General features: G+C 34.8%; 2 protein-coding genes and 1 long non-coding RNA gene across 3 annotated transcripts; 2 read left to right on the forward strand and 1 right to left on the reverse strand.

Annotated features, from left to right (window-relative positions):
• Positions 1 to 16,402: 16,402 nt before the first annotated feature.
• LOC106673936 lies at positions 16,403 to 27,856 on the reverse strand. Its single transcript, XR_001341445.2, has 3 exons — positions 27,418 to 27,856; positions 20,733 to 20,848; positions 16,403 to 16,684 (listed from the first exon to the last, which is right to left on the reverse strand). It is a non-coding gene; the product is annotated as an uncharacterized LOC106673936 (long non-coding RNA).
• A 1,016-nt stretch (positions 27,857 to 28,872) lies between these two features.
• On the forward strand, positions 28,873 to 29,732 carry LOC106673935 (23 kDa integral membrane protein-like). The gene has a single exon (XM_014406327.1). It carries the CDS (start codon positions 28,955 to 28,957, stop codon positions 29,648 to 29,650), a length of 696 nt encoding a protein of 231 aa, XP_014261813.1. The 5' UTR covers positions 28,873 to 28,954; the 3' UTR covers positions 29,651 to 29,732.
• An 11,181-nt stretch (positions 29,733 to 40,913) lies between these two features.
• LOC106673393 (CD63 antigen-like) lies at positions 40,914 to 41,657 on the forward strand. The gene has a single exon (XM_014405499.1). It carries the CDS (start codon positions 40,914 to 40,916, stop codon positions 41,655 to 41,657), a length of 744 nt encoding a protein of 247 aa, XP_014260985.1.
• The last annotated feature ends 25,346 nt before the right edge of the window (positions 41,658 to 67,003 follow it).

Consider the following 67,003-nt stretch of genomic DNA (forward strand, 5'->3'; position numbering starts at 1 on the left):
TCACTAACTTCTCAATCCACAACGACCTCAGCATCACTTTTCCCAATGAACTCAACCGCTCCCAATTCCAAAAGGTTCACACTAACCTCTCGTTCGATTCTAACCCTATTGCTCGAGCTACACATTCCTATCCTAAAAATCCGCCACGTCACCTTAATCTACGACGGCCTCAAGACCTTGTTCCTTACCCCTGACAGCCCCCCCCCTTCAGTATGGGCCTTGTCAGGCCAAAGCATTGGCCATCAAGATGGGCCTATACCTCCCTGGTTAGCTCCACCTACTGTGTTCAGATGGTCCAACCCATCCATGGTCAAAGATTGGACCAGCAGGCCTTTGCTTATTTTTCCTGTGCCCTGATGGATCACCCACCCTGGGAGTCGTGGCCCACTATGTGTGGAACTACGTGATATAGTGTGGTTTGAGACTCGAGACCCCAAACGGCTCACCTCGTGTTCTCATCCACGGCCCTTTTTCTCAATCCGAGTTCCTTCATTCTATCCTATGACCCCTCCCAACCCTTGGTTGCAAGGGGGTATCCGGGCACAAAATAAAGGTGCAGCACAGAGGGCGTAGCAACCTCTCTAAAGCACAAGCTGTACTTGTGTCGGCCTAGGGTCGGCATGGGCGGCGGGTGCCTTAGCAGAGTCACGCGAGGGCCAGTGCACTAGATCCTGTCTGCATAGATGGGGGAGGGTGTATGGCCATCTGTACCACGGGGTGACTGAAAAGTTTCAAAATTAGCCCTAGTCACACTGGCAATGGTTTCGTGGTGGTGCGTGGTGACGCCCCTGGCGGGAACTTAGATAGAGGCTGTTTTCTATTTGTGACCTTCGTGAAGCTTGCGTATGGCCAACGTAAAACCCCCCAGCCTCACGGGAGACGTTGCGACCGAACGACAGCATGTAAGCGTTGAGGATGATGATGAATGATGATGAGGATGATCATGCCTCGAATGCGTAAGTAAGCGAATGGAAGCGGGTGGTGAGTCGGTGTCTTAAACTCGAGTATGCTTTGCATTGTGGTGCGTATGACCGGCGTGGTACCCTTGGGGAAGCGAAGGATCGGACCACCTAGGCTGAGCCTATGGCGTCCCTCGAATGCGCGTAGCAGGTGTAGGCTGAGCTCGATAGGAGACTTTACCGTAGGCGGTGCTCATCTAGGCGGTGGTTAGCAATTCCACTTTAAGCTAAACCGCTGCCGGGGCGTTCCCGGAAGTTTCTACGCTGGGGGAGCCTCTATACTCAGAGAGAAAGAGTGGCCTTCTCTATCTAGTGAGTACGCGGGGGGGGGGACGGGCCGATGTATTTCGGCCTGTTAGCCCCTCGCGTGCGGCATACGACCAGATGCACAATGCGGGCCCGACCATTCGGAGTGGACAAGCGGAGAGGGTGGTTGTACTGGCCCTTAGGGACTGGGAAACCTCTACACCAATGCTGCGGCGGTAACACCATTCCGTCGTATGCAGAAGTGCGTCAGCTGTCATCTTGAGAATCAAAACGCCCGATAAGGCCGAATAGGCTAGGTGATCCTCTTGTCTTGTTGACGATGAGTACTCGGGAACGCAATGTCCTGAAGGATGTCGAAGTCGAGGAAATCATTGCTATAACTTTGTGTATGGCTATTTGAATTATTGCTATTTATATGTTATTGACTGAAACCTGGTTAGAAACAACAAACAACGTCCCCCCAATGTTTGTTCATTGTGTGGGCTGGCTTTTTTCATATTGCTTTATTTATGCTGCTTTCGTTATGAATGTGTGTATAAAAGGCTAAAAGATCTTTTTGTCGAGATATCGCTATTTTTTATGTGCTCAGAAACCATCTCACCTCGCTAACGGTCTGCAGTTAGTTTGAAGATGCAAGGAGGCATAATTGAACCTGTTGGAATTGACAGGCGTGTTAACATCCGTTGCCTAATAAAGTTTCTCTGATGGTGCCGGAACAATTAGGCGCCCACAATAAGATGTATAATTTATAATAATGGAATACAATACGCCCTAGTGTCGCGTCGGCGAGCCCTTCCTAAAAGCAGAGAAAGCTTTTGGCTTTTTATCACAGTTTTTAATCATTCTTTTGTAGGTCCACCACCCATGCCGATTTCCGCGGGTGGAAGAATAATTTAGAAGCGATTTTTTATCTCTTGACAAGACCCTATATAAATTCGGCTCATTGGACCCTAGTTATGTCTATCGTCTACCCGTTTCCGAAAGATTTATACGAATTTGGCCTTATGCTATTAGGTTCGAACAAACGTGAAATTTACCGGTCACATATTATTTACCTGTCGGCTTTTTATATAGTTTTGACCTTTAATATTTAAGTTAAAAAATTAATTAATAAAGTTGAATTTTTCTATGATTATTTTGTTTTTGAAAGCCTGAAATATCTCAATATAAATTTAAACATTATTTGTAAGAAAAATAATAAATAAAAAAGCCTTTTCGACCCTTCTGAGTTCTTCCTCAGCCAATTTGTGAGTGTTTTTATTCTATCTAGGAAGGATTTTCAGGTATCATTAGACATAAAATTAATATTAATGACATGCGAGTTACATCATAATATTACGCAAATTTCGCAGGTTTTCTTCCTGATATTTTCCAACGGTAATAAACAACAATCATTGTGATTCATTCTAATACTTCGATTAGGATTCAATAATGACATCATGGAAATTAATTTTAACAATACAGCGGAGAGAATATTAATGGTGACTAATAACTTATAGTAGGAGGGAAATAAGTAATAAAGTACGTTTGACTCATTAGCCAGTTATTTATGTGGCTTGCAATAATTTATAGCTGTGGTATTATGGCAAACTAAGGACATCTAGTTTGTTAATTTTGTTATTGTAATTTTTTTATAAAATTTAGCACTTAGTTGCATGTGTGTTATTATTTGTTAGTTACTTTATAAATAAATTTCATTATTTACTATTAGAGTTATTATTAAAAAAACGCATGTTTACTTACATGGTGGTCCTTTTCGTCGTCAGGAAGACTCTTTTTTTCCATCCTAAGGATCCTCAATCCTAAACTTCATCAGAAGTGAAATTTATCACAAATCAGCGGCCAGTAAAAGAATCCCCAAGTTATGACCTTACTATCACAAACATCTTTCAAAATATTCCAAAAAAACCATACTTTTCCTACCGGCTATTCATAACTCTTTAAAACTACTTTTCCAATCCAATATAATCTCTCAATAATGAACTCATTCCGAACCTCAAAAACCTCGGCATTTCCCTCTCGCCATATCAATTTGCTGCCATAACTTGGCAAAATCATAAAAACACCTATACTCCATATTTGAAGGCTCCAATGCGATTCAATCCGATTAATTCAGGTTCTGGCGATATCACTCTACTATTTGTAATTTGAAGAGTGCTGTAGACATTGCATGGGCGGAAGAAATGCTGCTCCGGTTTCTTAGACGTTAGACAATCGAGAGTGAATCCACCTTAAAATCCACCTCACCTTAAAATTCAATCTAACAGATGGGTACTTTGAAGTACGAACTTGAACATCCAAGGAGTAATCGGCAAAGGGGGACCTTTTAGAATAGGAACAAATAATCAGCAAGAAACACAAGAATTTACTCTTACCCTTACCTTCCTTGGGCCTCCTCCCTTCACAGGGCGAGACCGAAGGAAGGCGTTACGTACCCCACGACCCAAAATTAGAAGCAAAAATAGATAGAGGCCGAGGTCCCCCTAAGGTACGTGGGGAGGTGGAGGGATAAAAAAAAAAAAAAAGAACCTGAACATCCTTCTCACCCATCCGCTATGCCATATCGGGTGTTCCGCAAGGCAGCACACTTGGTCATATACTCTATACATTATACACTGCAGATATTCCTATCAATCTCGATAAAAATACATCACATATGCGACGATGCCCCAATCCTTTTAGCAAATAGTATGAATATGGATTTGACTTCGGTGACCTTGATTCTGCACGGAGCCGGAGCCTGAATTCGAAGATGTGCAGGTGATTTTGAACATGCTGTTCATCAGGACGGGGTTAGAATCAGGGAAGGATTGCAGAATTATTGACAATAGTAAGTGTAAGGAAAAGAAGGGTCGTCGGTGGCCGCAACGGTTTAGGCGTTGACACGGTAAAGGTCCCGGGTTCGAATCCAGCGGCCCTGCATTCGAGCCCGACATACTTGCAAATGGGCAAAAAACACCGGCACTCACGGGTTGATATAACCATCGTTGATATAACTGTTGCGAAAACCATCGTTAAAAAAAAGTGTGATGGTGTTCGATGCCGTGGGTAGGACGGTTGATATTTCGAACATTTTATGTATGACCGGTGTTCGTGGGTTCGATCCCTACTGTCAGCCCTGGAATTTTCCATATACTTGCAAATGGGCAAAAAACACCGGCACTCACGGATTGATATAACCATCGTTGATATAACTGTTGCGAAAACCATCGTTAAAAAAAAAGTGTGATGGTGTTAGATGCCGTGGATAGGACGGTTGATATTTCCAAAATTTTATGTATGACCGGGACGGCTGTAACCGAGAGTTTAGCCTGAAATACTGTCATAGACCCCGCGTTCGTGGGTTCGATCCCTACTGTCAGCCCTGGAATTTTCCATCACGCATCCCTGCCCGATAAATCAATGAGTACAAGAACCTCTAAATAATATGGAAATTTAAAAAAAAATTTAGAAGCTATTGCTTTTAGAAGCTACCAAAACACCTTATTTGTTTACTTTGCATTAATTTCATTCTTTTTAATAGAAGGTTCAACATCTTAATGGATAGTTGTTCAAACCACTTTTAACCAAAAATGAAAATAAATTAAGTTAATTAAAACTTAATTTTACGTAACTGACCTTTAAGAAATTAAGTAGTAAGCTGAAGAATTTTCCTGTAACGCGGAAATGTGTAAATATTCAATAAGCCAAGAAAATAGTACTTAAACATTTGACTAAAAATTGGGAAATACGTAAAAATTTATATTGATTAATTAATCTTTATCAAAGGTATTGGTTAAGATAAAAAAGCACTAATTAAACTAAGTTAAAGCACTAAGTTAAAATAAAAAAGGTCGTGGGTTCGATTCCCACCGTCGCCTCTGGCCCTTTTTTCACAATAACACCCCCCCCACAATTTGAACACACATATAAGAATTGACACATGGCTAATATGCATAGTTCATAACGCAAAAAAAAAGCCAGTGTCACGAGCGGGATTCGAACCCACCACATTCGGCTAAATACGTCGCTGCTCTACCACTTGAACTTTGGTGACTTCGATCCATCGGACACTTAACTTCCCATCTCAACCTCAACTTTCGAATTTCCGTCAATCGGGCCTCGAAATCTAATGGATTTAATAAGTGAAATGAAGTATATCTACATGAAAGCTCTCTGTGGCCATTTCATTTGTCGCCGAGAATCGAATAGACGACACGACATTTGAGAAATGGCAAAAAAGGAGGAAAAATTCGAAAGGTGAGGTTGAGATGGGAAGTTGGTTTCCGAGTGGATCGAAGTCACGACAGCTCAAGTGGTAGAGTAGCGGCATATTTAGCCGAAGGTCGTGGGTTCGAATCCCGCTCGTAACGCTGATTTTTTTTATCTCAACCAATACCTTGCATAAAGATTAATTAATTGAAAAACGTTATTTGGTCAATCGGACCACGAAGGCTAATGGATATAACAATATTCTAACTGATTAAGCATTTTGTTTTCTTAATGTTACAATACATAAAAATTAATTTCATAGTTTCCTCTTTCTATTCATGTAATCAAACATACATCAGGCATAGTTTTTTATGTAGTACAGGGGTTTAAATAAGTGATCACCATATCATATACAATGGATTCAATAGATCACTTTTTTTTTAACTCGATTCCTCATGTTTAAAGATGATTTTGAAAGACCTATTGGGTTGTCGGCTGTAAGAGAAGGATCCATAAAACAGGGGAACTGACATTCGTCAGGAGCTGCAGACTTCATCTGCCGCCGGCCTATCTGTGTTCCTGACCTTAAGCGGAGGTGGTGAAGAGAAAACCTCCCTTATTAAAATTCAATCAGGAGCTGTGTGTGCTTCCTTCCACAGAGATTTATGTTACTCCTTGTCCACCGCTAACTCACCGCATAAATGTTTAAGTAAACAGTCCCAGCCGAAGATACCAAGCCGGGAGAAAGGGAAAATATTATTAAGAGTTCGGTAAAATAAATCACTTTTTTTAATTTGGTTGGTGATTTGTGATCTGGAAGGAAACATTAATGCGCCATGTTCAACGGCCCCCATTCATAGTTGCGCCCTTGCTGTTCCGGATTAATAAATTAGTAATTCATTATTATGCGTTGCATCTGAACTCGAGGGTGATCGGATTATATTCGGGCGCGTTTATCTTTTCTAAATTAATTTCTAACTTTTAAAATATTATTTTGAGCAGCGGCACTTTGTTCTGTACGACTTTTTTCTCTTAAACTACCAGAAATACCTCAGAGGATGTAAAATAAATTAACAGTTTGACATCACCTAGCTGACCCCCAGTAGTAATTTTTACAAAATATGGCTAATATAATTCTGTAAAAAAAATTTACGCTGCCAAAATCAAAGAAATAATGTGGCATCGTAGTCTTTGAGAAAAGCATTCCCTTCACTTTCGAGAGCCTTGATTATAATAATATTATTTCTCGAGATGAAACGAGTACTTTCTACATTTAAACGATTTGTTTCATTTAAACTATCATTACTATGAATTTTTGGTTTTGTTTTCATCCCAACGCAGTGCTCAGGACCACATATTTACTATTGCAATGGACGTTCTCAACAATTGAAGTCAAATAAACCTTCTGATCTTACTAGTTTTTATCGACTCATTAATATCCTATTCAAATTAATATCCTAGTCAAAAATTCCTTTGCCTACCTTGTCCACCGACAACACCCACAATAATTTACAAGTACGACAATTATCACTTCCAACCCTTCCGGAAAATCCTTAAAGTCGGTTGAAGCGAAAATGGCCCCGAGATCTTCACATTGAGTGAGTACGTTCTGGATTATCAAGCTGGACGATCGTCCGGGGTATAAACAGCTCTTAGAAAAGTTGAATGAGGATTATTTAGTTTTCATCACGTTAAATACAAAATTATACTAATACATTTCAAAATAAGTTGGTAACAGAAGGGCGATGTTGAAACTTTGTGGTGAGTAACCAGTATTTTCTCGAAACAAACAAAGTAGTATGATTTATGACAAAGTATGATAAAAATATTTATCAAGATATTTATTTATATATGGCTCTTATAAATTACACAACACAAAATTTCAAACATTTTTGTGGTACAGTGTTTAGTCTGAGTGAACACACTCATATTCGGTCAAAATTCACTGAAGATGGCGATTTGCCCGTCTGCACTGACAGGACGACCTAGCAAGGGTAAACAGATCAGGTCGGTAATGGGCAATTTTAAGGTTCATCACCAAGCAGACACCACGGAAAAATACCACAATTTGACTGCCATTTAAATGCTTATCTATAAAATAATTAAATCAAATTTTTGAGGTACGTATTTATTTTTCCTGCATGCAACGTATCTATTTTCCTCGTCTTGGAACCTACTTGGGAACTTTAATTTACTCCATCTGATTCCGTAGATAATTTGGACAACCATTTTAATCACATATTTTGAGACAGAGCGACATAGAAAATAAGTTAAAATATCTGATTAGCAAATTTTTTGCATCGACAGAAACCTTTGAATGTAAACATTTGGAAATATAAATTTTTTCCTCAAAATTTTTGCCTTTCAACTGCTTTCAATTTTTTTTTAAATCATAAAAAGAATCCATTTGTAGGCATTTATAAAGGCAAATAATTGCTGTTAAGTTGGAGATGTTCTAGGATACGACTGAACTAATAGTTCGTAGTTAAAATGCTCATTCCTATTAAACAATACGATCTTCTTTTATTGATCATTTCATCTTAAGCCACCTCGAGGAAAATCGGGTGCTTTGGGGTGAGTGTTTGAGATCTGGAGAGTAAAAGTAAGTTATTAGCATAATGGAGTGGGTTCAACCCCGACCTGAGGAATAGCGAGTATCTGGGGTGAGTGTATGACGTCTGGAGAGTAAAAGTAATTTATTAGCGAGAATGAAATGGATGTAACCCGGCCTCGATGAACTTCAAGTACTGTGAGGTGACTGTGTGACGTCTGGAGAGTAAAAGTAATTTATTAGCGAGAATGGAGTGGGTTCAACCTCGTTCCTAGGAATATCGAGTACTCTGGGGGGCGTGCAAGTGACTAAACGTCCATGTTTGTATCCAGTGTTGCGTATATGTTATTACTATGGGAATGAATGTAATTTATTAGCATTAAAGGAAGGCGTTGCTTATAACCCCGCCACGAGGAAAATCGAGAACAATGGTGGGGTGAATATGACCAGACTTCATGTTTGCATAGGGTGCTGTGTTTATGTTAATTTATTGGAATGGACTTAGTTTATTAGCGTGAAAGGAATTGGTTGTTTAACCCCAGCTTGACGAAATTAGAGTACTCTGGGTTGAGTGTGTGATGTCTGGAGAGTAAAAGTAAGTTATTAGCGAATATGAAATGGGTGCACTCCGTCCTCGAGGAATTTCAAGTACTCTGGGGTGAGTGTGTGACGTCTGGAGAGAAAAAGTAAGTTATTAGCGAGAATAGAGTGAGTACAACCTCACCCTGAGGAATATTGAGTAATCTGGGGTAAGTGTGTGACGTCAGGAGAGAAAAAGTAAGTTATTAGCGAGAATGAAATGGATGAAACCCGGCCTCGAGGAATTTCAAGTACTCTGGGGTGGGTGTGTGACGTCTGGAGAGAAAAAGTAAGTTATTAGCGAGAATGAAATGGATGAAACCCGGCCTCGAGGAATTTGAAGTACTGTGGGGTGACTGTGAGACGTCTGCGAGTAAAAGTAACTTTTTAGCGAGAATGAAATGGATGAAACCCGGTCTCGAGGAATTTCAAGTACTGTGGGGTGACTGTGAGACTTCTGGGAGTAAAAGTAACTTATTAGCGAGAATGAAATGGATGTAACCCGGCCTCGAGGAATTCCAAAAACTGGGGTGAGTGTGTGATATCTGGAGAGGAAAAGTAAGTTATTAGCGAGAATGAAAAAACGGCCTTGAGGAATATCGAGTACTCTCGGTGAGTGAACATGACCAGACGTCTATATTTTCTTAGAGTTGAGTTGAATATGTTTTTATCTATTCTGAAGTTGACAACGTGAGGTAGTAGAGGCAAGCATTTTAGAAAATCGACTTAGTTTTCATTTAAAAGCAGAGTCAGAAACAAATTGAGATGCTCAAATCGCTGCAGGCTAAAAAGTATGCGTGGATGACCAGAAAGAGAAGTAAAAACACGCAGAGGCCGGCGATGACCTCAGATGTTTTTCGACCACTAAACTTCACATTATTATTATTTTGTTTTATCCCACTACAATTGCACTTATCACTTATCATACCACAATTAATCTTCTTAATTCTTATTTTAGAGCTTTGTAAGTAGATTGAAAATAATTGCGATGAAAATGCATAAATAATGAATTTGAAACCAACGTAGACAATGGGACAACTGATGAAAGAAGTGTTTCAAAAAACCAAACGCAGAAGCAAGTCACTAATTACCTTGTGATACCCGATACCAGGGTCGTAAATTCGTCATCTGACGCGTTAGGAGCTTCTTGAGACTCCGTCCAATTATTATTTTTAAAAAAATTTCAGAAGGAGTAATGAATGCTGTGAAGGCCTGCGGTTACTGAATAGTCGGGTGGTATTTTTAATGTGGCTTCACTTTGAAGCTGAATTATGGGTTTTAAAGGGCCGCGAGGCTTGGAAACCAGTAACTTATATATGTAGGGACTCTGTTACGCTTTGACTTCAGGCTACCGTTCTCATTTTCACATATCACCCTACCGTTTATAAAATACAACTTTTATATATTTTTATAAAATTATGTTCTTTTTGGGGTACTCGGCTGCATCGAAATCTCAAATGTCAAGAATGTTTACATTCAATTGAAATTTAAGCGAATAAAGGTTAAAAGGAAAATCTTGTAATTATTATTGATTATTTGCAGTATCTTGCGTGATATGATCGGCCAGGCCCTGATGAAGATTTAAAGGGTGTTTTGATCGTGCGGATATACCGACTATCCATCATGGTCGTGAACCTTGTGGGACAACTAACAACCACCTGCTACCTGTTTAATTACCTTGGAAAACAGGTGTCTCCATCTAAGACGAAGCTTTAATTGAAACAGGTGATGGACCTTTTGCTCCTCCTGTGTTGATCCTGCGGCCCAGGTTTGGGTTAGCGTTTAAATCTTTATAAACTCTGGAAAACTGGTTTATTCGATTGATGAACAAAAATAAAATAAGTACAAATAAAATTTGAAGACTGTAACTTTGAGAAAATCCTAGTTCTGTCAGTACAAAACGTAAAAAACCTGGAATTGGAGAAAACTAAAAAAAAAATCAATTTTTTGGGTTTTTTGTTGATGTTAAAAATTATTATAAACATTTCATTGTTTTCAATTGTTGACACCTATTTATTTATGTGTCATAGTTATCAATCAGTATTCTTTGTACAAATGTAATCAATTTTTTATTTTTTGTAATTATCTTTTTTCTTTTTTTAGGATCCTAAAAACAAACAATTTGCTTTTTGCAATGATGAATTGATGAAAGTCATCGGCACAAAACGCTTCCGCCCTTTTGGAATGATGAAATACCTCAAGAGGCATTTTATTGACTAGATCCTCACTTCTTATCAGTGGGAACCTTCCACAATTGAAATTTGCAAATCTCACAGATTTATCATTTTACAAGTGAAAATTTTGAAGAAAAAAAAGAAGAAAAACTTTTACATTTATACTTCGTATGTGTTATTGTAGATATTAACGCTGCAATATTGTGTAGATTTTTTTATGGATTTATTTTTAACTTTAGTTTTTTTAAATGTCTTCACTATCCAGAATATTTTTAAAATAAAATATAAAAAAAATAAATAAAATTGCGTATTAATTTGACAGCAATCATTAATAACACTTATTGTATGGGATAATTTAAATTCTTTTGATGCTATTTGCTTGTTTTTTCATTCTAATTTTTTCACCTAATTTGGAAATCTTAAGTATAATTATAATAATTTATTCTTATGTCTTTGCGTTTTAAAAAGATAAATGCAGTTTCTCGTGAACAGACTTCAATACTTCAGGAGGTTATTCTAGATGTCAAATCGAACTAAAAAATCGTACTCGAGATATTTCACTTTTCCTGTTGCACAGGTTTTCACAAATTCACTAACACCGAAACCCAAATGAGTGAACAATCCAGGGATATTAGGCAGCCCAAAATGGTCGACGATCAAATTATAAGTCCATCACCCTGCAAACCACGAGAAGGAATCCCACAAATATATTACCGCTGTATAAAATATTTAATTCCTTTTAATGAACGAAATCAATATATCATAATAACATATGCAATTTACAGTGGTATAAAAGTATCAAAATTTAAAATTATCGCCAAAATGTTTCTACGATTCAAAATTATTATTACACATTAAATCCATTATATTTCGTGGTACTTAATCTTTTTATGTAAGGTATTGGTTGTAATGAGAAAGTTAGTGTCACGAGCGGAATTCGAACCCACGACCTTCGGATTTCTATTACAGTTGACTACATATAAAAATGNATATATATATTGTGTGTGTTTGCTTGAGTGTGTGTGTGTGCGCGCCCGCCCGTGAGTGTGTATGAGAGAGAGAGTGTGTGAAACATATTCATGGCATTTACGAAAGGATAGAAGTTAAAAAACGATAGAAATTATAAATGATGGGGTGAGTGTGGGGTTCAATCAAGTAAAAAAAATATGATGTCTACAGAAGATCTAATCACCCAAACTTAATTTTCTGCAGGCCGGTAAACAACCAAAGCGATTTCTTGCTTCATTCTGCGACACGAAGATTAGTATAAAATATAGAATTTTTCTGTTAAGTCGTGTGGTAGCTAAAACAAGACCTTGTAAAATGCAATTGTATTTTAGTAGGACAATCTATATGACTATTTTAAATTTCAAAAATCATGACTGATTTTATTGTGAAAAAGTTTTGTATTAACAATAAATCAATAAAATACATACATATATTGGGTTGTCCGGAAAATAATGCAGGATTTTGGTATTAAACAAAAAAAAAGAAACTAGTTACTTTAAAGCAATGTTCTTTAATCAAAATAATTTCCCATACTCTCAATACATTTCTCCCNGCGACCTTCCAATGAGGAGCTGGGTTTTTAATGGCGCTCAATTTGAACGTGCGAAAAGCGGGAATTATAACACAAACAACAATTGTAATAGTAAATACTGTAAGAAATTAATTGTAAATAAGTGATTAAAGATAAAAAAATAAATAAATAAATAAAACTACAAATGAAATAATTAGAATAATATTAAATTATTATAAAACAATAATAATTAGAATAACTAGTTTAATTATTTGGACGTTTAATATTATTTATATACATATTTAAAATGGGAGGTAGATCAAAATCTGTTATATTATTAATGCATTTATCACCATGTTCAATTTTATATTTTTTAATTTCAAATTTATCAAACCAATCTAGTTCTTTCGCTTTGTTGAAACTATGTAACACTTGTATTTAGATTTGAATTGAAATTATGTTTTGTTTCTTTTAGATGGTCCTTGAATTCCGAAAATTTGTTCGACTTAGGTAAACGTTCTTTTACTCTCGTTTTTATTTCCCTACCGCTTTGACCTATATATACCTAACCTCTAATGTTCCCGACCATATGCATAGAATATCTCGAAGAATTCCTCCAACTAATTAATTCTCAACATTGTAATATAAATTTTACATTGGAAATTAACAAAGATGCTTGTTTGAAGTTTTTAGACCTAAAATTGTCCATAATAAACAACCTAATAGAAATAGATGTACACAGAAAACCCACAACTACAGACACTATGATTTCCTTCAACCTGATGATGAGCTAAAGGGCTCGAAATTCGGATTGTTGCGAAACAACTTAATGTGAGTAGGAACTATCTTTTTTAAGAAGGATTAAAAAACGATTGTTTAATAAACCAAATTTTCCCCGGCAGACGATTTTTTTAGCATATAGAACCATTTTATTCTATTTTTTATTTAATTCTAAATATATGTATGTATTTTATTGATTTATTGTTAATACATTAGTTTTTCACAATAAAATAACTCATGATTTTTGAAAGTTAAAATAGTCATATAGTTTGTCCTACTAATATACAATTGCATTTTACAAGGTCTTGTTTTGGCTACCCACGACTTAACAGAATAATTCTATATTTTATACTAATCTTCGTGTCGAAGAATGAAGCAAGAAATCGCTTTGGAAGTTTACCGGCCTGCAGAAAATTAAGTTTGGGTGATGAGATCTTCTGTAGACATCATATTTTTTTGACTTTATCATTGTTGTCATTGAGCAAGTTAAGATCACTTATACCTAAATCCCTGCCGTTTAAATTTTAGGCACAATTTAATTTGAGTGAAAAAGAATGTGCTGAATTGAAATTACAGAACCTGTCCCGGCTTGTTGGGTACTTTTACTAATTAGTAATTAATTCATTAATTGATTCTGTTCTCTCAAGCATAAGATCCAAATAGAGGGTTTTCTTCCGTTAGTCGTGGTAGGAATTTAAGATCCAATGTTTTTCCTACGATTTTTTTGGTACAGTACCCAGGAGATTACGTATTCGAGTGGGAGTTTCGATTCGTAGGGAAGTTGTTATTTGACCCAGTCGAGGAGGTCGGTCATGACGAGCTCTGCCAGAATACCCGACTTCTGAATAAGATCTCATCACCCAAACGTACGACGAAATATTTTGCATAAGAACATCTATAGAAAAATAAAATAAAATAATTCAGACCAGCGGCTCGACGATCGACTCGATTCGAAACGGACATACATACTAATGGGCATTTTATCAAAAGCGCCGAAAAACCCGGGGGGGGGGGTTGATATGACCTATGCTGTTTCTAACTGCCATAATAAATATCCCATCAATTATCTAAACATAAAGGTTGGCAAATTAAAGATGAGATGATGTATCGACGTGTTGGTTGAACAACTTGAACAAAAGAATTTTCAATGAGGTCACAACAGAAACGGCAAACTCTTTAAGTCTTTGCCAAGCTTTCGACGATTATATCGTCATCATCAGGGCCTATTTATTTCAGCAAAATATCGCAGTTAGAAACATGTTATATCATTTAAAAAACATAATGACAAAAAACAATTGTTTATCTTACTTTAACTACATGAGTGTTTAACTATTTCTGGAGAGCAAGAAACGGCATATGTAATGTTTTTTTAATTATTATTATTACATATACTGTTTCTTGCCCTCCAGATAAATTTAAACACTCATCTAGTTAAAGAAAGATAAATCATTGTTTTTTTGTAATGTTGTTTTTTAAATGATATAACATGTTTCTAACTGCGATATTTTAGCGAAATAGTTAGACCCTGATGATGACAGTATAATCGTCGAAAGCTCGGCAAAGACTTAAAGAGTTTGTCATTCCTGTTGTGACCTCACTGAAGATCCTTTTGATAAAGGATGGCTTTTTATTCCCAATTAACTGTTTGGAAACGTGAATCGCATAATTTCAGTCAACTGTGATTTCTTCATTTAGCCAGAAACACATTTACCCGATGCTACGCCATGCGACGCTACCCGATGCTACCCGACGCAAATCAAAACTCCGATTTTCCAAAAGGTTGCATTACCCCCGTGCACATCTACCCGATGCTATGCCACGCTAACCTATCCGACGCTCTGCGATCCCCACTGTCCAGATTTTCGTCGGGTCGCATCGAGTACAGTCGAAGACAAAAAACCGGACACTCATATTTTTATTCAAACTACATGTATTATTGTCGTTATATTAATTACAACATACTTATTTTAATATAAACCAAATTAACTGTGATTAAAAATTAATTAGTTTTTATTTAAAAAATTAATTTTAATGGTTTGGTAGAAAATTAATCAAAACACCGGAATACGATTTTTTGATATAATGAATTTAACTAACAATTTATTGTACTCGCTTCGGCGGTACATATACTAAAATTGGAACAATTTATTACACGGTTTTGCTCATAAAATTTAATTAACAATTTATTTCATAGTTTTGCTCGTAAAATTACACCATTTTGTAATGTCGGGTAGCATCAGAACAGGACACTCATATTTTTTGTAGTTTATTTCAAACTAAGTACATGTAATTTTGTCGTTATATTAATTACAACATGTTATTTTAATGTAAACCAAATTAAACGAGATCAAAAATGCATAAGTTTTTATAAACATTGTTTAATTATGATGGTTAGGAGTAACTTTATTTAAAACAATTAAGTTTAACAAACAATTTATTAGATGGTTGTGCTCATAAAATTTAACTAACAATTTATTACAAGGTTTTGCTCAAAATAGTGCATTAAGAACAAAAGATGCGTTGCGATTGTGATAGTGATTATTGTGATAAACGCTGTGGACTGTACGCGACGTGTGCTTGCGTCGGATAGATGTGCACACCCCACCAAAACGTGGCAAGGCGTCGGGTAGCATCGGGTAGCGTCGCATGGCGTAGCATCGGAAGTGTGTTCCCGGCTTTAAGCTCTGGTTTCTCATTCATATTCACATTATTAAGTTTTTACCGTCTGTCTTTTTCTCGGCTGAATAATTCTGTAAACAACTATGAAATATGTTTTATTGTCTGAAAACCAAATATGATTTTTGGAAAGTTACAAGAAATTTATGCAGATTTATAGAGTGTAACAAAAGATTTGTTGTGCAAGTAATTGTTTTGGCTACCATGCGACTCAACAGAAAACTCAATATTTTATAATAATCCTGTAGAAGAAGGTAGAATGAAATATTTTGAATAAGAGCATACAGGCTCCAAAGGGAAAAACATAATAGACAAATTTAAAGTTCTTCGGCAAATTCAAGATTATGTTATGACTCTTATAATTTGAAAATTTGTACACCTAGATTTCCCTGATAAAAGTCTGGTTGACAGAATTATTTAATTTTATATTTGGTGATGAATCAGGCTGAAGTTCGACTTTCACGTCAGATATCAGTCATTCGAAAGACTTGAACCACTTATAAATCTTCCCCTCCCTATCAATTATAAGAGTCCCTCGGGATCTAGTTATGATACGGGACTGAATCGGAATATCTTAGCATAATCCGTCCGTTCAATCGGTCATAAATAAATAGGATGGTCTGAAAAGTCAGAAGCTTGAATAATAAACATTGCCACCGGATAGCAAACATTAATAAAAAAATATACGTAATGGTACAGTTTTTATTTTTATTAACTACAGATTTGGGTTCGCCGTTTTGGCATATTTTTGATTTGTAACGGTACCAGTTCGCTCTTATACAGCTCCGGCAATTTTCCATTTACGAATCGCCTGGAAAGGTCGGCCGGACATTAAGCGAATTATAAAATGATACATAAGAATCCAGTTATCATCAATGAGGTGTGGAGTAGCCTGTTGCTAATCGTCTTTATTTATCACCCACAGAACGTTAATGCCTTGTGTTCAATCCTTTGGATGAAATGCCTCTGAGTCATGGTGATCTGAAAACTAAGAGTATAGTGTGCATATTTCGGTATGAATTTCTCATGATTAAGGCAAAATCCACCTTTAAAAATTCTTTGTCTAAAATATTTACATTTACAACATTTTTTTGTTTAATATCCAAAATACAGAAGGGATCGCGGATCGCCCGACTCGTATTGCCACACTAGCTGTCCTGAGTTCGAATCCCGGCATAGTACTTGGATTTCTAATTGCGAATAATGTAGAGAAAAGTTGGAAGTGGTTTAATTCTAAAATCTTATGAATAGGTGGACGTTAAGCCTTCCTCTATGACAGGAATTGAATTTCTTACAGAGAACAGCATTTGTTTTCATGGCTGTAGCTCTTCGGGAGCCAGCTTACATAAAATTCACCCTAACGTTTTTAAACTATTATATAAAACACATAAAACAAAACGAAAAGTAGACGATCTCCAGAGAACTCCAATAGACTCATGAAATCCTTCACCAAAACTGCCAAGTATATTGGTACCGTAGAAAAAAATAAAACCAATGGAAGCCAAAGGGGTATTTACGGGTCACTATCATCAGATAAAATACCAACACAACTACCCATGCTATTTGTATCAATGTTGATCTCATTTTTAGGTTATACAGTAATGAGAAAGAAACAAATATGAATGGAGCAAAAACCTTCAAAACCTAAAAAACTTAATAAACTAAAACTATCTTAGGTGCTAGGGCACAAATGACTTCAGGGCAATGAACGAGCAAAAAAAGCCACAGGGAATCTGCCATACTATGTAATACGCTCAGAATCTGTACTTGGAATAACAAGATCAAGCGCATATCATGCTTCATATCAGAATGGGACAACAATAACCAAAAGGAGAAATGGATGAACTTCAGAAATGCCAGACACAATAAACTAATGTTTAACCATCGCTTATCAATACTGGCAAGTACATTGATACGGTTAGAAAGGGAAAACACAGGGAAGGGTAGGGTTACATACCGGTCAATGTCCTATGAGAAAACACTTACAGAACTACCCATGTTATTTCTACTTAATGATGACCTCATTTCTAGGTTATGCAGTAAGTAGGACGAAACCTTCTGAATGTATTCAAATCCTCCGAAATCTAGGAAAACTTAACAGCCTAAAAGAATCTTGGTTGCCAGGGCACCTAGAATTCTGGGCATTGAACAAGATCTGCAAGATGACATATAGGCCTTGAACGTACCACAGAGATAACAAGAACAAGCATTGACTTCAACAGCTCAGCATGACCCCACAGAATTAACTCATAATTAAACATCTCTCACTAAAACTGGTAAGAAAGATTGGTACAGCTAGAGAGGGTAAAACTCTGAGGAGTGATAGGACTGATCACTGAAAACTGAGAAAACACATGGGTGTATTAGGGGTATTCACGATCTTTGTGTTAACCCTGTTAAGTCTGTTAGGTCGTGTTAGATCGAGATAAATGATGACGTAGACTTGTAAGAATCAATTAGTTAACATTGCTCGATCAAAGGTAGAGCCAATGTTAGGTGTAAGGTCGAAAATGTAGTTACATTGCTATCCGTTAGGGCGTAGGTAACCAACATGGCAGCCATGAATTTAACAGCTGTTTTTTGTTTACACGTATTTTTATTCTTAAATAGGCATTAATTAAATAAGATCAATACATTTCTTTTGTTAATTTCTAACATGTCCTTACTCTCATTCATAGTAGATATATCCCCTATCCTATAAGTTGTAGCTTGTTAGAGGTTAGGATACAAGTTAGCTAGGCAGGAATTGAAGCGTGTTGTTTGTTAGTACGTTTCGAGTGCATAGATAGCATTTTGAATGAAAGCGTAGATTAATTTTCCTTTTTTACTAACTTTTGGCAACACAAATCAAAACCAAAACAAACAACAAGCCTTCAAGGACTGTTATATCTTTATTTTTGGTTCTACCAGTCGCCACGCGTAGCATTGCGGAAAAATTAACATTTAACATGCTAAGAAAAGAAAAGGGCGTTCACGATCTTACATGGAAATTACTCTAACACGAGTTAACAACTTACAAACATTGTGAATACCCCTATAATGATGAATACATAACCCTCATTTGCAGGTGAGGCAATGAGGAGCGAAGACATAACCTAAAAAGATGTAAGACAACTACTATGTAGGGCCTAGAATCTTCTGCAGTTTACACTAACGTAAACATAACATTTTCCGCTGATTGATGAAATTATTAGTGATTTTAACTTCGCCTTTAAGACTGAATTTTTGTAAACGTACAGAAGAGACAGTACGGAATAGGATGGCCAAGTCTACTCACAAATGTTCAACTCGCGAGATTAACAATCCTTCAGATCGTATTTGTGAATTATTCCCACGCATAAGTTTTTCAACAATTTTTTTTTTTAGATAGATCTATAGAAAAAATTCAGTGAGTGCATCTGATTCCTTACCATAATTTCAATGTTTGGTTACCTTTAAAACCGGAATGAAAAAAAAGAAACATAATGTTTATCTTGAATGAGTTTTTATGTATTAATAAATGTATTTCCCCAACCTATTTCAATTTATTAATTTGCATGTGCGGTGCATTAGCTATTAGTAAATATTACGTAATAATTGATAAATGGTTTAAAACTTGTAGATAATGTTTGCAGTTAGGGATCTGATGACTATACATGTTGCCCAGGGCGATACAAGAAACTCGCTAATTTTCAAGATCTAGGACCACGATTCCGGTTATTTATTGAATCATTCTAATCTTTTAAATGTGTAACACCGTCATTAGTGTAATGTTATTCTTTAAGATGACTTTCGTTTTATATCTAAGCCGACGGACCGGGTTTTTCTCCGATACGATACGGCTCGTTCAATGGTGATCAGATTTTAGCACTGCATCATTTTATAACCGGTCTTCATTGATTCAAATCGGGAATCGAAGAAACGGCCGGCCATTAGGAATTCCATATGTGGGCCAGATCAAAATAAGTAGCTGTGAGTAACGGTTGTAAAAATATATAACAGTTTGACCGTAGTTTCACCGTACTAGTTTTCCATCGGTAATTTCCAACAAAGATCATCCAAAGATTTTAAGTCCCAGAAGAAATTTCTTCTCGTGATTTGTATGAAATAAATAAACTCAGAAATGTAATCAACGTATTACGAACTACTTGGACATGCCGGTCGGCGTATTAGCATTTCGTATATCGTGTGTTTCGGTAATATCTTTCGAGATTTGACGTGAATGCTTGCGTGTGTAAGTTTAATTGTTTTCGTTCTTGGTGTTGTGTCAGGTGGTAAATTTTGACTTCTTAGTCGTTCATAATACCTTATGATGTATATAACCTACGTTTGTTCGTACAGTATTCAAATTTATTTTAATTTTCTTTATTTTATTGTCGTTTGTACAAAAATGTACAAATTTAATAATATATCTTTGACGATCAATACAAGATCTGTCAGGAATCCGTCATACCAGGAGGATAAAATTATTAGGGATGGGGGAGAGTAGGCAGCCATAGCCGGAAGGTTCAGTTACGATTGATGGTTGAGGTTTAGGGTTGGGCTAGGTCGCGAAGCAATTGTCCTTTCAGGCGTGGAGGATTGTTAGGGTGGTTCCTTAAAGATGGCTTGATCTAGTTGATCGTTGCATGAGGAGAGCTTGGAGTTGTGCCATTATGTTTGGATCATGTCCGTCACGAATGGCATGTCGAGAGAAATGATGAAGGTGGGGTGAGTATTTAGATTCTCTTTTGTCAAATGATAGTACTAATCACAGGTTTGTTCATACGATCCGGATTTCGAGCATTAAACGCTCATCATCAGTTTGATCATCTATCGACATGAATTGTAAGGTTGAACATGCACGCAAACGCAATTCCAATATGAAGCTGGTTTTTAAAGCTGGTTAATTTCGAACGGGCAAACCACATCCATTTCATATTTTCCTGAAAAACGATGTATGACTGAGATATGGGCATCAGAGAGCAAGTGTCAGGTGAAACGGGTTCGGACAGTTCAAAATCGAATTCTGAGGTTAATAAATAGGTGCTCAGTGGTATATGAGGAAAACAACTGACCTAAAAATAGCGGACGTTGACATCAACGCCTACATAAGAAAAGAAGTATAAGCACTCCTAACCCTTAGCTCCGGGAAATTGCTGCTCTTCCACCACAAACCCGAAACATCCGACGTCTGAAAATGAGAAATAATATAAATGCACTCCTTTTTCTTTAGTCTCTACTATTTCTTAAACTGTAAAGATTCGTTTCTCCATTGAACTTGTTATTTGTAAATTAATATTTACAAGCTCCTACACTGTGTAAGCAAGAAGGGTCTAAGCATCATGCCACACATTAATTAGGGTCTAAGCATAAACACCCAACTTATTGTAAATACATCAAAAGTAGAATGTAATTTTGTTACAATAAAATATGTACTGCAATAAATTAATTTTTTTAAAATTAGTTATTAATATGTGTGCCAAATATTATTTAGGTACATATTTAAAATAAGAGGTAAATCAAAGTTTATTTTTTTCTTTCTCTTTTTTTTTACGAGGGTTCGCAACAGCAGAGGTCATATAAACCCTCAGGGTGTCGGTGTTTTTGAAAAAAAGCCCATTTGTAATTATGTCGGGTTTGAATGCAGGGCCGCTGGATTTGAACCCGGGACCTTTACCTTACAGGGATGAGCGCCGTGTCAACTCCTAAACCGTTGCGGCCATCGACGCCCTTAATCAAAGTTTATTATATTACTTATGCATTTATCTCCATGTTTAATTTTACATTTTTCATTATAAATTTCTCAAACCCTTTTTTTTTTAAAGTGCCTGTTTCATTTCCTCTGAAGACACCGAATTATTGTAGTATTTTTTTAAATTTTGTTACATTTTTTCGGAGGGGGGGGCAAAACATAATACACACAAAGAGGTTTTTAATTTTTTTTTAAATTTTTCTTATGATTATGTTTTATAATGGGAGGACACCGACAATGAAGTCATATCAGCCTCTAAGGCACTCTGAAGGCCGAGGGCTATTCGATATTCTGCCCTCAGCCCTCGCACATACTCATCAATACAAACACACGACTGTATACAACCGAACAACTATATAAATTACTTAAATAGAAGCTACACATTTATACATGCGATTTACAGACGGTGAAATACCCGCCCCGTCTGTCTTTATGTTATGTGCAATTAATTAAGGTTTTTAGTTGAGATAAAAAAGTCCGAATGGATCGAGGTCACAATAGCTCAAGTGGTAGAGCAGCGGCGTATCTAGCCGAAGATCGTGGGTTCGAATCCCGCTCGTGACACTGACTTTTTTATCTCAACTAAAAACCTTAATTAATTGAATGATTTTTCTTAATACTGAAAGCCGGTTTGATATTGGAGTGAGTTTCAATTATTTTATCGGTTATTACCGCTGGTTTGTGACATGGAAAATTATAAAAGGGCACTACTCGTCTTATATGCTTATTTTCTTTGCGGATTTTGACTGTAGAAGATTTTGGATTTTGGTTAATTGGTATTACTTGTTTAACCGCATATTCATCAATTGAGAATAGAAAGTTAGTATTTATTTATTTATTATTATTTTTTTAAGCTGCAGGTTTCATAGCCACGATAAGTTGTGCGATGTATGTCATGTATCTTTATTATTTCATTAGGATTAGACCACAATTTGTGATAATCGGGCATTTCGTAAGTTGCAGCTGCAATCCCTTCAGCATTTTTAAATTTTAAAGGCGTCATTAAATTAATTATATCATAAGTCTGTATGATAATAGGTTTGACATTAGCGATAACGCAGGCCGCGTCAGGATATGATACGATAGCATCTTCTTATGTGGATGGGACGTCAATCGTTTTATTCATGCGTTAGGATACGCCAGCGGAGTAAACAGTGTAGAGGATTAGACTTAAGATACACCCGTGGGAGACGCTGGTCTGGATGTCTCAAAATTCAGAACCCATTCTCAACTTGCCTTAGCGATCCGAAAAGAAGGACTTCGGAATGAGATAGTGGGTGTTGGAAGAACGCTTTTTTTATTTGAAAAGGAGAACAGGGTGCCACGCTCGATATTCAAAGTAAATTCTACTTTTTGTCAAATGGTCATATTTTTGAAGCAGTGCTTAATTTGTTTAATAAAATATGTGGTGATTAGTGACCGTTAGTCGATGATTATTCGGAAATCGTGTAATGCAGTCTGGTGTGATGTAGGTTTCAGAAAAATATTTTCTCTATCGTGCCAACGTTTCGATTATTATTGAGATCATCTTCAGGGCCTGGGATTTACAAACATTGTTTATGTTTAACAAATACATGTAGGATGTGGAAGAAACTGAATTTGCACAATGCAAAAAATATGTTTTTATATTCAATCAAAGTATTTCTCCTCACTAAAAGTATTTGTTTTCTGCGTAATTGTGCCAATTAATCGCAACTCAATGGTAACTTTGATTGGGTAGAAATACTTTGAATATATGTGTGGTGATTAGTGACCGTTTATCGATAATTATTCATAGATCGTGAGATGCGGTCTGGTGTCATGTAGGTTTCAGAACAACATTTTCTTTATCGTGCCAACGTTTCGATCTTTATTGAAATCATCTTCAGAGCTCAATGTATTTGTCTGTGTAATTGTGCCATTCTTGCGTGTCGCGTTGAGAGTGCCGCACGACACGCAAGAATGGGACAATTACGCAGAAGACAAACACCTTGAGCCCTGAAGATGATCTCAATAAAGATCGAAACGTTGGAACGATAAAGTAAATGTTTTTCTGAAACCTACATCACACCAGACCTCATCTCGCGATTTTTGAATAATTACTTTGAATATAAAAAAATATTTTTTGCATTATATATGAATTCACTTTTTTCCACATCCTACATATATTTGTTAAATTTAAACAATGTAAATCCGAGGCCCTGAAGATGATCTCAATAAAGAACGAAACGTTGGCACGATAAAGAAAATGTATTTCTGAAATCTACATCACACCAGACTGCATGTCAGGATTTCCGAATAATTAATAAAATATAACAGCCTGAACCTATAAAGTATATTAATTGAATCGGCAATGAGAACTTTTCACATTATTAGAAATACTTTTGCATCTTCATAGTCAAACATAGTATTTTATTACATATGTAACTTTTGTTTTTATTGGTAATGGCTTTATTGTGAGGTCACTCTTATTTTGGAAACTGAGAATACTGCAACTATCAAAAATATTAATCTGAATGAAAGTAAAAGAATGGCTTCAGTTTCCACTCTTCCATGGATTGGAATGCCGTCAGATTATAGATATTCTCCTCCGTGGAAGGCAGAATGTGTAAATTAAAATAAGATCCATTCAAACAGGGAGTATTAATGGAAGATTGGGCCAGTCAATGGGCTACACGGTTCTTTCTCAATCTCGAAAAAAGAAAAGAGGGCCAGTGGAAAGAAGGTGAAACCGTTATGAGTCGGAGCCAGTGTCTCTAAACTCCTAATTGGTCATTTGTACAATCCTAGTGTTCGTAGGAGGGGAAGGTCGACACGTCCGATCTGAGAAATCCCTTACTCAACTGAATTAGGCGTGCATTAGGAAGAGTGGACACAGTGGAAGTTAATCGGGACAATTATATAGGTGACCCGTTGGATTCACCTCGTTATCTGGTATAACCTCTTACTGGAGTGCATTTCCTCTTTCTCTTGATCTCGTTTATATACAGTTAATGGTACTTATTATAAACGAGAGGAAGCAAGTGCCCTCCGTGGAAACCCATCAGACTGGTTTATTAGTTACAATTACAAGCGGCGTCCATTTTCCTGGAGAGCACCGGCAAAATCGCGAGAACCAACGTGCCGCCTATGAAATTTTTTATCTCAAAAACATTATGATTTATTACGTTATTATTGTTCCATATAAATTGTTTTTCCAAAATATTTCAAAATCTAAGAACTTTGGCGCTGGTATTGCAATACTGATCAATGACTTGAAACTTTCCTTCAACAAAAAGGAATTTTTTTGTTTGGCATGAATGAAAAAAATAATTTTACAAATTAATTGAGTAAATTTACAAATTGTACTTATACAATATTTTATGAAATAATCAAACACCATGATTAATATTTTTTATACAGTTAAACTAAAACTAAAATTAGAAGAGAGAGAAAAAATTATAATGGAAAGATTTAAGGGTAAGAGAAAGGGAGAGAGAGAGAGAGAGAGAAATAAGACAAACGATGACTGAGGGAGAAAGAGAAAGAAAAACTTATAATGAAAAGAGAGAGAAAGCCAGAAAAACAGTTATAAGAGAAAGATTATATGAATAGATACGTAGAGAGATAGAGAGGAAGAAAGAGTGAGAGAAAGAGAGAGAGAAAAAAAGAGAAATAGAGAGAGAGAGAGAGAGAGAAAGAGAGAGAGAAAAAAAAGAGAAATAGAGAGAGAGAGAGAGAGAGAGAGAGAGAGAGAGAGAAAGAGAGACATAGTGGAAAAGCGAGAGAAAAAATTAATTTAATGTATATANGTGTGTGTGTGTGTGTGTGTGTGTGTGTGTGTGTGTGTGTGTGTGTGTGTGTGTGTGTGTGTGTGTGTGATAGAATAGGTGCGAAATAGCGAAAATCAATGTGTTTTATTTTTTAATCAACAAAAATTCTTACTATCTATGTATTTATTATAGTTATTATATCATCGCTCTTATCACGTTTTAGAATGAAAAAAGGAACTGAATGAACAAATCTCATTTTAAACCAAAGGAATATTAAGGTCTGTATAGGCAGACTATTGGACACATAAATTGGTGCATCAGGTAACTGAAGATTAAGAGTTATGGAGTTTTTATGCAAAGGATATTGAAATGTTTGGCAAAACCTCATAAGTTTCGTCCATAAGTTTACATAAGTGCTAATAGGCATAGGTTTATAAATTATCTGTTATATTTTTTCAGACGGTTTAACTCTACCGTATTACACATTCTCTTGCATCATCATTGGGATATTTCGTGCCGTATGTCTTGTGTAAAAAAAAAATCGATCGTGCACAATGTGTCACATCAAATTTCATTACGGCACCAAATAAAAAGGGCTTAGCGCATAATGTAAAACGCGTTAAGAAGCCTTTATTGAATCGGCAGAGCGTAAAATGTTTCAATCTTGTAACGCTGTAACAGTAGGAGTTTTGTCTTGTACGTGATCGTTTCACGGCGCAAAAACCTTACCAGGGAGAAATCACATGTGTGGGATCGGAGGCGGATTTCACGCAACACTGTCTCCCACAGTCCGCGTATTGTACGATCCATGACCAAACAGTAATTACCGGTGGAACATGCGATAATGGTTCGGAAAAACTTATGAGTTTGAAAGGGGGTGTCACTGTGGGGACATTGCTCTCCTAGACGCCCACGCATCTTCTCACTCTAAAAAGGACATTCTTTACAGCTGACATTTTCCATTTTCTTACATTTTTTAGTCTTTTGTTGTCACCGAACGAATTTTTCTTTAAAAAACTGTTCATTACAACAATAAGAATTATACAGCAAATGCATCCCAGCAGCAAAATATCCTAGAAAGAAGCTTCGTCGTACATAAATATAAAGTTGGTGTGTAAAAATCTGTTTTCTTCTGTTCGGCAAACAATAAAAACCACAAACTACAAAAAACCTAATGCCATGGTTAAAGCAAAAGCAAAAAATATGGACATTTAAATAAATTTTATTATACAGGATGTTCCACGAATACACGACAATACCTAAGGTGATAGTATACGCCAAATGGGACTAATAAGCCCCTATTGTTTAAAGTCTGATTTTCAATTCTATTCGAGATAAATCACATTTTGTGTTGCTTCAACCTTTCATGAACTTTTTCTTATGTAACCCCTAAATCTCATAAAATATCCATTCTATCGTACATTTGATTACATCAGTGGAAAGAACATTAAAATTTCTTGTTAATTCCATTAGAGTTCGTGGCCCTATTAATAATAATAAATAACTTATGTTCAGTTGGTTAATCTTTATGTAAGGTATTGGTTGAGATAAAAAAGACATTGTCACGAACGGGATTCGAACCCACGACCTTCGGCTAAATACGCCGCAGCTCTACCGCTTGAGATATCGTGACTTCGATCCACTCGGACACCAACCTCCCATCTAAAATTTGAATATCTCTCAAATTCGAAAGATGGATTGAATTGGGAAGTTGGCGTCAGAGTGGATAGCTCAAGTGGTAGAGCAGCGGAATATTTAGCCGAAGATCGTGGGTTCGAATCCCGCTCGTGACTCTGACTTTTTTTATCTCAATCAAAAACCTTACATAAAGATTAACTAATTAAAATTTCTGTATGTTTCGTAAGATTTATTATATTAACTTTAAGCAAAAAATGTATAAAAACACAAACATTTACGAATTTCTAATGTTCTTGTCTAATGTTTAAGTAAGAATTTTTTGGCTCTATAAATACTGACAACATGACGCTTAAAGAAAGGTTGCTCCTGTCAATAGCCTTCAAGTACAAACTTAATTTCTCAAATCAGTTATCACCAGCGTAAAATTAACGATAAGTTGTTAAAAATTTAATTTTTTGGTTACAAATTGTGTAAAAAATTAGTCATTGAAGTGTCTAATCTTTTAATTAAAATAATGAAAGTAGCATAACATAAACAAAAAACTTTCTAGACCAAAATTTATGAATGTGAAATGATGTGAAAAGTGAACAAAAAAATAAAAAATCTTTAAAAATTGAATTAAATATTTAAAATGCCCACCTTTTTGAAGAATACAAAAATGAAGTCGTTCGTAATAATTTTGGATTCCGGAAAGTGCGTTCTTATTAGGGTTTCTAATGTTTCCTTTCCGGTTTGTGTGTGTTTTCCATCTGGTTTTTTTATTGTTCCGATGGGGTTTATAGGGTCTTTGGCGAGGATTTTGTGGAGTCTGCTTGCCTCTGTGATGTTTTCGATTTCTTTGCAATATTTCCTCCACGATTCCTGTTTCGCCTTTTTTATTTCCCTATTGTATTCTGTTAGGGTTTTACTGTATTCTTCAGTATTCCCCGTTTTTTTCGCTCTATTCCAAAGTTTGCGAGTTTTCTTTCTTAGTGCCGCCAGGTTATCATTCCACCAGCAAACTTTTTTCCCGTTGTTGTAGGTGGTTTGTGGGCAGGCTTCATGATATGAGTTTATTATGGCTTCTTGTATTTGTGTAGAAGTTANGGTTGGTTTTTGGGGTCTTCCTTTACAGGTTCCCCCGGTGTTTTGTTTTGTACTGTAGGTTTTTCCATGTAGTTCCCACGAGTGAGAGGGATCTAAAGGTCCGCACCGGAGGAGCCCTCTCTCCGGTGTAAGGCTAATTACTCAAGGGTGTCGCCTGGTGCCCTTGAGGCTCCGTTATTGGCACAGTTACCCCTGTGCCATTCATCCATCGGCACGGATCGCATAACACCTTGGATTTGGGCTGGAGAGTGGGACCAGGATAAGGTGTGGGGTGGGAAGAGGGGTAGGTGTTGGGTTTAGGATTAGGAGGTGTCAGGTCCAGCTCCTGTCCCTCCATACCCCTCTTTCCGTTTGTTAGTTAACAGGGTACACCCGCATAAGCTTCGTGAAGGTGGAAAGTCGGAGTTGGGTATTAGAGGCTATTGGAGGCGCATAGTACCCGTTCGTACCCCATGAAGTCGTTTACTGAAGTTTTTTATTATTAATTTTATAGAAAGTTTTCATGAATCCTTGGTCTTATGAGAGACGAGAAACAAATATATCGGTACGTAGCGGAATTATCTAATTTTTTAGTAAATACTATAAACTGTATAACACAAAAATTTTAATATTTCTTTGGAGACTGACAGCATGTGATGAGTACAATATCCTCATTTTTAATATCTTTTTTCTTACTAATTTGTACACCGGATTCCAGTACGGATGGAAAATCGTCCAAAAGAGCGCAAATAATAGTGGGTCCAGTGCCCGACCATGTTTTACCCCGTACTCACATAATGGGAGATGAAAAATTATATGGGTTTTTTGAGTTTAGAAGATTGCATACTTTTAAGGTTAACACTTTTCCATTAACCAAATCAAAAGCAGTTCAAAAATGGATTTAAAAAATGTAGGTAAAAATCGTAATTTAGTAAGAATAAATAAAAATAATTAAGCGAAATAAAATAATATTCTATAAAAGAAACAATGTATTCTGTTATATAATAAACAGATGTACAAATATTTCTATTAATGTCATGAGTTGACAAACATCACATTTCACATTACTTTTAAATTTTATTTTTCCGCTTAAGAAGCTCTAAGATTTATTATGTGTGAAATTAGGAAGGTGTATCTTTTAATCGCGACGGTTATCACTGGGGCGATCGGCATGGGCATGATTTCGCTCGGGCAAAATAAAATGATCGAAGCTGGCTTTCTCGATGCTTTTCTCAGTGATCATATCCATTTAGGAAGGACATTTATCAGCGTGGGGATGATGCTCATCGTAATAGCGTTGGTCGGGATGATCGGGGTTTTATTGCACATCGACATCATGCTCCAAATATACGCGGGTCTTATGTTCACGCTGGTAATAACGCAAATCTTGATTGGCTTTATTATATTTTATCGCATGGATCTCATCCGCCAAACTCTCAATAAAACACTCGAGGTAAAGTACCAGAACTACGAACTGTACAAAGCCGAAATAGACAGACTACAGAAGATCAGTTCATGCTGCGGTATGTCCGGTCCTAAAGAGTGGAAAATAAAGGAACTACCATCGTCTTGTTGCGGCCGGGAAAATGGTAGTTGCCCTGTATCGTCGGCGTACAGTTCTTCTTGTTCGGAAGAAGCGGGAAGGCTACTTACATATGGCTTCTACTTCGTCGCCGTCCTCTGCTTCATTCTCGTAGTGTTTGAAGTGAAATGTGCCCTTTGTGCCTGTTGCATGACCGATCCCTGCGCCCTGTTTTCCTGCATTACCGGATACCACAGGAAAAAGAAAAAAGACTCGGAAACCTAAAGCTCAAGTGATCATCTAGCATCTCGAGTAAGTCTGATCAGAACCGTAAGCTCTGTAAAATTCGTCAGTACGAATAAAAAAATTAAAAGCATCTGTTTTGATAAAATTTTATAATATTTGCACTAATTACTGCCAGCAGAGAAAATGTTAACATAAGTTTACTGTCAATAACATATGTGTCGATACGGTTCGTCTATACTTTTGCATTAACAAAAAATGAAAACTTCAACTTAAATAAATATCCTTGCCAAATTTTTAAAATCATTAACTAAAGAAAAAATATATTTCATAGCCGTTATAAATTGAGTTAAAATTTATTGCCACCATTTTTGATAATATTTATTTAATATTCTTACATTAAAATGATTATTGCTCAAATTGTTTATTTAATATTCCATGTTAAAAACTTAAATTTATGTTTATATAAATAACTTATACGCAAATAATGTCCCTATGACTGAAAAAATTGTTAATGTATGATAGTATATTAGAAGCTGTGTTATAATTTCAGTTGAAATTTAATATCATCATTGTTGACAATATTTGTTTGCATACCTTGTTGAAGGTCTTAGTCCAGTTTTATGTTTTAATGGCCAATTGAGCAAGTTACTAATTTCAAGTAATTGTTCTTTTCATGTAAGGTTTTTAGTTGAGATAAAAAAGTCAGTGTCACGAGCGGGATTTGAACCCACGACCTTCGGCTAAATACATACAGCAAATGAGCACCAAAAAAACATCGGCGCCCCGAGGGTTGATATAACCACTGCTGTTGCGAAAACCATCGTTAAAAAAAAAGTGTGATGGTGTTAGATGCCGTGGATAGGACGGTTGATATTTCGAACATTTTATGTATGACCGGGACGGCTGTAACGGAGAGTTTAGCCTGAAATACTGTCATAGACCCCGCGTTCGTGGGTTCGATCCCTACTGTCAGCCCCTGGAATTTTCCATCACGCATCCCTTCCCCACATAAATCAATTAGTACAAGAATATCTAAATAATATGGAAATTTACAAAAAAATTTAGAAGGTTTGTATTTGGATTATGATAAATTTAGTACCAAAACACCTTATTTGCTTACTTTGCATTAATTTCATTATTTTTAATAGAAGGTTCAACATCTTAATGGATAGTTTTTTAAAACACTTTTAACCAAAAATGAAAGTAAATTAAGTTAATCAAAACTCAATTTTACACTAGTGTAACTGACCTTTAAGAAATTAAGTATTAAGCTGAAGAACTTTTCTATAAGCGAGGCAAAAATGTAAAATATTCAATAAGCCAAGAAAATAGTACTTAAACTTTAGACTAGAACTTGGGAAATACGTGATAATATATTTCGATTAATTAATCTTTATGAAAGGTATTGGTAGAGATAAAAAAGTCAGTGTCACGAGCGGGATTCGAACGCACGACCTTCGGTTAAATACACCCCTGTTCTAACTCTTGAGCTATCGTGACTTCGATCCACTCGGACACCAACTTCCCATCTCAACCTCACCTTTCGAATCTAATGGATTTAATAAGTAAAATGAAGTATATCTACATGAAAGTTCTCCGTGGCCATTTCATTTGTCGCCGAGAATCGAATAGACAACACATTTGAGAAATGCCAAAAAAGGAGAAAAAATTCGAAAGGTGAGGTTGAGATGGGAAGTCGGTGTCAAGTGGTAGAGTAGCGGCGTATCTAGCCGAAGGTCTTGGGTTCGAATCCCGCTCGTGACGCTGACTTTTTTATCTCAACCAATACCTTACATAAAGATTAATTAATTGAAAAAAGTTATTTGGTCAATCGGACCACGAAGTCTAATGGATGTAACAATGTTCTAACTGATTAAGCCTTTTGTTTTCTTAATGTTACAATACATAAAAATTAATTTCATATTTCCTCTTTCTATTCATGTAATCAAACATACATCAGGCATAGTTTTTTATGTAGTACAGGGGTTTAAATAAGTGATCACCATATCATATACAATGGATTCAATAGATCACTTGTTTTAATAGATTCCTCATGTTTAAAGATGATTTTGAAAGACCTATTGGGTTGTCGGTTGTAAGAGAAGGATCCATAAAACAGGGGAAGTGACATTCGTCAGGAGCTGCAGACTTCATCTGCCGCCGGCCTATCTGTGTTTACCTTAAGCGGAGGTGGTACAACCGTTCGAATTTTCCCTCTTTTTGCCATTTTAAAATGTCGTATAATCAGGATTGGATTCTCAGAGACTTATGAACGGCCACAGGAAGTGAAGTGATGCTTCTTTTACTTATTAAATATTAATGCATTTTTATGTTTTAGTGGTCAATTGACCAAGTTATATCTTTAAATTAATTGTTCTTTTTATGTAAGGTTTTTGAGATGAAGAGTTCCTGTCCGAGAGGATCGATGTCACTATAGCTCAAGTGGTAGAGCTGCGGCGTATCAAGCCAAAGATCGTGGGTTCGAATCCCGCTCGTGACACTGAATTTTTTATCGCAACCAACAACCTTACATAAAAAGAAGTTTAATCAATGTTTTAAATAAAAATTCATATGTAAATATGACCCTAAATCAAATTATTAATTGGAAAACAGTATAATTTATTAGATGTTAAGCCAACTCAGCAGAAATTTAAAAAAAAATTTTTTTTTGTTAGATATTTTAGAAAATAATAATAATAAACACTTTTCTATTATATTCTATTTCTTAGCTGATAACGATACATTGTTTACTTTATTAATAAAAATGAAACAACGTTTTTCCATTCATTTTTTCCCTAAGTTGATCAAAAATGGCGCCATAGGATGTAAATTTCGGTCATACATCCTCATAATTATTAATATTTTATAACGTTCTTACAATAGCTTCCAGATATGATTTAAATGTCGAAATATACCATAATTTCACTGTTGGAAAACCCTTATTAACACGGTCAATTTGGTACGTCATCGATGATAAGGTGATTCCAAATGTGGCTCATCAGTCACCTTTTCCACATGACTTTTGCCGAGTGGGCGAAATGATTTCAGGCCATCATCACTCTCGGGTCATCGTCTACAAACACTTAATCATAGGGGAAAACCTCTAATAGAAATCTAACATGGAAAGAGTTGACCGTAGACGAAAAAATAATGATTTAATGATAAACAATTATCATGAATTCATTTAGGTCAATCTTTCAACAGCTTTCTTTTCTAAAAAAAAGTTAAATTATACAATAATTGTAATTTATGTAATACGATTCATTATATAGATTTTATATCATCTCTTGTAATTGTCTCTCTTTAATTTTTTTGCTTATGAGAAAGAAATTAGGCCCATCATGTCATGATTATCGGCAGTTTGATCGTTACAGATTCTGCTTATTATCACTGTTTCGTTCGGATGAGTTTAAGGATTTGATCATCCTTATTAATATGACTTAAGGTGTGTTTTATGTCAGTCTCTTGCCTCTGAAAGTTGAATTTATTACGTACTTTAAATTTTTTAAATTTATTTTTACAAACCAGCTTACGTTTATATTCTGGTCTCCTGGATAATAAGAATTTGGTACAATTTTATTTTAAAAAATTTCACAAATAGACCGTCATTTTTCACTGTGAAAAGCGAGATTCCTTGAGATTTTACTTTCAGGCCAATAATGCTACTTCCTACCGATCAATCAGCCTACTTCCGCGCTTCTCAAAAGTATTCGACAAGAAAAATTAATGAATTTTTATAAAAAAATATTTAATTGTGATGGTTAGAAGAATTAAAAAACAAATTAAAATTAAGAAACAATTACCACGTTATGCTACGCTACCCGATGCTACCCGACGCCGTGCCAAGTTTTGGTAGGGTGTGCACACAGTCACACAGTGTGTATTACAATAATCACTAAATTGTTAGTTAAATTTTATGAGTAAAACCGTGTAGTATATTGTTTGTTAAACTTAATCGTTTACATAAAGTTATTCCGGTGTTTTGATCAATTTTCTTCTAACCATCACAATTAAATATTTTTTTAATAAAAACTCATTAATTTTTGATCTTGTTTAATATGGTTTTCATTAAAATATGAATATTGAAATTAATTTAACGACAATATTACATGTTGATAGTTCGAAATAAACTACGAAAAATATGAGTGTCCGGTTCTGACGCTACTCGACGAAAATGGTGTAATTTTATAAGCGAAACCATGTAATACATTGTTAGTTAACTTTTATGACCAAAACCGTATAATAAAATGTTAGTTAATTTAATTATATCGGCAAACGATATTCCTGTGTTTTGATCAATTTTCTACCAAACCATTAAAATTAATTTAAAATATAATAAAAACGAATGAATTTTTGATCTCGGTTAATTTGGTTTATATTACAATAAGTATGTTGTAATTAGCATAACGACAATAATATATAGTTTGTTTAAAATTATGAGTATCCGGTTCTTTTGTCTTCGACTGTACTCGACGCGACTCGACGAAAATCTGGTCAGTGGGGATCGCAGAGCGTAGAGTAGGGTAGTGTTGCATAGCATCGGGGAAATGTGCACGGGGGTAATACAATCTTATGGAATATTGGACTTTATGTTTGCGTCGGGCAACGTCGCATAGCGTTGCATCGGGTAAGTGCGTTCCCGGCTTAAATTTTATCTGGTTGATCTTTGAGGTTCCTCCGCCTCCTTTCCGCATTCGGAGAGGCATGATACTGCGGACTTTTTACAATTTTGAGTTGAGACTCGTCCGACCAATCCGGTTAAAGCACTCTTTAACTCCGCTTCGAGCATACGCTCATTCTTCGGCTAACGCAGTTCCTTTCTTGTTTGGTTATTAGGGTCGGATATCAAAGGATGCGAAATAGCGAAAATCATTTGACAGACTAAATCAGCGAGGATATACAGACAAAAATAATCTCAAACCATCAGTCTACATATTCATCTCCCCACTGACCAAAAAAGGAAATGCATTAATTGTATCCTAGTTAAGTAATTAACGTCAGAAACCGTTTTCTGATAGCTCGTCAGAATGGTAAAGTATTCAACTTCCCCTCAATTAAATTAATGTTGTTTTATGCTTAATTTAATAATTATTGTGTGAAATCCTCAGAGAGAAGTAATACAAGTTCATTTCGCCAATCTCTGCCGAACTGTACTGCTATAATCCAATCCACATTTCATCCCCTGGCACTAATCTTCTTGTCATAGATTGAAAAATAAATCTTATGGAATATTGGATTTTGGATTTCCGTCGGGTAGAATCGGGTGTGTTGGCCGCCTTAGACTTTGCGTATATTTGGGACATCAATGTTTTTCGTCACATGATCCACGCCATTTGTAAATTTAACTCATTACATGTTGAAAAAAATGTTACAGATTGTAATAAATGCATCAAATTTTTAAAAAATTCAGGACGCATTTTCCCTGTTTTTATATATTTCTTTTTTAATTTTTTTTTTTTTTGAGTAAACTGTTTTGACATTTTTCGATAACTTAACTCATTACATGTTGTAAATAATGTTACAGATTGTAATAATATATTACGTTACAAAAAAAAAATCAGGCCACATTTTCCCTTTTTTTGAGAAAACTGCTTTGTCGTTTGTTTACATTTTTAGATTTCCTCCACTAAAATATATATTGTGGAAATTTTATGAAAAAATTGGGTCCTAACACAGTGCCGTGAGTCACTCAACATGTAAGGAAGTACTGCATGAATTATTTATTTTAGTTCGATTTGAAAATTACGATTTAATTAGCCCAAGTGACGAACCAACTATCACTAAAACGTTAATTTATCCTGATGTAAAAAATGCCATATACATACCATTATCCGGTTCAGTTAATATACAGGGTATGTCAACTTTTACAGTCCACCCATTTAATTCGGAAACGATTAACTTTAGCAAAAACTAATTTTACACAAAGCCCAAGTTAATGTTAGCTAGGAATCGCATGGTAATAACAGATTTCACATAATTTTCTCATCTAGCTGAGAAATGACAGTAACTTTTTTTTAAAAATAAGTTCCGTATTTTTATTGTATATTTAGATTTTAGAACTTAAACATGTTTGTATCAACTTCTGTAGTCTACACATTTAATTCAAAAACGATTCAAAACCCATGTTAATTTTGGCTAGGAATCTCATGTGGTAACAGATTTAACGTAACTTTCTCATCTAGCTGGGAACTGACACTAACTTTGTTATTTTAAATAAGAATCCCATATTTTTATTGTGCATTTCGATTTTACAGCTTATTTTATGCCACTTTTGCCGAAAGGAATGTTTTGATACGATCTACCATTTTTGCGTTATGCTCGAAGGAAGACGCGTGAGGGGAGTTATGCTCTTTGGAACAACAAAATGGCCCTCAACAACAGGTCACTAAGAAACACACTTTTTTTTCAGTAAAGTGGCATAAAATAAGCTCTAAAATTGAACAGAACAATACAAATCTAGGCATCTTATTTAAAATAACAATCTTAGTGTCACTTCTCAGCTAGATGAGAAAATTATGTAAATCAGTTACCACCAATTTCTAGTCAAAATTAACTGGGGTTTGAATCGTTTTTGAATTAAATGTGTTGACTACAGAAGTTGATACAAAGATGTAACATCATAAAGAATTTGCTGTGTCTTCTTCCAACGTAGAATCCATTGAATATATGATATAGTATTTTAACTTATAAATTCCAATAACCGACTTTTAATACAGCTTTCTAACATTTTTTGGCAATGCCAACGTAAGCAAAATTGGGCTAAGTTTAACAATAATTCTTATTGTCGTAATTCGCTTGTGAAACGATTGGATTACAATTAATGAGGTCTCAAGATACGCAATAAACCAAATTGAGCTACGTAATTAAAGAAACGGGATTAATTATCGCGAGTTTTAAAAGCTCTAAGTTTACACCAAATCAGAATGATTCCGCGTTAAGTATATATCAGGCTCACCCTGAAGCTGTTTGTTTGCAGCCAATGGCAATTAAGAGCCAGAGGCTGGGCCTAAATTAGATTATACACCGGTCGGTTTCCTTACAAATTCAACTGAGAATTCCCAAATAATTCCGGTTTGTTCGGCTGAGGAGTACGGTGGACGGGCACGCGATCCCGGCCTGCTATAAACACAGACTTCAACGTGCCCTTAGGGCGGAAGGCCCATTCATGGAAGTGTTATCTTCAGCTGCTATCAATCAATCAGTCATGCGAACAAAGTAGGCCGCTCCTTTTTATAACAGTACAGTGGCTGCTGGCCCGTCTTGTGGAAAAAATAGAACTGGAACAATGGTAAAGTCAAACTATGCATTTTGCTTAAGTTATTTTCCTTCCGATACACACATTACGACTATTTTATGCAAATATGCGAGTAAATATGCCAGGTAGGACGGTAGGATTTATTTTCACTGCCAAAGAAAAATTAATGCAGTAATTCAAACCAGTTCCACAGGCACGAATTGTTTTCTACTCTAATTTTGTATTTGTAACACTTTCTTCTTATCTCTGTCACTCAGTCATTTCTATACAATTTTATTCTGTCTCTTTCTCCCTCATATTCTCTCTCTTTATCAATCTCTCTTTCTCTCAGTCCCTCTTCAACAAAGGTACACGCATCAAGTTTTTTTTGCTGGCTAACTGCTAAGGTCATTGCCAGCTCCTCACATATTTTCCATCTTGCGTTTTTTATTTATTACTGGTATAGATGTCATTTATACTCTTCCTAACTTCCACACTTCCAGAAGTACCTTATGGTCCTAATTCAATCTTCCATACATGACCATATTTACACACTATATTATTTACCAAACTACAGTTGGGAAGCCGACAAGGTGTTCATGGCCTCATCGTCTTCCCATTTCACGCTTATAAATACACTCATTCAGAGTAGAATCTTTCAAGCCTTACGTACAAACAAAAGGTGGGTAGTCGCCGTAGATTTAATATTACTCGGTGGCGACCCGCCTACCAAACCGCGTCCATTCATAACTAGCCTATCAAAATCGACAGGTCCGTGGGGTTCTCCATATTCCGCCATATACACCACACACATTTGCGCATATAAATACATTCACACATAGGAGTAGTCACAGGGGCTTTTGAATTACTCCAGTGGCCTACAACTCCTTTCAAACTGCAAACATATGTGATATAGCGTGTCTCTTCTTCTTTTTTGATGGGCCCAACCATGAATTCGGAAAACCGAAAACAAGGTCCCAGAGGTTTTTTACGATCGGACTTGACCACAATTATTTCATTTATCGATCAGGCACCTTTTATATTTCATTTAAACCAAAATAAATACGACACCAAATGTTTGTTAAATTTGAATCTTTAATTACAATTTATTTTCACATGATATGACGATATATTTTATTAATTATTATTTTTAATTTAAAGAATCCTTTTATCCTATAACAAACCTATCTCAAATCTACAAACCTTAATTTTAAAATGGAATTTGATTCTCGTTTTATAGTTCCATAAAGAAAGGTAAAGAAGTTATTATTATTATTATTAAAATTTTGACCGCCAAATTAGAAAATTCAATTAAAATATTAACACAACTTTTAAAATGAAATATTATTTCTTTTATTTTTCTTTATAAAAATATATACCATTTTAAAACTAAAGTAATAAAAATTAACTCACTTGAATAGTGTGCACGCCAAATTTTTCTTTTTACCAAAAATAGCTGTTTTCCCACACAAGCCAGAAAGGGATATGTTCTAGGACTTGAAAAAAATAGCCCTTTCTTGGCCCCCTACTACTTTCACTGTTTGAGTGTGTGGAGGGGTATGGCGGTTCATTTAAATCTGAACGTGACACATTTATTAATCTACACCTACTTTGGTGAGTCTGAAAAGTATTCGATATTCCGTCTGACTTGCGCACGCGCGCACACACACACACAACATTTTTGCCAATAAATGCAGTCACGTCTCAAAGATCGTCAAGCATGAATGTTCCAATATGCAACCATACACTTGTATTGACTTGAGGTATTCAAATAATTTTTCCCTACCGTTACTTTTTTTTTTTGCATCAAATGAAACAATAATTAAAACAATTTTTGGTTACAATATTTTCCTAAAAGATAATAATGATGCAAGACTTTTATTTTGCATAAATTAACCAACCAACGCCTATATCGACATCCTAGTCAACAAAATGGGATACTTTACAAACTAGTCAGAAATGTATCAGATCTCCTCCTAGAAGGCGAGTCTTTACGTTAAGGCAAAGGGATCACTCCAGTGGCCACGGAATATCTCATCAGGCGTCCCACAAGGCTCCGTCCTCGCCCCGATCCTATTCAACATAAATACTGCGGATTTGGGCGACTCAATTGGAAATGAGACTAAAAAGATATTCTTGGTCGACGATATAACGCTCTACTGCGAAGGACGTTCACCCGAACGAGCCCCCGAAACTATGAATAAATCCTGTAGAGAACCTCCAGGCTTGGGTCAAAAATCAAGAGAAATGCTCCTCTATTATGTTCACGAGACACCGCAAATACACTCAACCGGATATTTACAGACCAGGGAACCTGACTTTGGTCCCCCACCGATGCGTCAAACTGCTTGGCGTGCATCTTGACAAAAAACTCCTATGGAAACAACAAAGTAACAACGCAGTAGCCAGTTGTGAAAATGCAATTAACATCATAAGATGCATCAATCACAACTATGGGTCAGACATCAAAACATCCCTCCTATTACACCGAACCCCAGTACTGTCCCGATTTGACTACGTTAAGTCTCTTTTATAATGATGCCGCCAAGTCGCATCTTTTAAAGCAGGATAGAACCCAATACAAGTCCTTACGCGCAAGTATGGGTGCTTTGACATTCTCCCCGATTAACGCCTTATTAGTTGAAGCAAAGGAACCTCCACCCAACATTAGAAGGAAAAAGTTGACCGGAAAGTTTGTTGCAGAAAAGATCATGTCAAAAATCCCGCCAAGATCTCAACGTTGGCATAACACTCATTGACCAAAACATTCTGGGATAAAAAAGAACTCTACTCTTAATATCGCTATTCTGTGAGCTCGCGCCTCTATGCAACAGGAACCCGGAAAAATCCGAGGGTATACAAACATATAATGTCGATTATTTTAAAACCATCAAGAAGCTGATTATATATCTAATTTTATCCATCATGGCCACCAGGAATTTCACGCAAGACTTACATCAGTGTCCATATATATATATATATATATATATATATATACACTGATGGATCCAAAAGCGAAACTGGAGTAGGAGCAGCATTTCTTGAAACAACGAGCAAACAATATGCCCAACTCCAGCTCAGCGAGAAACCTCCGTATACACGGCAGAGCAACTGGCAATAAAAGAGGCATTGCTATATGCCAAGCGTGAAATGAAGCTCAGGATAGTAGTCATGTCAGATTCCCTAAGTGCAGTGCTAAGCATTAACGCACCTAGCTCCGAAAGCCCAAAAATGATATTCACAATCAGATCTCTGATGCTTGAGTTGCAAGTACAGCTCAGCCGCGATTATATGGACCAAAGGGCACGCTGGAGGACAAGGAAACGAAAAGATGGACAGATTAGCCAAGGAGACGACTTCAACGGGTGAAAGCAGGGATCACGTGATTACGACTTTAGACATAGTAGCACAAATAAAAAAAAAGTCTTCTCTTCGTGGAACGAAGATTATGGCGCATACCTACAGGAGAAAGGAAAGTATTATGGAACCCTAGTCCCTCGTGTCCATGTAAGAGCATGGTACCATTCATTCAAAGAGAAAATGAAATTCTACATCACACTGATTCGTCTGCGACTCAACCATCATCGACTGGCGTCACACCTACACCGCATAGGAGTAAAAGAGTCACCTCACCGTCAGAGAGCAGCGATCGAAGATTCAAACCATGTCTTCCTGGATTGCCCCCGGCTAGATCATGCACATCAGGACATCTGGAAGAAGGAATCCCCTTACCTACCAATCTACATCAATCTACATGAAATCCTCAAAAACCCGAAGATTTACAAATATATATATATATTTATATATATACGATAACAACAATGATGTCNAGTAGTGCGCGAGTGAGTGAAATATACTTAATCGAAACGTGTAATTGGCTAATATAAATTAATATGAAAATATATTATAAATACTGCCAAAGAAAAATTAACCATTGTATTTTGATTTATGTGGTTATATAATAAACAGATGTGAAAATTTGTCTATTAATACCATTGGTGAAAAAGTATTTAGGATTCCCTGATAAAAATGATTTTTCCCTTGTCTTGAACAGTTTTAAGGTCTATTATGTGTGGATATAGAAAGTTGTATCTTCTACTTGCCACCATCGTCACTGCGGCAATAGGCTTCGGCATGATTATATTCGGGAAGATGAAAATGAACGAAGTTGTCTTTCTCGATGCTTTTCTCAGTGATCATATTCACGTAGGAAGGACGTTTATCGGCTTGGGGGTTTTACTATTCATAATAGCGTTCGTCGGGATGGCAGGGGTGACAATGCACATCAGCCTCTTTCTCCTAATATACGCGTGTCTGATGTTAACGCTTGTAGTAACGCAAATCGTGGTCGGTGTTACGATATTTACACGCATGGCTACCATCCGCAACTCTCTCAGTAGGACTCTCGAGGAAAAGTTCCGAACCTACGACCAGCACAAAGCCGAAATAGACAAACTACAGTCGGTTATATTATGCTGCGGTATGTCTGGTCCGAAAGTGTGGAAAATAAAGGATCTACCACCGTCATGTTGCGGAATGGAAAAAGGTAGTTGTTCTGTAAAATCGGCGTACAGTTCTTCTTGTTCCGAAAAGGCGGGAAATATAGTCGAAGGTGGCCTCTACTTCGTGAGTATCATCTGCTTCATTCTCATCTTCATTGAGCTGAAATGTGTCGCCTTAGCCTGTTGTTTGAGCGATTTTAGCGCTCTGCTTTCGCTTTGTGCGGGACTCGGCGGAGGACCGAAAGAGAAGCCGCAGACAGCAAGTTCAAGTGAACATACAACATCTCGAGAGATTCTTCTGCGCGAGTAGAAAACGGTGGGCGTTTTAAGATGCCTGAATTCATAATAATAGAAAAAAAACGTAACTTTCAACAAAAGTAATCCGTAAAATTTGATAATATTCCACTATGTGTTGGATAGACACCATTAAACATATATAACATATGTCAAAAATTAATAACAAATGTTATAATAAAGTTTTTATTTATTTATAGAATATCGTATTATTGCAATAGCTATTCTGAGGAAAACCAAATGGCAAAGTAAGATATCTTCCAACTTGAATTTAGCACGATACTCTATTTGCAAAAGTAATTAATAATTGAAATAATTGGTTGCTGATTCTGACCAAGATCCTAAAAAGATTTGGGAGTTGATTAGATCAGCAACTAATGACAAATCTAATAAGGAAACATTAAATAAAATTATTTTCTGATTCTGATGGCTATATAACAGATAATTTTAAAATCGTCAATGAATTTAATAAATTTTTTCATGTGTTGGCAAGAATATTAAAGAGGAAATTCAAAATAGTACATTTGAAATCGTACTTTTGAGAGAACAAACAACACCGTTTACTTTAAAACCAGTAACCTGTTCCAGACTTGAACCCCTTTTTAAATGTTTGAGAGATAATACTTTTCATGGTAACTTTTTAAATAATTTTGTTCTTAAAAAAATTTCTACATTTATAATTCCAGCTTTAATACACATTTTTAATTTATTCAATTGGTCAATATCCATCTGATTTTAAAAAATCTTTACTAATACCATTATTTAAATCTGGTTCAAAACTAGAGGTTAATAACTATAGGCCTATATCACTAACTTTATCCATATCCAAAATTCTAGAAAAAAACAATTAAAAATAGATTATTGGACTTGTTTATTAAAAATTAAATTCATTATATTAATTTCTCCAAAAGAGTATGGTTTTCTTCCTGGCAGATTCACTAAGCAGGCTTTGATTGATGTTACTAATTTGATTTCTTAAGAAATTAATAAAGTAATTAAATTATTGGATTTTTTCTGGACTTTAAAAAGGCTTTCGACTCTGTTGAGTGTATTGGTATCTCTAATATTCCCCTTAAACTCCTTGAATCATATTTATCGTACGGAACTCTGGTCACAAAGGTTGGAACAGTTTATAGTTCTTCTTTACCCGTTGAATCGGGTGTACCACAAGGTACAGTCTTAGGAGCAATTTTGTTTTTTATATATTAACGATTTTTTGAAATTTAAATTCTCTGGAAAAATATTAAGTTATGCAGATGATACTTGTATCATTTTCTCAGGTGATAATATAATTAATTTAACCTAAACTATAAATAATGATACGAAAATGATTAATTTTTAGTTAAACTCAAACTTCCACTTTTAAACACAAAAAACTCAATGTATTACACTTTTCATTGAAAAAGAAAATAAATACTAACAATTTAAAATTTGATTTTCATACTCGTGATTATAATGATGTATTCAATTGGTCAATATCCATCTGCTTTTAAAAAATCCTTAGTAATACCATTACTTAAATCTGGTTCCAAACTAGAGGTTAATAACTATAGGCCTATATCACTAAATCCATATCCAAAATTCTTGAAAAAACAATTAAAAATAATTATTGGACTTCTTTATTAAAAATATATTAATTTCTCCAAAAGAGTATGGTCTTCTTCCTGGCAGATTCACTAAGCAGGCTTTGTTTGATGTTACTAACTTGATTTCTTAAGAAATTAATAAAGTAATTAAGTTATTGGATTGTTTCTGGATATTAAAAAGGTTTTCGACTCTGTTGAGTGTATTGATATCTCTAATATTCCCCTTAAACTCCTTGAATCATATTTATCCTACAGAACTCTGGCCACAAAGGTTGGAACAGTTTATACAATAGTTCTTCTTTACGCGTTGAATCGGATTTACCACAAGGCTCAGTATTAGGACCAATTTTGTTTTTTATATATTAACAATTTTTTGAAAATTAAATTCTCTGGAAAAATATTTAGTTATGCAGATGATACTTGTATAATTTTCTCAGGTGATAATATAATTAATTTAACCTAAACTATAAATAATGATATGAAAATGATTAATTTTTGGTTAAACTCAAACTTTCACTTTTAAACACAAAAAAAATCAATGTATTACACTTTTCATTTAAAAAGACAATAAATACTAACAATTTAAAATTTGCTTTTCATACTTGTGATGATAATAATGTGTGTCCTTGCTTGCCTTTTGCTTACAGTGTTAGAAATCTTGGTGTGACATTGGACTCGAATTTGAGATTTAATTTCCATATTGATTCTTTGGTTTCCCGTCTGTGAAAGCTCTTTTATAGATTTAGAATTTTACGAAACTTTATGAAATGATGTAACTATAAACTAACTTCTTAAAATTATTTTGCATAAATTGTATAAATATAATACGAAAAAATTATACAGTGAATTTAGAGCAATGAATCTATACTAAATCTTTCTTAAATGTTCATGATTGTATATATAAAAATAATCTTGAAACTACTTACATCTGTGAATACAACACAAGACACAATTCATTGGCTAACTCACATTTTTACACTGTAAAAAATCCGCAATATTATAATTTTTCATTAAATATGGCACTTTTTTTATTTATAAAGAGAGGATTATTATACAAAATTTCAAAAACAACAAAAAAGGAGAAAATTGATAATTTCAAAAATTTTAAATTTTAGTTAAGATATTTTAAAGCCAAGTTGTAATTTGGTTGGTTTTTTCATGCTAAAAGCTTATTCTGTATTATGTATGTTTATTTGTTTATTTTTCATTTTGTAAAGATATATTCTGTTTATTTCTCTGATGATCTCCTGCTGTCTAGTACAAGCTTTGTTTTTTGATTTACCAAAATATATACTACATGTAATATATTAAAATATATAAAATGATAAAAATAACCGCAAGGTACGTTAACATACCTTCAGCACCTCCGGCATTTGTCATTGGTTTCAAAACGCAATCCGTCCTGGCTTGAATATAGAACGACTTGAATAAAAATGCCCGGGAGCCCCGGCGATATATCTGAACCAAATTGACAGGAGTTTCTCGGGTAGGAGGAGGCATTAATATCCGCGACCTGATCAAAAAGATCAGAAGAGAAAGGTCCGGCCGGGGATGATGAACGAGCGGAACGTATGGGAAAGAACAAGATTATCTTTTAAGAGGTGTGTTAATAGAGTGGTTATGATTTAGAACGTTTGAACCAGGAATATTTACAATTCCACAGGCATATACAATCCCGGGAGGAAACCGTGAATGGGAGCCGTTTCATATTTTTATTAGTTCATCGACGTTTTACTTAAATTGATTTTTTATAGAACCAATATAAGGTGTTTTCTTTTTTTATAGGGATTCAGATTTATGTATAAGAGTGCGGTGATTAGTGACCGTTAGTCGATGATTATTCAGAAATCGTGAGATGCGGTCTGGTGTGATGTAGGTTTCAGAAAAACATTTCCTTTATCGTGCCAACGTTTCGGTCTTTGTTGAGATCATCTTCAGGGCCTGGGATTTACAAACATTGTTTATAACAAAAACATATAGCATGTGGAAAAAAGTGAATTTATACAATGCAAAAAAATATTTTTTTACATTCAATCAAAGTATTTCTACTCACTCAAAATGTTTGTTTTCTGCGTATGTTTGGTTTGTCAATTATATATTCTATTCATGATGCCCTTTTTAAATAGCGCGGCTGAATTTCTCTTGAACCAATGACACTATTAAAAAAATACTTGTTTAATATATTTTGGTCTAGTTTCAAATTGTTACCTTTGTTGTAGAAAAATAATGCAGAGTACCTCGGGCCCAGTTCAACTTCACAATTTCTAATACGACCCTACATATCCTGACACAATATTTTAAAGGAATTTTGACTCTAACAACAATCGTTATTTCGTGGTCCGATTGACCAAATAACTTCTTTCAATTAATTAATCTTTTTCGTCGGTAAGTAATATTTTTTATTTTATTACATTCGGTTACATTTATGCAAAAGTAAGATAATATCTAAGAAAGCAGAACATTTTATCTTAATAATTCATTTATGTTTAGTGATCTAATTGACCAATTTACATATTTCAATTAATTATTCTTTTTATATAAGGCCTTGGTTGAAATGAAAAAGCTAGTGTCACGAGAGGGATTCGAACCCACGACCTTCGGCTCAATACGCCGCTGCTCTAACCACTTGAACTATCGTGAAATATCCCACTCGTAACTAACTTTTTCATTTACAATGGTGCAATCGGATTTTAAATTAGACAAAAAATGACGAAATTATGGCAAAAGGTTTGAAAAAATGCATTTCGTTTGTTTCGTTGTTAATTCCAATAATTTTGCTTCTTCACTTAAGTATACATTAATTACGTTTATTGTTTATATTCTGTCATCGTTTGTTAAACTCGCATTATGGCCCCAAACCTTAATTTCTGAAAGGAAAAAAAACGATATTAGTAGTATTCACGATCTTTGTGTTAACCCTGTTAAGTCTGTTAGGTCATGTTAAATCGACAAAAATGACGACGATGTCAAGAATCGACTAGTCAACAATGCTCGATCTAACAGGTCAGGGCCAATGCTAGATGTTAGGTCGAAAATGTAGTCACATTGCTCTCCGTTGGGGCGTAGGTAACCAACATGGCAGCCATGAATTTAACAGCTGTTTTTGTTTACGCGTATTTTTCTTCTTAAAATATCATTAATTAAATCAGACTAATACATTTCTTTTGTTAATTTCTGACCTGTCCTTATACTCTCTTTCATAATAGATACATCCCCTATCCTATGAAGTTGGAGGCTTTTAAACGTTTGGATACAATTTAAGTATGTCGGTACGAATTGGAGCGTGTTATTTGTTAGTACTTTTTGAGTGCATAGATGCATTTTGAATGCAAGAGTTGATTAATTTCCTTTTAACTTCTGGCATCTTACAATTATCAGAAAAGAAAACCAAAACAACCAAGAACAAGCCTTCAAGGACTGTTATAGCTTTATTTTCGGTTTTACCAATCGCCAAGCGCAGTATTGCGGAAAAATTAACATTTAACATGCTAAGAAAAGAAAAGGGAGTTCACGATCTTACTGGACATTCCTCTATTCGAGTTAACATCTTACAGACATCGTGCATACCGGTAATAGGGGTATAATAGAGGTATTATGAGTTGCATTTAGTATAACCCCCTTTATTTAGTGGTCGGAATTACCAAATTTCTTCAATTAATTAGTTTTTCTACGTAAGGTCTTGGTTGAAATGAACATCCCGTTCGTGATACTAGCTTTTTCATTTCAACCAAGACTCTACATAAAAAGATTAATTAAGTGAAAAAATTAGTATCACGTTCAATATGAACCGAAGAGCATATTTTTTCGATCAACATGAGTTAATATGTACGACTGCTTTATTGATAAGGTGGAATTGCGGTCGTGCAGTCGAGTATTCCCAAAAATTTTCTGATCGACCAAGAGTAAATCACATATCAAATAATAATAAGAATAAATCAAATATTTATTCCTGTTACTCGCAATACGAGGAGATCAGTTTCTGTTCCGTCACCAAGAAACCGGTGGCGTAATTTTGACGAGGAACTGAATATTTTACTCTAAGTTCGGGATAATCCGAATTCCTCGCTCTGAAATATTTGAATCGTTTTAGGTTTTTCATAAAATAAAATCATAGCTGTACTCCGGACTTACAATTTTAAGCCGTATCGTCTCATCTTGTTCAGGGACTTCGGTCCGATAATGACAGGCGTCTAAAGCCAGGAACACACTTACCCGATGCTACCCGACGCTTTGCCACGTTTTGTTGGGGTGTGCACATCTATCCGATGCAAGCACACGTCGCGTACAGTCCACAGCGTTTATCACAATAATCACTATCACAATCGCAACGCATCTTTTGTTCTTAATGTACTATTTTGAGTAAAACCTTGTAATAAATTGTTAGTTAGATTTTATGAGCACAACCATCTAATAAATTGTTTGTTAAACTTAATTGTTTTAAATAAAGTTACTTCTAACCATCATAATTAAACAATGTTTATAAAAACTTATGCATTTTTTATCTCGTTTAATTTGGTTGACATTAAAATAACATGTTGTAATGTAAATATAACGACAAAATTACATGTACTTAGTTTGAAATAAACTACAAAAAATATGAGTGTCCTGTTCTGATGCTACCCGACATTACAAAATGGTGTAATTTTACGAGCAAACTATGAAATAAATTGTTAATTAAATTTTATGAGCAAAACCGTGTAAAAAATTGTTCTAATTTTTGTTACCGCCGAAGCGAGTACAGTAAATTGTTAGTTAAATTCATTATATCAAAAAATCGTATTCCGGTGTTTTGATTAATTTCCTACCAAACCATTAAAATTAATTTTTTAAATAAAAACTAATTTCTTTTTAATCAAAGTTAATTTGGTTTATATTAAAATAAGTATATTGTAATTAATATAACGACAATAATACATGTAGTTTGAATAAAAATATGAGCATCGGGTAGCGTCGCATGGCGTAGCATCGGGTAAGTGTGTTTCTGGCTTTACGTTCCTTGCACAAATGTCGATTTGTGAGGCGGAAGAAAACATCCTATGAACTGATGAATCCATGTTCACCATTGGAGGCTTAATAAACAGTAGGAATTTTCGAACGTGGGTAAAGGAAAATCCGAGAATTTCGTACTCTTGTCATTATCAGGTTCACATTATCAAAGTTTGCTGTGGATTTCTCGGAAATAAATTACTTAAATTAATTAAATTTTACTCTACTTGACTATTTTCTGTGGGGCCATTTAGAAAAGAGCGTGTACGCCAATCATAACCCAACAACCTCAGTTGAAGAACTGCAGCTTCAGATAAAAAATGCTTGTCAATCCATCTTTCCTGACTCTATCGCTCTGAGCACTGGTGAAGAATGATTAAAAAGAGTAAATCTGTGCATTTTCACCCAGGCAGGCAGTTCGAACATGAAATGTGATAAATAAATACCAAGCAAAATGACGGGTTTTTTTTCAAACTTTTTGCAATAACTTTTTTATTTTTTGATCAGTTAAAATCCTATTGCACCATTATTTTCTACGTTAAAAATCCTTTATAATGATATGACAGGATGTATAAGGTCGTACATAAAATTTTGAAGTTGAACTAAGCCTGAAGTACCCTTATAATGTTTCTCCAAACATAGGTTTAAATTTGAAACTAACACTAAAAAATATTAAACACACACTTTCAATTTTTATAGCATCATTGGCTCAAGAGAAATTCAGCCTGGCCATCTAAAAATGGCACCCTGTATATAATTAATATAAGAGGCAGTTCAGCCCCGAGGGGCCAAGACACCCCCCCTTGTAACCAAGGGGTGGCAGGGGTCACAGGATAATGAAAGAACCTAGATTGAGAAAGTGACGTGGGTGAGGACACGACCACCCGTCGTCGTTGTGGTACCACATTGAGACCCACAACTCCCAGGGTTGGTAGTTGATTAGTGACAGCCTCTGTGACAACTGGTCTACGATTGGTGATGGCCAGGGGATATCGCAGTCATTTGCGGTAGGTATAGCTTGAGCCAGGGATAACCGCTGTGACCAGTTTTATTTAATTTCGCGTTAGAATTTAAAAAAAACTAACGGGTTTGAGGTCATTGTGGGGGGTGATGTTGAAGGCGTATTAAGGAATATTGACCACGGTTCTGAGGACTTTGTGAATTAATTATTGAAATAATTTAGAAGGAACGGTAACAAACTAATCAGTCAAATGATGATTTGGAGTTTACATTTTATTTAGCTTTCGCATCATTTTAAGTTGATGGAATGCCCAGTGTATGGGAAAGCAGAGTTGGGCAAAAATTAGTCATGTCTAATGATTAATGATTGATCAATCAGACCGTTAGTCATGATTGGTAGTAAATGACTAATTTAGTCATTAGTCACCATATGTGATTGATAGCTAAATTAGTCATGATTAGTAATTAAATACGAGGCATGACTAATCTAGTCACAATATAGTTAGTCATGACTATACTAATGTATGCTCAAAAAATGAAAAATATACAACTTCATCACTTTTAAAAAAATTTCTAACAGAAATTTATTTCATCAAAAGGAAAATACGTCAACACCTTATTTAACAAAAATCAATCATCCAATTATAAGTAAAACTATGTCGTTATGAAAAGCCAAAAAAATAATGATAATAATAATAATAAAATAAAAAAAATCCTAGAACAAGCTACGCTTTGAAAAGTAAATATGTTTACATAACCGATCAATGGAAAAAATATTTCTTTGAATTAAAATTTATTCCACTTGAAAGTAGAGATTTCTACATTATGTGGAAAATACAACATCAAGCGGTCTTGATTGTAATAAAATAGGTGTGTAGAATAATTATGTAACTTTGGTTTTCTTTTATGATAACACTTTTTGAAGGTTGGCTTTGAGTACGACTCTCATCTCAAAATTTTTATCCGGAGTCTGTTGGATTTTGGTAAGTTGGTCATTGTAGCCAGAGTTGGGCAAAATTAACTAATTCTTAATCATGATTGAATTAGTTCGATTTTGCCCAACTCTGGATCTGCTTATCATCGCCGTTTCTTAAGACGCACAGAAGACAGAGTTGAGCAACAAAATCTAACTAATTCAATCATGATTAAGAATTTTGATTGAAGTTTAATCATGATTGAATTAGTCATGAATAAATTAATCATTGTATGATTTAGTCATACCTCATGATTGAATTAATCATGATTAAATCATATAATGATTAATTTACTTATGACTAATTCAATCATGATTAAACTTCAATCAAAATTCTTAATCATGATTGAATTAGTTAGATTTTTCCCAACTCTGTGGGAAAGTATACTGTTCTTAATACTGCATTAAATAAATAAGTGAGAAATACGACAGTTTTTTTCGGAATTTCATAGTGATCTTCTGTTGATCATGATAGGTGATATTTTTAAGAAGCTGTCGTATTTCTCGTTACACTTGTTTTGGGGTAAATGTTTAAGGTGTCAGAGCTGAAGTAATAGATGTCATAATCCTGTTCCATGTCGACTAAATCATGACGTTTGACTACTTCGGAAAGTTGTTCTGCTAAGGTTTTGTACTTTTATTTATCAGTTCCATCATCATTCCCGAGACTAGCTAAGACAACGCTATGCCAGAGGCTCCCATCTTCTTTTGACATTTCTTTTTTCAATTTATTTAAAAACAAACTAAAAGTATAAAAATTTTTAAAGAGAACATATTTTATGCAGTAACTAGGAAAAGGCTGAGATCCCTTGAGCATTGGTGACACTATACTTGATGTATAATAGCAGTTTTCAAACTTACGAATAAGCACATAAATTAATGTGTCGAACACTGCCAGAATGAAAACCAAATTGGTCAATGATTTTCTTTTCATTCACTGCTTACTATTAACGAAGTACTAAAAAAAAATAAAATAACAGGCGTTTTTAATTCCGACTTTTTGAATAATAAGTATATTTTATATTTTACCAGGCAAACGTAATTCCTTAGGATTCCAGAGGTTTTCAGAGTGAATTTAATAAGCTTTTACATAAAAAATTTGCAAGCTTCACCTGCAACTGCAATGCGAGATCATTTGGAGTGGAAAGAATTATACGAGAACAGTAAAGAGTTATTAATTATTCTAAATGCCCCCATAAACATTAAAAAGCCGTAGTGGGAAACTAGTTTTAAAACTATTTCCTTTAAATTATGAACAATTTGCAGGAGTACGAGAATTTTTCAATTCCCCAAGGAGAACGTAGATTCTTAAGATTTAATTTCAACAGACCTGTAAAATATTCAAGGAACATTTTTCAAAATGTCTATTAGAAGCAATTTCTCTATTTGGACTGCTGATGATGGATATTAATTTTATAAATAGCGTTAGCCTTGAATCGGATTATAAAATTTTTAGTCTCACAGTTTTGATCGTTCACTTCCTAAGCCGTGTAGGATTCGATCTCGACCCAGATTTTTAAAAATCCTTGGTTGCACAATAAGTTTTGAAATAACCGTCATCCCCCGGCATTAAATTCTGCATAACGAGTTGCGGTTATGTTTCTATAAGGATTTATTTTATCTCACGGCGATATGGACTTTTTCCATTTTCGAAAAGATAATCAAACAGGCCCGCCTCGTGGGTGTCCCAAGATTTATACTTTTTTATTTATGCGGTCCTGTTGCGTGAAAGTCGGATCCATAAAAGCACGGAATGTCGAGGTTTGTTCCATTTCGGATTTAAAATCCATTGCGATTTAAAAAGTTCCATTATGAGTGAAAATGTCGCTAGGCCCAGAGTAAAAAATACATCGCAGTGAAAGAAAACGAGACTGTAGTAACCATTGACCCATGTACCTGAAACTACTAACAATACGACTAGGATGCGAGTACAATATTCAGATTCACATTAAATGCAAACGCACCAATGAGGAAAAGTAAAACGGTGATATCATTTTCTTATATGTCAAGACAGAAGATAACAACATAATCAAATACAGCCCGAACCATCTGTTTGTCTTAAAAAGGAATTTTTAACTTTAATGAGGTGAAACGGCCTCAAACCTTCCAGGTAGAGCTTCGTTGACCATTTGTAGAAAAAACAATGTGTGGTGATTAATGACCGTTAGTCGATGATTATTCAGAAATCGTGAGATGCGGTCTGGTGTGATGTAGGTTTCATAAACACTTTTTCTTTATAGTGCCAATGTTTCGATCTTTATTGAGAGCCAACGGAGGGGGGGGGTATCAACACGGCACACAAGAATGACACAATTACGGAGAAAACAAACACTTTGAGCCCTTAAGATGATCTCAATAAAGATCGAAACGTTGGCACAATAAAGAAAATGTTTTTCTGAAACCTACATCACACCAGACCGCATCTCACGATTTCTGAATAATTTGTTATTATGTTTAATTAATCAAACAAAAAAATAGTGGGAATAATTTTCTTAAAAACCCACTAGGTATCAAATAGGATAACAATTAACGAATGAATTAACAAAAATGTGTCAACAAAAATGTAAATAAATAAATGAGATTAACATGAACAATGCAACACTAGTAATTGAATTATAAGAAATTGTCTTATAGTACCACCGCTCTGATAGAGGAAACTATAAATATATCAGAGATCATAGAATTATGTATTGTGCCTAATTCGTCTATGTTTCCATGGAAAGTTTACATTATACAATCCTCCCTACAAGTAGTGTTCTTGCTGGAGGAGAGACCCATAAAAAAATTCCTGGACAGACGCTTTAATTAGGACTTAATATACTCCACTCCCGTTCTCTCATGGAGGATGCCAATTCTGGTGTATTGAGGTAGTGAGGTTATAAATCTTAGAAATTTATTTTCGACCACTTGCAGTTTTTGGATGTTCGATTAGCACGTGTAACTCCGTGCTGGGCAAGCATACAGCAGCATAGATCAACTTTATGGAAAAAGTACAGGAAGGGCAGGAAGGGAAAGAAAAAAGAAAGGTAAGCGAATAGAGTAAAAAGATTGACACAGAGAGAGAGAGAGAGAGAGAGAGAGAGAGAGAGAGTAGCTATAGAGTGAGTAAGAATTAATGGATGAATATGGTTTTAAAATTACATAACAATTTTAATTCTATAAAATAATGTAAGTATCATCAGAAAATCAAGAGATACACATTAAGAATAGGAAGCAAGTGAGAAACAAAGAGGTTGAATAGATGAGAGAAAAAGAAACAAAGAGAAACTGAGTGAGAAATACCGATAAAGAGAGAGTGGGAGTGAGGGAAAGGTGGGACCGATACTGATGGACAGAAAGAGAGAGAGAGAGAGAGAGAGAGAGAGAGAGAGAGAGAGAGAGAGAGAGAGAGAGAGAGAAAGGGAGAGAGAGAGAAGGAGAGAGAGAGAAAAAAGAGAGAGAGTGAGAAAGTGAATAGTGAAGAGAGAGAAAGGTAGAATAGTAGAGAGGGTTGGAGGGAGGGGGACAGAGAGAGAAAGAGAGAGAGAGAGAGAGAGAGAGAGAGAGAGAGAGAGAACAACAGTACATAGAAAGGGAAAAAGAATGAAAGACTGATTAAGAGAGAGAAACTGTCTGTGAAAGAGACGACATCACGAAATTATGTAAAAAAGGAAAGAGAAAAGAGGTCTCGAGACTAATTAAAAAAGGAAAAATAGTTAGAGATAGGCGATTTGAGTAAGAAATGAAAAAGAGAGAGTGAGAAACAAACTGAGCGAGAGAGAGAAAGTGAGTGGAAAGGAAGGGAAAAAGAATGAGAGACTGAATAAGAGAGGGAAACTGACTGAGAGATAGAGACGAGATCTTGAGGAATTAGGAAAGGGAATAAAAGTGAGAGGTAGACGGTATGAGTAAGAAAGAGAAAAGAACAAATGAGAAACAAAGAGAGCAATCGAGTGATTGAAGAGATTGATAGATGATATATATATATATATATATATATATATATAGNAGGGAGAGGGAGGGAGAGGGAGGGAGAGGGAGGCAGAGATTGCAGTAGTTGCAAAAGGTCAAAAACCACAGTGACTGCACTTTTAATGCTTACAGCGTTTCTAAATCTTACTAAACTATATCTCTATCTAAAACCCTAAAAATCTACCACGTAATAAATGAGAATGAACATTTTGCTTAAAATTCATTTCCTTGGCTGTTTTCTTTGCGGATTTTGAGTCTGAAGATGAGAGAGTGGTCTAGGTGTATCTGGTTAGGCGGCATCTTAGTAATGCCGTAAATAATGGATGGTTTACATTACATGTTACATCGGCCATTCTCCGCCGCGGCATTGTGGTCGGAAGCGGGTTCGCGTGATAAAAGTCAGCTGGTACGAAACATCTCCTTAATTACGAGACTGCGGTGGACAGATGGGCCTAAGCACCTGCGACTCCACCCCTATCGCTTCCCCGCTTCACCCACTAAATCCTGGACAAGGTGCGTCCAAGATGCGGGTCTCGCGGTCCAGCGCTGGATCCCCCCCCCCCAACAGAAAGACCAAAGCGTTATTGCCAAATGCCATTTTTAGCAGATAATAGACAAAATTAAAAATATAAAAGGTTTAAATTGTCCTTTAAATGTTTAACTTTGTAGATAATTATAAAATCTCTTTTTTTTTTGCATATGAAACCAATGCAGCTTAAATATAACCAACATTATGTAAGTACCATGCGCTAATTGAGCCACTGGGGCAGACTAACCATCCTAACCTAACCATCCCTAACAATATTAGTATAATTACACTGTTGACAATAGCAGAACAGTTTTTTCTTTTTAATTATCATAATTTAATAATAATTAATTTGTAATTTTTTCCAAGGTTGAATAAGTCAAATGGTATATATATTCAAAACGAATCAAATTTAACTTAACAGTTTTCACTTAAGACAGGCCAATGATTGAGCTTTATTTATAGGTTTTTAATTTGCCTGAAAACTCTAACAATGTATCTGGCTATTTTTATCTCTGTCTATGTATTTATTTATCTACGTATCTACATATTATGTTTTTATCAATCTCTGTATTTCTTTGTCTACTGTTACATCCGTCAGTTATCTAAATGTTTTTCTTATCTCTCTCACGCCCTCTTTCTTACACAATTTTATTCCATCGAACTGACAAATTGAACCTGTTCTCTTCTCGCTCTTCCTCTATTTCTATGTATTTATCCATATATGTATAAATATATTTATCTATCTCTATAGTTATTTATTTGTTTATATGCCTCTATTGTTTATTTTTATTTATTTATTAAATACTTTTCAGACTTGTCTCTCTTCCCTCACATCCTTCACAATTTTGCTCTATGGAAGCATGAATTTAAGTCACATAACTTCATTCATGTTTTCACTCTCTCTTTCCCTCTTCTATCTTTTCCTTCATACTTTCTCTCTTTTTCATTCTCTAAATTCACAATAAAAACATAATTTACTGTGCACAAAAATTTAAATAAAAATATAACAAGTTCTAAAATGAACTTAAAAATCATTATCTATGTTAAAATGATTAAATAATTAAAAATGTATATTTTTGATTTAAAAAAATTGTATCTTAGATAAAAATCTCTTACTTTAGTTTTGCTTACTAAAAATTTGCTTATATTAGTTTAAAGTATTAAAATCGTTATGTAATTTTAAAACCATATTTATCCATTAATTCTTACTCACTCTATCGCTATTTTCTCTCTCTCTCTCTCTCTCTCTCTCTCTCTCTCTCTCTCTCTCTCTCTCTTTCTATCTATCTATCTATCTCTATTTGTCTAAAACATCTGAAGGGAAAAAAATAAAAACATAAAATTGTGCAAACATAAATTTATGGTCCGCTTGACCAAATCATTTCTTAGAAATGAAGAATGGTGGAGTGAGTGCGGTGTGCAATCCTTTTTAACCTTTTCCCTTACTCCTTACTCTGAATAGAAACTACTTTTTAAAAAGGAAATTTTTAATTAAGGTTTTGGTTGAGATAAAAAGGTGAAATGAAAAATGGCAAAAAGGAGGTAAAATTCAAAATGTGAGGTTGAGATGGGAAGTTGGTGTCCGAGTGGATCACGATAGCTCAAGTGGCAGAGCAGCGGCAAAGGTCGTGGGTTCGAATCCCTCTCGTGTCACTGATTTTTTAACTCAACCAAAACCTTAATTAAAAATTAATTAAATGAAAAGAATTAAGTATATATATATACTTTAAAAAAGGTTTACATATTTTTATTAAATATTTAACGTTAAAGAAATGTTCTTGGTTTATAAATTTATACGATAATGTGTATTTAATTATATAAAAATATAATAATAACGAAAATAAAATGAAAAGATAAACAATAAAAACTTTAACAAGAATTTTTGATAGTCATGACTTTAAAATAATTAATTGGTCTTTAATTTTGGTTATATTTTGTATTCTCTAAATAACTATAGTAATAACCAAAATTAAAGACCAATTAATTATTTTAATCATGACTATCAAAAATTCTTGTTAAAGTTTTTATTGTTTATCTTTTCATTTTCTTTTCGTTATTATTATATTTTTATATAATTAAATACACATTATCGTATAAATTTATAAACCAAGAACATTTCTTTGACGTTAAATATTTAATAAAAATATGTAAACCTTTTTCCTTCTGTTCTATTTGTTAAATAAACTGTAAAGGCAAAAAGAATCTGCATAAATTATATGTATAATAATGTATAATGTACAACATAACTCACGTTAAGTGGAAGAAAAGTTCATCATAACTATGTAACTTTGCGTAGTTAAATAAAACGTTTAATCAACCAATATGTCTATTTATCTATTTAGTTGTCTGTCTACCTATCAACATATGTATTTATCTAATTTTACATCTATCTATGAATTTATCTATTTTTATTTATCGATATAACAAATTTTATTAGGTTTCGTGGTCCGCTTGAACAAATAAATTCTTTTCAATTAATTTTTGTTGAGATAAAAAAGTCAGTGTCACAAGAGGGATTCCAACCCACGACCTTTGGCTAAATACGCTGCTGCTCTACCACTTGAAAAATGGCAAACAGGAAGGAAAATTAAAAAAAAAAAGTGGGGTTGAGATATGAAGTTGGTGTCCGAGTGGATAGAAGTCACGATAGCTCAAGTGGAAGAGTAGCGGCGTATCAAGCCGAAGGTCGTGGGTTCGAATCCCTTTTATGACACTGACTTTTTTATCTCAACAAAAACCTTAATTAATTGAAAAGATCAAATGTTTTTCAGATTGTCTCTCGTCTCTCACTCACTCACTCCTCTCACAATTTAGCTCTATCGAACTGGCAACCTCAACCACTCATGGCTCTCCTTTTATCTAGCTTTCTATCCTTCTCAATTTCTCTGTCTTTATCTCCTATCTCTCTTTTTGTCTTTGTAAAACCTTGATTTCACCGTCTGTGATTTGACGAGTCTGGTCTGAATTGTGTTATACCTCACGCCGTGGGAAGGTATAGAATCTTTACTGCTCCATGTGGTTCAGCCTTTCCCGTGACTTGGTCTCGACGGTTGACAATCCATCGCGTACAATCTCAGAACGATTCGATCACCCATTCGCAAGAGCTTTTCTGGCTTGTTTTTTCTAAACCGAATTCATTTTTCATCTATAAATCATAGAACATTGTAATAGCGTTAAATTAAAACTTACTTTGTTGAAAAAATTACGCAATGGTTGACTCTTGACCGCTCGAGATTCGCCAAGCCACGAGCTTTTCGGCGCGATGGGAATAGGTCAGACCACAATAGAACAAGGCTGTGGGCATTTGTCTGTCTGGGCACAGGCGAACGAGGTGCTTTTATTTTTAAAGGCATTTTTGCCTGTTTCTGTTCATTTAGGTTTTCGTAACTCGATGGTTTAGTCTGGAAATCGCTTTTCTGCTTTTGCCAAGCTTCAGTCGTCGGTTTGTCGAATTTTTCAAAGTGATAAATGGAAACGACCAAATTCGATGTTCATCTCCCAGAAGACTTCAAAAATATAAATATTTATTCTTCCTCTGTTTTACTAATATTTTTGACCAGATATCATCGGTCATAATCATATTGTACAAAAAGAAAAATTGAGTGTGAACAAAACATGTTTTATCTAAATGAATAATTTATGAAACATGTCAAACTTCCATTTTAAAGTCAATTTACATAGTAACCGTTTATTTTTTATATTTCGGTTGGATTTGAAAAACACTTAAACACATGATCAACGAAATATCGTACTTTTGGGAACAACAGGTGTGAAAAGACGATATGGGGAAAAATGCGAAAAAGGAATTTTGATCTTCCACGTTTGGGAATGACGCCTCTGGCCAACTTTCTACTCTTTTAAAGCCGAAGCGGGCGTAAATATTGCTAATGAGTTTGTAAATATCAAGCCGGAAACCGTTTCCCATCAGGACAGTTAAAAAAGCCCTGAAACATAAACTGGCATAAATTTGCCGATCTTTTCATGAGATTTTTTTGAAAGAAATAGCATCCGACATCTTGCCACAGACTCTTTATGGTCCGTTTATGGCGTATTCTCGACAAAATCCAATTTATAAAACGCAACGGATGATAGCTCGATACAGGATGAATATTAAAGCGTTTTCTGACGTTAGTTCACGAAGAACATAAAATCCAAAATTTTACTGCATTTTTTGACACGTGGAAAAAAGTTTTTTGCATAGGAAAAAAATTACGTTCCAAGCTTGTTAAATGAAGACAAGTTGGCTCAATTTGTTCATTTTCTATGTTAAACGGAATGCAAAACTAAATGGCTAGAATCGAGCAAAAGCAATTTTACAAGCAGTCAATAAATAAAAACTCATTGTAATTACTAGGGCTGTAATTTTATTTTGAATTAACAATAAGTTAAATAATACTAATGTTTTAAGAGTACAGTACATTACTGTGTAATCTAATCTTGCAAAATACCTAAGTTTAACACCTAGCTATTTTGTATTTTCTATTTAAAATAGATTGGTGTTCATTATTTGAATATTTGATAGTTCTATTGTGCAGAACGATCCTTTCAACAAGAATTCCAGAGATATCCCTTTCATCAGAACTTTTAAACTATCTTCTTTAAAAAATTTGTTTAAAAGATTTTTGAAATTTAACTTTAGTCATATTTACTATCTTCAGAGTACTCAATATGTTTCTGGGCGGGTTAAACAACACATTCTTTCACGCTAATAAATTACATTCTTTCTAATACGTTAAATAAACACAACACCCGATACAAACATAGAAGTCCGGTCACATACACTTTTCCAAAGTACTCGATTTTAAATACACTAGTTTTCGTGGTCCGCTTGACCTATTAATATCTTTCAATTAATTAAGGTTTTTAGTTGAGATAAAAAAGTTAGTGTCATGAGCGGGATTCGAACCCACGATCTTCGGCTAGATACCCGCTGCTCTACCACTTGAGCTATCGTGACCTCGATCCACTCGGACACTAACTTCCAGCGGATTCTTCCCACCCATGGTCTCAAAAGGCTGCTGGTTTCATTTGGCTCATAGACCGTATGTTAAAACTTCCATTAACTCCTGCTAAATATAAAAAAGAATTAGATACTATTAAAACCATAGCAAAAAACAACGGGTATCTAGAAATATTTATTGATAAGTTACTAGTTAAAAGAATAAAAAAATTAACTTTAAAAGAATCAACAATAGGACTCAGCCTCCCCACCATAAATGAATCATTAGGTTTCCGTTGTTTGCCATACATTGGTGAATTATCGGAAAAAGTTAGTAAAATGTTTAAAAAGAAGGTTTTAGAATAGCTTATAGAAGTACGGGTTCACTAAAAAAACATCCTCTCAAAACCTAAAGACAAGGTAGACAACTTGACAAAAAGCAGGGTTTACCAACTCAATTATAATGACTGTAATATTACATATATTGGTCAAAGCGGTAGACAAATAAAAACGAGAGTAAAAGAACATTTGTCTAAGTCGAACAAATTTTCGGAATTCAAGGACCATCTAAAAGAAACAAAACATAATTTCAATTCAAAGTTAAATACAACAGTGTTACATAGTTTCAACAAAAGGAGAGAACTAGATTGGTTTGAGAAATTTGAAATTAAAAAATGTAAAATTGAACATGGTGATAAATGCATTAATAATGTAACAGATTTTGATCTACCTCCCATTTTAAATATGTATATAAATAATATTAAACGTCCAAATAATTAAACTAATTATTCTAATTGTTATTATTTTTTATAATAATTTAATAATATTAAGTTATTATTCTAATTATTTTATTTTTATTTATTTTTTATCTTTTTTATTTTTTTATCTTTAATCACTAATCTACAATTAATTTCTTATAGTATTTACTATTACAATAGTTATTTGTGATATAATTCCCGCTTTTCGCACGTTCAAATTGAGCGCCATTAAAAACCCAGCTCCTCATTGGAACGTCGCGTTGGCGGGGGTATCAGCGGGTTCACCTCTGCAATTCATGTCGAGAGACGTGTTTGTGGAAACCCTTCAACCTGACGATGAGCTAAAGGGCACGAAATCCGGATTGTTGCGAAACAACTTAATGTGAGTAGGAACCATCTTTTTTTTTTAAAGATTGAACTCCACACTCACCCCATCATTTATAATTTCTAGGTACTCGATATTCTTCGTCGGGCTTGAAGAATCCACAGCATTCTCGCTAATAATTTACTTTTACTATCCAAACGTGACAACTCATCCAGTACACGAAATTCCTCTGTGTGGCGTTAAACGACCCATTCTTTCACGCTGATAAATTACATTCTTTCTAATAAATTAAATAAACACAACACTCGGATACACACATAGAAGTCCGGTCACATTCACTCTTCCAAAGTACTCGATATTCTACGTCAGTCGTGAAGAATACACAGCATTCCCGCTAATAATTTACTTTTACTATCCAGACGTCACAATTCCCCACAGTACATGAAATTCCTCTGTTGAATAATAATACCTTCATTTTAATAAATTAATTAAACACAACACTCGATATAAGCATAGAAGTCCGATCACCCACTGCATTCTCGCTAATAATTGACTTTTACTCTTGAAACCTCACCACTCACTCCAGAGTACTCGACCTTTCTCTGTGCGGGGTTAAACAGCATTTCTTTCACGCTAATGAATTACAGTCATTTCACCATAACATAACGACCGAAACAAACATACATGGTGGTTACAGCACAAAAAACCCATAAATAAGCTTTGTTTTTATCCTCATGTATCAAAACTACGCTGGGTTTTATTTTTATTTAGGTGGTAAAAAATTGAACACGTTGAAATTTAAATCGGTTCAACAAGTTAATCGAAGTAGTAAAAATAAATATTGGTTTTAAGTTTTTTCGCGTGCTTTCGAACGATACAACCCGATTCGTGGGTTTATGGTCCATCAATACGGTTAACAAGTGGATGGCCGGACGCACGCGAGATAATGTCATCACAGTGAATATCCGATACGACATTATCATAACTAGTTCCGATGGGTTATTGATCTCCCAGTTGGGTTATTTTATGGGCCGGGTAAACCAGCGAGCCTTTTCTGTTTTTCGTTTTTATAGCGACTTTCTTTTCATATATTTTTCTCTCTCTTACCATAGACTTAGAAGTTGTTTCAAAACGATTGTGCATATAGGTAGTTATTTAAAAGGAAAATTACGAACGACCTAAGTCGTAAAATGTATTCATTGGCGGTGGTCAATTAAAAGTTTCTCAAAGCTTCCCTGATTTATATAACAGCCATTAGGAACACTTGGTTCGTTACAATTTGCCCTTTATGACTAACTGAAAATCACAACACATAAACCAATTTACATACCGTATTTCTCAATAAAAAGAGTATTTTTGAGAAGCAATTATCCAAATCACTTCTTTCCTCATTAATCAATTATCTTTCCCCCTTAAATAAATAAATTATTTGTGTGACTGGTTTATCTCTGTATATATATACATATATATATTTATATGTATCGATCTCCAGTTGGGCAGCAACTTGTGGGTTCGAATCCCACTCGTGACACTTACTTTTTCATCTCAACCAAGATTAGATAAAAAGAATATTTAATTGAAATTAAAGAATATTTTATTTTTAGTTTTTGGCGCTTTTTTAAAGAAGAAATCTCTTTCTTTTGGAAAAAGAAACTTCTAAAGAAGCGCCAAAAAAACAGAAAAACAATAACAGAAAATAAAATGAAAATTGTCTGGGAAAAGAAGAGTGGAAAAAACAAAAAATGAAAGAAACTTAATAAATTTTAGACCCTTAAAATTATCCATATTAATAATTGAGGTGCAATATATCACTTCTTCGCTTATAAATCAAAGTGTAAAAGCATATAATTTAAAGTTGTCAAACAAGGACAATAGTTATTAAATTAATAAACAAAAACAAGTTAATAAAAGTCAAAAATGGATAAATTTAAACATAAAAAATTCGCTTTTCCGGGCATTAATAAACACAGGATAACGTTTGAAAGAAAATTCATAGGAATGGGACATATGTCGTACAATTCTTCTTGCGGGAAGCAGACAATAGTTGGTACATCTGCTACAGGACACTCCCACACCGCAGTTCTTGCTCAAAACATTCTCACGACGAGGAAGGCGCTCTGAAGAAAAACAATAGCTAATTGACTCGGACGAAGCACGCAATGTTAGACTTTTCCAATATAAGTCGTGTTTTTAGAGTGGAAAAAGCGCTCGGGTAATAAAACACCTTAATAAAACCGAAGTACTTAGTACTGTAATTGCACGTCAACCTCCAATTTTTTGTCAATTAAGAACATCAGAAATAGATACAGGTTTTTAAGTTTAATTGTAAGCAATTATCTTTTCCCCTTAAACAAACTAAGACATTTCTGTGATTGGTTAATCACATAATATATATATATTTATTTATATTGTGTGGTGTTTACTGACCGTTAGCCAATGATTATTTGGAGAACGTGAGATGCAGTCTGGTGTGACGTGGTTGTGTCGTGTTGATATATANAAGTTAGTGAGGAAAACTAAGTAAACAAAATTAATCAACAATATATGAACCTTTGTTCCACTATTTGTTTCCATCTTCCGTGTAATTTCGTCCTTACACAACTAACCAGGTTTGTAAGCGATAACTGCCTTCATTTGTTTTCTGCAGTAAAAATGCTTAGAAAGTATGCATTTTCAAAGTTGGCCGCTTTTTCGTGCAAAAACCGTTTTTTTAAATATTTTTTAAGGGCAGTGTACATATATACATATGTATATATATATATAATGAATGAAAAAAAACAGGACCTGAAGGATACACACGGGAACTCTTGAAAAAGCTTTGGGGTTAACCAGGAGCTCAAGAATAAGCACAACAGACCAATACTGTTAAAAAATGGATATTCCAAAGACTTTAATAATACATATATAATAATAATAATACATACGTAATACATAATAATACGTAATAATACATATATATTTTATATTTTCTTTACAGACAGTTACCAATCCAACATTTTAAAAAAATCCCAAATTTCAACACTTTTGGTTTTTCGAATTTTTCATGCAGAACATTTCCATCAAATTTGCAATGTAAATAAGTTTTTTTAAAGCAGATTTAACGTTCTTTCAAGTTTTCAGGCACAAACCAGATTTTTCAGTCAGTAATTCTGAACTTTATAAGCAATTTAGCAGACCAAAGTAAAAAAAAAGTTAAATTACTTCTTTATCTTTGAGATTTGAACAGGAGTTTATGAAATTTTCGACATTGACCTCCAGTTACCCTGTATGTATATATATATATATAATGAATGAAGGGCACGAAATCCGGATTGTTGCGAAACAACTTAATGTGAGTAGGAACCATCTTTTTTTTTTAAAGATTGAACTCCACACTCACCCCATCATTTATAATNGTATATATATATATATGTGTGTGTGTGTGTGTGTGTGTGTGTGTGTGTGTGTACACACACTCATCAAAAAAATCCGGAAAAATTCACCTGGTTTTTGCTTGAAAAAATGGCCAACTTTTGAAATGCATGGTGATTAGTGGCTGTTAATCGATATTTATTTAGAAATCGTGAGATGCGTTCTGGTGTGAAGTAGGTTTCAGAAAAACATTTTCTTTATCGTGCCAACGTTTCGATCTTTATTGAGATCATCTTCAGGGCCTGGGATTTACAAACATTGTTTACATATAACAATTACATTTTGGATGTGGAAAAGTGAATTTGTACAATGCAAAATATATTTTTTATATTCAATCAAAGTATTTCTACTCTCTCAAAGTGTTTGTCTTCTGTGTAATTGTGCCATTCTTGCGTGTCGTGTTGAGAGTGCCAGTGAGTTGGACTTCAAAAATCCAAAAATATTACATACAGAACAAAACAATCATAAACGTAATTTCTTAGAAATGGTTTATATCCACAGAGATAAACACAGCAAAAAGATAAGGACCATGTTTTTCTGAACCGTACATCATACCAGACCGCTTCTCACGATTTCTGAATAATTTTGGAAATGCATATTTTCTCGATCCTTTAAGGAAAAACTTTCCTTCATTTCATGCCTGTAGAAAACAAGCTTAAAGTATATATATTGTAAATACTATAATAACTGTATTTCATTTAATAATGGATCGACATTTCTATATAATTACGTACGCTTTCTTGTTTTAATAAACATTTATTAATTGTAATTATATCAATTTTGCCTGAAAATGGTTAAAACTTATAATGTTGGAAATCTTCGTAACATATATTACTTAAATAAAAATAAAAAAAGTGGATGATTTTGTATTAAATTTATACTTCATCGCAGGTTACCAGGGCTTCGTGGGTGGTCATTCTGAGATCTTATGAGTTGAAAGTAGTTAGCAAGAAATTGTACAACAGTCTATTGCAAGTCAATTCGGTATGCCTTTCAACCTAGTTTGCAATTTTATCAAAACAGCACAACGGTAAATATAGTTCAGCGGAATCGACTTCATACATATTTCTATGACATGCTATAATCAAATTATTTTTCATAGATTCCGATAAACCTCCCGTTCTCAGCATGGTAGGAAGTTACGAAAGTTCCGTACTGATTTCAAATAAATAAGAACTGAATAATTCAGCCGAGTTAGTATCTGAAGAAAGTAATCTCATATCCATCAGCCTTGGGTAATATAAGTTTCGCAAATGGGTATTTATAATGCCATTTAAAAAAAATGTTGTTTGATTTGTGAAAATTTTATTGAATATTTCCCTTGGTGTAGATGTTTTAGTATATTAGTATTTTTCCGTGTTTTTCTTGTAATTTTCTCTTTTTTTTCCGATACCCTCCGGATGGTAGTTCACGTACACCCCTCGGGCGAGTTTTGTAGCGATCCTTTTATAAGCCTATTTACAGGTCTCCTATCGGCGCATAAATATTCAAACTATAATTATAAATATTTCCGATTTAAATAGAGCGGATCGTTTTAATTAAAAAGTAGGAGGTGTTTTCGGTCTCCCATTCATATTCATATAGGCCGGAAGATTTACGATCCGCGTCAGCTTCCTTGAGCCCGCAACGTCCTCCGGTAGTCTTAAGGGAAACTCCCACACCGTCTATCAATCTAAAGGATGCTAATAGACCGTATTCCACCTTTTTTACCTTTAACGGATGACGCCCATTCAACAAGGGCATTAAAAATGCATTAAAAGCTAATTTGTAGTGTATTTTACATAGCTAGCTGTTTTTCACGAGCAACAAATTCGGCAATACTGGAAAACAACGGTGCGAATGATAAACATAGTATTAAATAATAGCAGTAATTTTTGTAAAGTATTTTCAGTTGTTGAAAAATGCAGAAAAATCCTGGAACAAAAAACGCAGGTTGTAGCAAAAACAAAACTTAACACGTCATTACTATGTAATAATAAGTCTTAGGTTATTAGCTGGATGTATAATTTTAAATTTTAAATGAAATATTCTTTCATCCGGATGATTCCAACATAAAAAACCTCATATCCTTCTGCCATCTACCATCAAACCAGTATCATGCCGATAAAGGCCAAATTCTTCGAAAAACTGCTTAAATACATTCTTCATTCCTGTAACGTTATTCAGTTTAGGTTCAGGCGTTCTCATTTTTCTGTTCAGAAGTGCCATTGCGTTGTAGATATCATCGCAACATAGGTAAGAGAGTCCTCCGTTTTACCTAATACCTGATCCTACAATCCTACCGAACCGACAGGTACTTTTAAGTCGTCAGTGAAGTCAGAATAACACAATACGCGGACGACATCTGTATATACGCTGTAGAAGATTCAATTGAAAGCAGTAAAGCCAAATTAAATAGAGCGCTGGGGAATCTGAAGGTTTGGATGGACGCAAACGGTTTGGAAATCTCTGAGCAAAAATCTTTTCTCTGTCCTTTTTCTAAAAAAACAGCGAATAAACCTAAGAGATGTAGAGAACCTAAGCGATTATGAATTCCCAGTTAGATTCAATGCCAAGTTCTTGGGACTTTATTTAGATAGAAAACTGACATGGAATCTACATATTAAACAATTGCTGTCGAAAGGTTGTTAACAACTGTTTAACATTCTAAAGAGTTTCTGCAGTAATAAATGGGGTGTATGTTGTATTACGAATCCTCAATACGATCTGTATTCAACTGTGGGACTATTTTTTATGGATCAGCCTCCCAATCGCTGTTAAAGAAAATTGATACAAGAAGTCTTTTCAGAGGATCTTCGGAAGAGGTCAAAACAGAGAAAACTTCTTTACGGTTTTCGCCGAGCTTTCGACAGTTTTATACTGTCATCTTCAGGGCCTGTTTTATTATCATATAAACAAACAATTAAAACATGAAAAAACAATAATTACAACAATAATTGGATAT

Source organism: Cimex lectularius, unplaced genomic scaffold (genome assembly GCF_000648675.2).
Source record: "Cimex lectularius strain Harlan isolate CLEC.00 unplaced genomic scaffold, Clec_2.1 scaffold123, whole genome shotgun sequence".
Lineage (NCBI taxonomy): Eukaryota > Metazoa > Arthropoda > Insecta > Hemiptera > Cimicidae > Cimex > Cimex lectularius.

Bases quoted from the DNA above. Each gene is read 5' to 3' on its own strand.
- LOC106673935 (XM_014406327.1), top strand. From the start codon at position 28,955: ATGTGTGAAATTAGGAAGGTGTATCTTTTAATCGCGACGGTTATCACT.
- LOC106673393 (XM_014405499.1), top strand. From the start codon at position 40,914: ATGTGTGGATATAGAAAGTTGTATCTTCTACTTGCCACCATCGTCACT.